At 35.5% G+C, this 72089-nt stretch overlaps 2 protein-coding genes and 1 pseudogene across 7 annotated transcripts; 1 reads left to right on the top strand and 2 right to left on the bottom strand.

Annotated features, from left to right (window-relative positions):
* The window catches only part of LOC101259648 (uncharacterized), a 24099-nt pseudogene extending 12128 nt beyond the window's left edge, over nucleotides 1-11971 (bottom strand).
* A 5318-nt stretch (nucleotides 11972-17289) lies between these two features.
* LOC104648279 (uncharacterized) lies at nucleotides 17290-18461 on the bottom strand. Its single transcript, XM_010325211.1, has 2 exons — nucleotides 18210-18461; nucleotides 17290-18012 (listed from the first exon to the last, which is right to left on the bottom strand). Exons 1-2 carry the CDS (start codon nucleotides 18459-18461, stop codon nucleotides 17290-17292), a joined length of 975 nt encoding a protein of 324 aa, XP_010323513.1.
* Nucleotides 18462-22469: 4008 nt separating this feature from the next.
* Nucleotides 22470-54020, top strand: LOC101267620 (protein TRANSPARENT TESTA 9). Of its 6 annotated transcripts, none has more exons than XM_004242872.5 (21): nucleotides 22470-23060; nucleotides 26391-26442; nucleotides 26565-26641; nucleotides 26760-26893; nucleotides 26983-27079; nucleotides 27191-27248; nucleotides 27977-28085; nucleotides 28184-28304; nucleotides 28390-28582; nucleotides 30027-30355; nucleotides 31222-31310; nucleotides 31385-31455; nucleotides 32993-33100; nucleotides 36300-36365; nucleotides 50368-50502; nucleotides 51129-51234; nucleotides 51322-51393; nucleotides 52199-52257; nucleotides 52419-52578; nucleotides 52766-52932; nucleotides 53287-54020. In XM_004242872.5, the coding sequence occupies exons 1-21, from the start codon at nucleotides 23008-23010 to the stop codon at nucleotides 53560-53562; spliced, it is 2532 nt and encodes an 843-aa protein (XP_004242920.1). In that variant the 5' UTR covers nucleotides 22470-23007; the 3' UTR covers nucleotides 53563-54020. The 6 variants fall into 6 exon arrangements, with proteins under 6 accessions (XP_004242920.1, XP_010323402.1, XP_069142843.1 ...); XM_010325100.4 differs by having other exon boundaries at nucleotides 31385-31473; XM_069286742.1 differs by lacking the exon at nucleotides 36300-36365.
* The last annotated feature ends 18069 nt before the right edge of the window (nucleotides 54021-72089 follow it).

Genomic DNA, 72089 nt, shown 5'->3' with positions numbered 1-72089 from the left:
CAAAAGAATTACGGCTTGTGGTTGGGTTCATGAAACTTATGTTGATTTTTCCAATTTTCATCTACAGTTTGTGGTTCATTCCACGAGCCGTAAACACCATCCACAGAAATCATAAGAATTTTCATTTTTATAAACTTAGCCTATGAGCCTCATATACAATCATGTTAGCATGATTGCACAAATTATATATATATATATATATATATATATATATATATATATATATATATATATATATATATATACATATATATATATGTTATAATTCTAAATATTCGACACGTGAGACTGCTCCACAACCAAAATCTGAGATTTCTTAATGGTGTGATCCTCTTGAGCCTCCTCGGTGATCTACTAGAGTGTCTCAAACTCCTAAACGGTATGATTTTTCTTCTACTTTATCCATCTCAATTCCAACAGGTGACTAACAAGCCTCCAAGCTTGAATGTTGGCAAAAAGCAATGTAGGATGAACTTTTGACTCTTAAAGAAAATGACACATGGGACATTGTTGCTTGTCCACCAAATGTCCGTCTAATTGGATGTAAATGGATTTATTCAATTAAACTTCCTTCTGATGGAACTCTTGATCGGTACAAAGCTCGATTGGTGGTCCTTGGCAACAAACAAGAGTATGGTTTAAACTATGAGGATACTTTTACACCTCTAGCAAAAATGACTACGATGAAAATTAATGTTGCCATTGTTGCATCACAAAATTGACATCTTCAACAAATGGATGTCAAAAATATTTTTCTTCATGGTGATCTCAAAAAAGATATTTATATGAAACCTCCACCTGGTTTTTTCTCATTACCTCTATCAAATGTATGAAGTTGAAATGGTCTTTATATGGATTAAAATAAGTCCCAAGAGCTTGGTTTGACAAGTTTCAGTTTACTTTGCTTCAATTCTTTTTCGAGCAGAGCAAATATGATTCGTTTTTGTTTCTTTGAAAAACATCTACAAGTTGTGCTCTTCTTTTGGTGTATGTAGATGACATTATTATCACAGGAATTGAATCTTCACTTATCACTAGCCTCCATCAGCAACTTAAGGATTGTTTCCGTATGAAAGATCATGGTAATGTTACATACTTTTTGGGGTTAGAATTTCATTATAATTCTTTAGGTGTGTTCTTGAACCAACATAAATATACTCAAGACTTGATTACTTTGGCTGGTCTTCAAGAATCTTCCTCTATAAATACTCCATTTAAATTGAATGTAAAGTGTTGTCATGGGGAAGGAGATATTCTTCCTGACACAACAATGTATCGGCAATTAGTTGAGAGCTTAAATTATCTTACTATTACTTGGCTTGATATATCTTTTGCAGTGCAACAAGTGAGCCAATTTATGCAGGCTCCACGCAATCTATATTTTGTGGTTGTCCATCACATCATTCGATGTCTCTTGTAAACATCTACTGGTGGATTATTCTTTCCTAGTGGTTATGAGATTTAGCTTAATACATTTAGTGATTTTGATTGGGATGGATGCCCTGATACTCGTCGCTCCATCACGGGTTGGTGCATGTTTCTTGGAGTTCCTTAAACTCATAGAAGAGCAAGAGGCAAGACAGTGCATCCAAATATTCCACTTAATCTGAATATCGAGAAATGTCTACTACTTTTTTTTATTTTCCACTAATCCCGATTAATGCATTGATTCAACATTTCTACTCATGAAGCAGAACTATTTTCACTTGGATGCTATTGTAAATTTGTTTTAACGGGACTTGTACCACCTAGATCACTTTGATAACCATTTTTGAGACTTATGAGGCATTGCGGATGTTTGCCTTTTCTACTTTAATTATTAAAGATATCTAGATGCCACAAATAATGCAAAACTAAGAAAATGACCTAGAAGGACTTATGTCCGTGAAAGTAAAGATTCAATGAGTACTTGAAGGCTCAAACAAGTAAAGAAATTGCTCTCGCATCTCATGCTCTGTATGCAGTAGCCTCCTCGACTAAAAGATGCCTTCACTAGACCTTAATAACACAGATGTCTCTCGAAAGCAATTGTTTGACATATCAAGTCAAATTACGTATTGGCTCTTCCATGAAGGTTAATCGGTTATCCAACTGAACTGAGTCATAACAGGGCACATGTCACTCATCAGGGTTATACCAACAAAGAATAGAAATATGAAAAACCAGATACATAGTTGTAAATATAAGAGGTAGGGCCAACTCATAAGAGAAATCACCAACAATCTTAAGAATCTCAACTAGCCCTATATACTTGGGCTAAGCTTTCCCCTCCTGCTCAATCGCACCACTCCTTCACGGGTGACACTCATAGAAGCACCTAATCACCAACTCTAAATATCAAAAGCCAGCACCTGCGGTCAACATAACTCTTATGCTTGGCCTGTGCTAACCTAAGCATATTCTGCATCACTTGAGTTATGTCTAGAACCTCTTGAAGAAAATAATTACCACAAGGAGTAGGTTGTGAAGACTGAAACCAACCTACCAGAAAGTGAAAACGTCTACTATATAAGGACTTGAAGGAGAACATTTGAATATTAGAGTGGTAACTATTGTTCTACACAAACTCCACCAAGGTTAATAACTAGTCCCCCTGACTTCTAAAGTCAAATACATAATATCATAATATATCCTCCAAAGCCTAAATAGTACATTCTGAGTGACCATCGGTCAATGGATAAAAAGTTGTGCTAAGATCAACACAAATACCTATCTCCTATTAAAAGGTCCTTAAGAAGCTAAAAGTAAACTGAAAATCCTTATCTCAAATAATAGACTCTAGCAGCCCGTGAAGATGAACTACCTCCCGAATATAGAAACGAGCTAATCTCTCAACACTAAAAGAAGAATGAACAGAAAGGAAGTGGTTGACTTGGTCAATAGATCAATGATAACTCAAATATTGTCAAAACCTCTAGAAGTATAAGGAATTATCATAAAAATTCTATGGTGATGTGCTCCCACTTTAGCTTCGAACTGGTAACCTTTGAAAATCACAACCATCCCTCAAATGTTCGGTCTTCATTTACTGGAAACATAAACAAAGGGACACATAGTCCACAATATCTCTTCTAATGGAACTACACCAGTAATATTACGTCAAATCATAACGATATATCTTTGCGACGCCCGGATGAATAGAGTATCTGATATCATAGGCCTCAAGAAGAATCAACTAAAATCAAGTATTCAACTCTGAGAACATAGATATGATCATCAGACCTTAAAAAACCATCAGAATCCAAGGCATCTTTCCCAACCTAACCTTGCAAAAATCACTCTTAAATAGTTGCTAAGGCATCATCCTCAAATTGAGGACCATGAATCTGCTTCAAACGTACCATCAAAATATTTATTTCAATTTTCTTATTGGCTAAACATTGATGATACGCTCAACTTTACTTCTCGAAATGAAGTAAAAGTGGTCGGATCAAGTAAATAACCCAACTAGTGAGGTTGGGATCGTTCCCACGAGGAAAATGGTTCAGACTTAACTTTATTCTATTATTACTTCTATTTAGTCAATTATTTCCTGAAAACAAATAATTAAAGGGGGATTTTGATTAGTGAAAGCAATTAGCTAAATTAAAGTAAACAAGTGACAGGTTCAAGTATTGGAGTTTAATCAATTAATGGGAGTAACTAGGGCGTAAGTGTTACCCACAGGCTCCTAACTCGGTAATTTTAGCTATAACAATCCTTTCCTAGTATCTTGCATGCAAAGTGATAAGTTAGGTATCTCTAAATAATTGGTCGTGCATCTCGAGAATTTCACTCCGTACGTTGGTCCGGCTACATGTGTTGCTTTACTAAACCTTATCTTTACCTCATATTAAGCATCATATTCGATATTTGACCAAGTTGTTACTTCGTACCAACTGACACTAGCCTATTAGATAGTATACACTAAATCTATGTTGATAATTGTTTTCCTATAATTAACCTCCATGATCCGGAAAGTAGCAATAAGGTGAGTTCTAACTTTGGCCATCCATTAAAAAGACTTCTAAGCGAAAGAATTATCAATACATGCAAGACACTATTCTAGAATCGTTATTTTAGGTAGGTTTTACCTTGTTATTTACCCATATTTCCCACAACCCTAGTTATAAAGTTTAGTTAACCATGATAATAATCATACAATTCATAATAATAATGTAAGAATTCATGCACTTACTTTGATGAGAATGAACAAAATCTAGAAATTTACTTGAATAAGTCACAAAACACCAATAATCGATTCCAAAAAAGTAATACCAAATCCCAAAATAGAAAGTTCAATACTAAGACAATAAAACAACTATTTATAAGAAATAAAACCTAATAAAATAGGGAAATATATTTAAGGAAAAATTTGCCCAAAATACGTTTGAGTTGACGACCCTAGTGACAGACCGTCGTGGACACGACGGACCATTGTGGTCATTCGTCGCTCCATACTTAGCTCTTTTTCTGTTGCTTTTCTTCATCAACTCTCTATTACCCTCGACGGACAGGTGTGACGGACCGTTGAAGGCACGACGGTCCGTCGAGGGGCTTTGTTCCACGACACTTAGAATCTTCTAAAGTTGGGTACTGGATTATTCTCTGTTAGCATTGACAAATGTGCAAGACGGACCGTTGTGGCTATGACAGTCCGTCGTGAGCTTCCGTAGTCCCACACTTTGTCAGAATTCCCCAACTTCCTTCAACAACCATTATCTCTTCCTACGACGGTTGACCCCTACGGACCGTCACAGTCATGACGGACCGTCGTATGGTTCGTAAGTGGTCACTTCTGCAATTTCAGCTCAAAATCTTCCTGTTCTCCTTTGGATAGATTTCATGTAAATCAATAAAAACTACATCAAAAATCAATACAAAAAGGCTTTAGACGCACTAAACTTAAGGAGAAGGCATTGAAAGTACCGTGAAACCACGGTACATCAATTGGATGTCTGAAACCAAAGGTCACTACAACACATAAAAAAGGCTAGAATACCCATACTCATGTCCTTCTGGCTAAAGATTTCTACTACCACATTCGTCTTACCCTGATGATATATAAAATAGATAGGTCCTAGTCCTTCAAGAGTTGGATCCACCAACGATACGTCGAATTAAGGTCCTTATATCTTGAAATTTATTGTAGAATTCTATTATTAGTGTAGATATAACATCAGATCTATGTAGGTTGTTAAAATACACAAAATTGTATATGAAGAAGTTGTACCTTTTTCAGTTTATTAATCTTATATAGGGACATAACAATACTAGTTCTATGAGGATAATTCACTTATAATAAGTATCATATAGAGTTGTATCTAACCAGCTTCCTTAGGTAATTATGTCTCAATACTCTCCTTGTGAATGGGAGGTGGGTAACCAACTCTAAGTTTGTCCCATATTACTAGAAATGAGCTAATGAGAAGGTCTTGGTGATTACATCAACTAGTTGATCCTCCGAAGAGTTGAACTGGACAAATAGGTCATTTCTCGCAAACTTAGCCTTAACAAAATGGAAGTTGATTTCCACATGCTTGATAATTATGCATCGCCAATGATATCACACCATAAGATAGGAGCTTTGGGTAGAGAGACACTAAGTTCAAATAAGAGCAATTGAATTCAAGTTAGTTGTGCGGCACCATCAACTAAAACTTTAAATTTAAATCCAGTTGAAGACCTAACAATTGTACATTGCTTCTTTAATGACCAAGACACTAAAGTGGGTCCATAAAAATAGCATAACCACCTGTCAATTTTTTATCATTCAAACAGTCAGCCCCAACAAAGTCTATGAAGGCTTGAAAAAACTAAGTATCACACTTAGGAATAAAAAAACACATATCATTAATTCCTGCAAGTTTCGCTATATCCTTTTGACATTAGCCCATTAATTTTTGGAAGTACTATGCATAAATTGACACACTTTGTTCACCACAAAAGAGAGATCTGGATGGATGAGAGTGGGGTATTGAAGAGATTCCACATTTGTCATTATAGAGACGGATCATGACAAGAGGGCTGTCATTTTTGTGAAGAACTTATAGAAGTAGACATGGGTGTTACTAGTGTATTACATAACTGCATTTTGGCAACTACCGATAAGGTTGAAATATAGTGACACTGGCACAAAAAGAGGTCAGACTTTGTATGTACAACTTTGACGCCACGTAAAATATTCAATGGTCCAAGATCTCTGATGGTGAAGGCAAAACTCAATTAAAGAATAATATTCTCCCAAATGCATAATCACTCCCATTAAATATTATATCATCTACATTAACAAGCATGTAGGCCTTGATTCCATATGAAGATATCCAACAGAAGGTTGTGAAACTTTAAATCCATGCATGAGGGAATTGTGTTAAGTCCAAATAAACGCTTGTGTAATCGACAAACATGACTGGGGAGATGAGGGTGAATAAAACCAGGAGGGTTGAGCCATATATACCTCTTCACAAAGTTCACTGTAAACGAAATCATTTTAGACGTCAATTTTCCACAAAGGCTAGTCATAAGAACAAGCAATGGTTAGAATAATGTGAATTGTAGTGGGTTTGACGATCGGACTAAATGTCTCAAAGAAGTCTTGCCTATCTTGTTAATGAAATCCTTTGACTAATAACTTAGCCTTATAGCGTTTAATAGTGTTAGTGGAATTTTTCTTGATTTTAAAAACCCACTTTCACCCCAAAATATACATCGAGGGATAGCGAGTAAAAAGAGACCATATTTTGTTACACAAAAGAGCAGTCATTTCACAAGCCATAACATCACATCACTTCGTTGATTTATTAGCAATAGCGAAGTACGCAGGTTTACTAGTTGGAGAAACTATTTAGAAAGATGGAACAGCAAGGTTGGAGGATGGTGGCATATGGTGTAGCCACATGGTATGAGTATAATAGTTGAATTAGGGACACAAAGAAGGTTGGTGATATGGGATGCAGTGATCTTAGTGTGAGATGGGTAACTATGGGGAGGAGGAAAGATCCAACAACTAGTGGAATGAAACTAAAATCAGTAGCTATTTCGGAATCAGTGGATACAGAGGATGACATAACCGACTAGACTCAAATGATGTACTGATTGTGACAAAGATTTTGGATACACTAAAGTTAAGATTGATTTAGAAACAACAAATATATGGACATGGGATGTGGGACAAGATATAGACAATTGAATGGGCGATGAGAGCGAAGGAAATTTCGACTGGACAATGTCCGCTGGAGGTGAGCCTAATAGAAAATTTGAGAAGAAATAAAATTGGTCCTCATCAAAGGTACATGTCCGAACAACCTAACATTGGATAAAGACACTTATAACCCAAGTATATTGTTCTATAGTACATAAAAACACAAGGCCTTGTAATAAAACCAAACTTATATTGATTAGGGAAAAGGAAAGACACCTAAATACTTTAAGAAAGTGATAGTCAGACAGATTGTTGTGAACCAATTCGAATGGAGAAGAATTATTATTATATGGAGAGGAAGACGATTGATTAGATAAACAACTATATCAAAATCAAATAGCACTATTTTGATGGAGTGGAGTTATGTTCCATTAGACTGAGACCGATTTCAACTCTGTGAGGATGTTTTCGTTCTACATTTGCCTATTGTTCATAAGTATGGGGGCATGAGGGACAATAAAGAATACCTTTCTTGATTAAAACAAGAGCGAGCACGTGAAGTTCGCTGCCACTATCTATTTGCAAAGACTTTATGGTGGTATTGCATTGCTTTTCAACAAGTCCCTTAAATTGAAGAAAAATATGTGAAACATCTAATTTCTTAATCATTAGAAATCTCCAAACAAAATTGTTATCCACAAAACAAGAAAGTAATGATGACCTTATGAAGAAAGAAAGAGTTAATTTATTTGACTTTATACACACGATCTTCAATAAAGTGGTGAGATAGACGTTCAAAGACTCGTTCAAGTGATAATCTTGTAAACTTATTCACTAAGGATTGCAACATCAACATTTGAGAAGTTGTGATATAAGATTGAAATGCATCATCTCCCTCAAGTAAAGTTTTAATCAGGAGGAGAAAAATATGTGTGGTACTCATTTCCTTAACCATGGTATTATCCCAATTGGGTTCTCTGGTAAGATTTTTAACGAGACAACATTCAAAGCATATTAAAAGATATGTGTACTCTTTTCCTTCACTGGAATTTTTTCCTAGTAAAGTTTTAAAAGCCACATTATCTATGGACATGGATGTCAACTACATTAACTGTGACTAATTATCTCAATTACTTTCTTTCATTATGAAGATAACCTCAACCTTTGTGACTATTATTTTGTAACATTTCACCTTCATAACCTCCTCCATTATATTCATGTAATGTCATGTTTATGACTAACCTTTTGTATGTATCTATGTTACACTATAAATAGAGGCATAAGTGTTCATATTGTAGGGACTCGAAGATTCGGTGAATATTTGAAAAAAAGAAAGTTATCTTATATTGTTTCTCTTGTATTATATTCATCTTGACTTTATCTTTATATTCTTCTTTTATTCTTAAGTTTTACAATAGTGAGAAAATTTTTGGGTCTTGTTTTGAGGTTAGTTATAATGGAGGAAAATTTAAATAGGAAGAGGAAGAGTATTGTAGCCGCTAAAAGCTAAAAATTGAAAAAGAAAATTAAAAAAAGAAGAAAGTTTGATGTGACATTTTCCCAACCTTTCACACACTAAAACAAAGTGCAATCACTCGCGATGCCATGTGTCACGTGAGAGGTCTATTTAAGCTTAGTTTGTCAAGTATAAGAGTGTTTTAAATTTGTCAATGATTCGAAGACAAAACGAAAAATCCATCAAGTTTGGGATATTTTTCATGCGAAACTCTCTCTCTATATATATACAAAAAAAGAACCTTAGGCCCGTCTACGTGGGCCCAGCACAAACAATAATTTCTTTTAATTTATTCATTTCCAAAACTAGCCTTCCACTTTTATGAAAAATTATTATTTTTATGAAAATTTGCAACTTTAATGAAGAGTTGCGACTTCATAAAAAACTGTGGCTTTTATGAAAAGTTGCTACTTTAATGAAGAGTTGCAACTTTTATCAAAAGTTGTGACTTTTTATGAAAGGTTGTGACCTTTCCGAATGGTTGCAAAATTTCCAAATAGTTGTAACCTTTACGATAAGACAAAATAAACATTTGTTCATACTACCCGTTGTTGTCTATAAATATACAGATTTCTCTCATTTTAAAACCATGAATATCTGAACTACCACTTCTTCTTCTTTGTTTTCTTTTTCACAACTATTTAGGATTTAGGGTTTAGTGTCACGACTGGGGAGTACCCCCTAGACGTAACATGACATACTTGACCTCTCGAAGGTCTTGTACAGGCCTCTTAGCATACATTTATCACATAACTATAAAAAGTAGTGCGGAATTAAAACTTTCCACAATAAATTCCATAAGGAAACACTTTATAAAACGTAAGAAAGAAACTTAGTCTCATCATAAGCCATCTTAGACACAAGTCAATATCATAGGGTCACGACCCTTTCATCAATTTGAAAAGAAACTTATAGTCTAATACAAAGTATTTAATAAAGGAAAAGTAGAATTAAAACCCATGTCCTCTATCATATGAGGACATACCAATCTTGAGAGAAATCTACTTCCCAAGCTTCAACTTATAGAAATCCTCACTTGCCACCACTTACATTGTAGATATAGCGAAACATATGAAATTAACACAATCAATGCACTAAGAATGGTGAACATGCAAGAAAACCATGAAAAAGGGATATTTACTTAAATATATGCTTTTCATGCTATTTTGATAAGAACCTTTATCATAAGAGTTTAAGAGACATAGTACAAGTCAATAATCACATATAAGACATATTCAACTAGCATCACCATATATGACTTAAGTCCATATTCAACAAGTAAGCCTTTTCATCACTTTAGACTCTCTTAAGTAAGACATGAAGTGACCGATCATACACCCTCTTCAAGCACACCTAAATAATCTTCAAAGCTTCCATAAATAAGAACCTTTCTATTCAAAATACTTTGACTAAGTGAATATTATTCATTAAATCCATTTAGAGACAACTAAACAATTAGGAGACTTTACATAATGATCTTTGAATACCTAGGGAACTCTCTCTAGCATCTTCAAATCCTACTCGTGTCATGTGTAGATAGCGTCCCATTCCACTACCTACACGTTGTAGAACCTACCCAATACTAGCATCCACATACCACATGATGAGAATAGACATTAACCGACATAGACCACACTAGCTAGGTATGGAATCCGATGTCATCAAAACCCCACACCATGGAAGGTTTTCTACTTGCTAAAGATTGTTTTAGGGCACATCCCATGTTGGCACGTGGTTTAGGGGATGTCAAAAGGTTTCTTTGTACTTTACCCTCACACTGAACTAGAGCTACTCCCTTAAGCATATCCACTCGATGCTTTTCCTTAGTTCTCATATAGTGAGTTCATTCACATAATGTATTAGAGAAGGTACCATCACTAAGCCTACCAACTCATAATACCATTTCCAAGGATGGGTACACTAGGGCTGCCAACCAAGGTTTATTTGGATAGCTCTTATGACTTCCTCAAGGATGATTTCATGTCGTTTCAGCCAACCTACCTCTAAGTCCATCATTCCACTCAAGAAGGAGGCACCATTTAGGTCTACCCCTTCCAGTCTTCTTTATTAACCTTCTTTCCATGTTCAAGGTTTCACATTATTCTTTCATGGAAGGGTACCTACTTTAGATCTACCGATCCTAGACTTTCATTCATACACTCATTCAATACAATTCATGTACCAAGTAAGGACAACTAAGTCTACCAACACAAGATACAACATCATTCTATAAAGACTCTCCTTAGTCCTTCATCATCATATATCAACAACTAGGGAGGAATTACTTTCAATCATAACATTATAGCACCCATACAAGATCATAGAGACATCATATGAGCACCTTCACCTTAAACATCCATTCATACCATATCATGATAATACCACAATTCATATAATAATGTCGACAAAGCCATGTTCATAACATTTATAACAATTAAACATTGTCACCCTATGTGGACCATACCAATAAATAGCAATTTGATATGAATTCTACATTAAATAAGGGAATTATGTCAACTCACCACCTTCCAATAGCCACAATCACCATTCCTTAGCCTTACAAACAATTTCACACGACAAGAGATCATACCAATGAGAATGTCTATAAGACTAAACACACAATTAATCCATATCAATGATTCGACAAAACCCAAAATAGATATCAATAGTATAAGGCAAACTATGAGCAATTCCAACAATGATCAACATGTAATTCAATACCCACAACAATCTAAACATGAATTCAACCTAATTATATCATAAGAAATACCCTAACTTTAGAGCCAAAATTAGGAATTCAAGGAATACATGGCTTATGGAATTTTAATCCATTAATTAACATTTAATACTTCATAAATCGTCAATTTAAACCTTTTTATGCAATGACCCATCCTTATAATTCAAAATAGGGTTTTAAGATTTTTTAGATCTTTTGAAAATCCTTTGGAATTAGCTCCTTGAATGAGAGAAGAGTCAAGCATGATATCACCATACCTTATTAGAAATCCCACGAAATTGATGAAGAATTCAATATAAATTTTCAATCCTAACTTCAACTTGGCTTCAAGCTCCCATGGAGTCTTGAGAGAACTTTATTTGGAAGAGGGGTTTTGATTTTGAAAAGTGAAGTCCAAATTCTAGGTCTAGGTGTTTAAACTAACAAAAAATACATTATAACACCTGAAATAACCGTCTATCATTTAATTAGAACGTGTGGTGAATTTACCAATTCACCCATAGGTTGGCCGAGACCCTGCAGAAAATTGCAGGTGCCATTTGACAGCCACCATTGACGGAGCGTCAACTGAATAAGGCTCATCCTGTTGGTCCTTCATTTCGGTCATAGGCTACCAATAGTGGGGGATAAGATCCCACAACTAAGTGTGGAGCCACGCCCTCTTTTGACAGGGCGCTAATTGGTCTAAGGGGCATCAATTGGGTCGTCAATATGGTTGTCTTTGGCAGCTTCTTGTCAAATGTTTGGGTCCTCCTCAAGGACCCTTGGCGTGGTCCTTAGGGAGTCGTACTCGGAAGTTTTGACTCTAAACATGACCATCAAGATACTAGGGTCCCCTCCTATCATTTTAGATTCCAAACAACAATTCAAAACAAGCAAACATACAAAGGCACACTAGCACACAAAAGACTAGTTTACGGACGTCTTGGTCGTAATTTGGCGTTTGACCTCTAACCTCTTCAAGACAACTCTTACAAGCTCTGTCACACCTTATAAACAAGTTATTAACTCTTAATACACATATGAGACTCTAGTTTATCCTAGTTCATTTTGAGGGGTGCAACATTTAGGGTTTAGGTTTTTTTTTAATTACCCTTGGAGGGGTAGGGGCTGAGCAACACCCCAGGCCTTATCATTAATAACAAAAATGAAAATACAAGGAGGGGGGATTATACCTTACCTCCAACCTAAGATGGTTAGTAGTCAACTTCCCAACGGAAGTCAACTTTTCCCCTTACACAAAAGATGAAATCAAAATACTAAGCACCTAAGGAGGGAACTCCTCTCAGTACAAAGTATCTAGAAAACATAAACTAGGGGGACTCTCTCTTTACAAGAAAGCCTATAAACTAATCTAACCTATTCAAAGCAGCTATAATTTTAATTATAGCTAAGTTGAGAAGATAAAAGGATGATCAAGAAGGTTCCTTAATCCTTTTGGTCTTCTTCCTTCTAAAGCTAGGCATCTGCAACAAGTCAAGGTGATAGTATGATTTTGCTTCCTTAGGCATTTGCTGGCTGTTGAAGTACACATGTGGAGTAGTTGTCTTGTGGTTGTGTTTTGATAATGCATCAGCCACCCAATTAGCTTCCCTGAATACATGTAAGCACTTGAAGTTCTAGGTTTGAGAGATGAGGTTTCATAGCCTTCCCAACTGTGTGATAATGCTCCATTGAGGGGCAGCCTTCTTTAGGATCCAATGCACAACCAACTGGGAATCAAGTTCCAATATTATGTTTCTATATCCAAGTTCTAATGCCCAAGTTAGTCCAAAGATGGTTGCCTCTATTTCAGCCTTGTTGTTTGTTTCCTCTCCAAGTGGTGTTGTAAATGCCATCACCAACCTGCCATTTTTATCTCTTAAGATACCACCTTCCCCCAGCCTGCCTGGACTAGTGATGGCACTGCCATTAGTGTTCACTTTGAGCCACTGATCCGTAGGTCTAATCCATGTCACCATATTCACCTTGGTGTCATGCACACACCTCTCACTCATTTGGATTAAATCTGTCCATTTTGATGGCCATTTAACATGAGGAAAGGCAGTGTTAAGCATCTTGCAGTTGTCCTTGTATATGGCATGTTTGACCCTGCTTATGCTGGTTGTTTTGCCTCCATACTTGGCTGCACACCTATTCTTCCATAGGTTCCAACATATGAATATTAAAGTGGCTTCCATGAGCAATTTGTGGGCTGCATTTTTTGGCCTAGCAGTCCACCATTGATGGAGCAGCACCTACAGAGAAAAGTGGTCTGGCAGCATGCCTGCAGTGGCTGCAAAACTGCTCCAGACTTTGGCTGCAAGGTTTCCTGAGTTGAAGATGTGCTCAATGCAATCCATACCTGATCTGTTTAAACAACAAACACAATTTGATGGCTCAATGCCAAAGTTAGTTAGTTTGTCATTAGTAGGGAGTTTACCCCTAAGGGTTCTCCATAATAAGAAAGAAGGTTTAAATGGAATGTTCTTATGCCATAAAAAGGAATTGAAGTGATTCTTAGCCCTTTTTTCCCTGATTTCTTCCCAAGTTGATGAGCAAGTGAAGCCTTCATGAGTGTTCAGTTTCCACACTACTTGGTCTGGTAGCTGCTGTTGGGGGAAAATTTCTGTAGCTAGGATGTTAGAGAGCTGACTGGCTGGTGCCTGCTCCAAAAGTCTGCTCCAGCTCCACTTCCCTTCCTCCAAAAAATCTGCAGCTTTGGAGTTATTTAATCTGTTGTTGTTGGTGGTGAATTTGTGCTAATGGTCCATTGCCTAACCAATTATTCCACCAAAAGGAACAGTTTCCAGCTTGAATATTCCATTGGATGTGTTGCTCAACTTGTTGCTTATTCATCAATATGTATTTCCAAGTTAAAGACTCTCCAGTGTCCCATTTTTTGCTGACTGGATTGGACCTTTGGCAGTACTTTGTCTTCAAGAATTCATCCCACAATGTTTGCTTGGTTCTAAAAATCCACCATTGCTTGAATTGGAATGCCTTGCAATATCTTTTAAGTTCCTCATGGCCACTCCCTCCTCATCATAAGGGAAGCTTAGGTTCTTCCACGAAGCCCAATGGTATTTCTTCTTATCACTCCACCCCCAGAAAAAATCAGCCATAAGCATTTGAATTTGCTTAAGAATAGTAGTTGGAGGAGTTACTGTAGAAAGTAGATGAATAGGAATAGCTTGTAACACATGTTTTGTAAGTATTGCCTTGCCCCGTAGATAAGTTGTTTGGTTTGCCACCCTGTAATCCTGCCCACAACTTTATTAACAAGGCCAGAAAAATAAATATTCCTAAGCCTACCAACAAATAAAGGGCAACCTAGGTAAGTAATAGGACCTTGCTTTTGATTAAAACCTGTAAGTCTCTTTATTCTATCTCTAATACTATTGAAAGCATTAGAGTGTAGCATAAAGTGACTTTTATCTACATTGATGAGTTGTCCAGAAGTATTTTCATACTCCTTTAAGGTAGTCATTAGGAGCTTCAAAGTTTTGCATCTACCAGAGGTGAACAAAATTATATCATTTGCAAAGCTCAAATGGTTCACATATGGCCCCCTCATTTCCATGGTAAAACCATGGTACTCTGGATGATTATGAAGTCTATTAAAAGATCTTGATAATACCTCCGCACCTAAAATAAATAGGGCCGGAGAAAGGGGATCACCTTGCTTGAGACCTCTAGTGGAATGAAAGAAACCATATCTCTTACCATTTACTATGATTGAGTACCAATTATTAGCCATGATTCTCCACACCATATCAATAAACACCTCAGCAAATCACATTTTCCTTAAAACCAGACAGATATAAGACCATGACACCCTGTCATAAGCTTTACCCATGTCTAGTTTAATGATGACATTGCTACCAATATTAGGTTTTTTAATATGATGAATGATTTACTGAGCAAGCATAATATTCTCTGAAATACTGCCTTTAACAAATCCGTATTGGTTAGGAGAGATTAAGGCATGGAGGATAGGACTAAGTCTGTTACTCACTAGCTTAGATATGATCTTGCTAGTAAAGTTACTCAGACTTATAGGCCTAAACTCAGTCATCTTGTTTGGATTATTAACTTTAGGGAGCAACACAATACAAGAATGGGAGAAGTATTTAGGAATCATCTGGCCACTGAAAAAAGCTTGTACAACCCCATTAGATCATTCTTGATAATATGCCAACACTTTTGAAAGAAATACCCATTCATACCATCTGGACCAGCTGCAGAATTAGAATTCATAAGACTACCTCTTTAAGTTCATCCATACTAGGCATATTGGTAAGCTGAGTATTTTGGTCTTGACTAATCATCCTTGGAATACATTCCAAAGTATGCTCATTGATACACTTTTCTTCACCACTAAATATTTCCTTGAAGTGTTCACAAGCTTTGAGCAATGTTGTCATCACATTGTATCCAGTATCCTTTTTCATTGACAATTTTATGAATAAATAACTTCCTTCTTCTTCCCCTTATCACATAATGAAAGCACTTAGAGTTAGTATCACCCTCCTTAAACCATTGAAGCTCTGTTTTTTGTTTCAAAGTAGTGTCTTCCAACTTGTGGAACTTGATGTACTTAGCATTAATTTCATGGAGGATACTTCTATTAGAGTCACTTTGGTTAGTGATGTAGTTTTCTTCAACATTGTGCACTTGTTCTTCATACATCCTAACATTTTGGAAAATATCACCAAATTCCTTCTTAGACCAACTATTAAGAGTGTTTTATAGTCTTTTCATTTTTTGGTGAAATCTCCACATTTACCTTCAACTTCCTTCTCCCAACAAATTTTGACAGTTTCCATGAATTGAGGATTATCTACCCAACAGTTGAGAAATCTGAAGTACTTGATGTGATCAGTAGTTGTGGAAATCATTTCCATAAGAAGGGGACAGTGATCAGATCCAGTAGATAACAAGTGAGTTATAGTGGTTTGAGGCATCTTTTCCAACCAAGAATCATTTACCATCACCCTGTCAAGTCTCTTCCAGATTCTGTGATTAATACCCCTCTTGTTGGACCAAGTAAATTTTTGACCACTAAAACCTATGTCCAAGAGGCCACAAGCTTCAATGACAGCAATAAACTCTATACTTTTCCTCATGTTATAAGGCAACCCTCCAAGTTTTTCCTCGACAGAAGTTATAACGTTGAATCACCAACAGCACACCAAGGATTATCATTCAAGGTATATAAGCTGAATCATTTTTTCTCAAAGAGGTCTTCTGAGTTGATCTTTGCATTTAGCATAGACAAATGTACTAGTAAATTGATATTGTAATTCATTGTGATTCATATTGCAAGTGATTTGTTTTTCATCTTCATCAAGAATATTACAGTCAATATCACTGCTCCAGAAAACCCAAATCTTACCATTACAATTACTAGTAGCATTTTCCATGTTTAACTGCACTTTGAATCTTTGAACATGAACACTATCTGAGAAAGGTTCCAAAATGGCAATAACAAATAAATTTGGAGCTTCCTAAGCATCTTGAGTCTCTCCAATACCCCTTTAGTGTTGATCCCTCTCACATTCCATATGATTGTACTAATCATTGGGAAGATCTAGAGGAAAAGAGCCTAGTGTTGGGTCTGCCAGCAGTGACAATATTTGCATCTTGCTTCTTGAAGTGAAATTTTTCATGATGGGAACCCCTTGGAGATAAACATTGGCTTTGTGCTACCTGTTGGATCTCTTCCTATAAAGTCGGATCATTATGAGGACTAAGGGCCTTAATAAGAGCTTCACTAGTCTCATCATCCTCATCAACCTCTTCTAAGGTGTGATTATCCCTATCTATTTCATCCTCTGAATTATCCACAACATATTTATCTAAAATAGGCACTGTATTAAGTTTACACTTTTGTTGTCTCTTATCAGGAGGATCTGTTGTAGGAGGAGTCATGTACTAAGCTTGTAAGGGAAGAATATCCAATCCATGGTTATCATCAACCATGATAAATTTGTTACAAGATTCTTCCCTTCCATCCTGTTCCTGTTCACTGTCCCTGTCTTGGTGCCTGTTCTGCCTCCTTTTTGCAGCATCTCTTTTTTGTTTTCTAGGCTTATTCTTACTCTTAGGTGTGCTGTCAGTAGCAAGTGTATCACTTTGTTTCCCTTGATCTTTTTCATTCATTTTTTTAGCTTGTTGTTTCTCTTTATTTTCCTTGGCAGTCTGTTTGCTGGTGTCTCTATTTTGCACCTGTTGTTGAAGTTGTTGTTGTTCCCCTTGTTGCTGTCTATTTTTAGCACTATTAGAGGATCTATGGTGTGTACTAGGGTCAAATTCCAACCACTCATGCATAACATGAGGCAAATTCCCCCCTTTGGTAGCCCCATCCTGCAAGTTAGTGGCTATCTCCTGACACCCCCCGTCCATACCTCCAGAAACTTCTTCCGTATAACCAGCATTAACATTAATAATATTGGGGGTTCTGGGTTTTGGGAACATTGAGTCAATACCTGAGGTCTTGTGTTTGTGATCTGCAGCAGCCTGCTGTTTTTGTTCATTGTTAATGTTGTTTCTTTTTGTTGCATGTGAGCTGTTATTGGCCTCTTGTTTTTGTTGGTTTTGTTGTGTTGTTAATCCACTGTTGTGTTCTTTCTCTCTATTTTCTGTCTCCTGCTGTTCCTGCACTCCAAGGTTAAAAAAATATTTTGAGTTGGGATATTAGTAATACCTGTTGTTTCTTGTTCCTACTATTGGTTGCTCCTGCTTCTTTGTGTTTGTGGTGAAAATGGTCTCCACACTGACTTGGAGTTATTAGTTTCCTGGTTTTTGTGCTGTTTTTTCTTTTGAGTCTACCACTGCTCTTCCTGTAACTCTACCTGCTGGTCTGGTTCATTCTGGCTGTAGATGTCTTTCTCTTGTTGATGGCTTGTAAGTTGTTTCTTTGGCAGAGTTTGGTTTACTACCCTGCTTAGCTGATTTTGTGTCCTTCCTGCAGTCTCATTTGTCATTTTTTTCTGTTCTTGAGAATTTTTATTTCCAGCCTGCTCCTTACTCTTTTCTCCAGCCTCCATTTCCTTTCTTTTCTTGAACTCATCATCCCTTCTTTTGATTGTATATTCTTCATCCATGTGGCCTTGATGTTTTCAGTACAAACAGTAGTTTGGAATCCCTTCATATTCCACCTTTAACCATCTTCCTTTGTTGGGGTCAGAGTTCTTGAATCCCAGCCAAACATAGTTGGGCCTAGTTTTAGTAAGATCCACTTGAACTTTTACCCTCAAGGTGCTACTTCTAGTTCTTTGGGAAGATGGTGAGTCTAGAAATAACACCTTCCCAATAGACTCCAAAATAGTCGTTAAGAGAGATTTATTATAACAATGCCATGGTAGGCCAGGGATAGCCACCCAAATAGGAACAATGGGGGTTTCCTCTTGCAGCGTAAAATCAAGAGTCCATGCTTGTGTTCTCATCACTTGCCCTTCAATAGTCATTCTAAGTTTTGTCGAAACTGTTTGGTAGTCAAACTCATTATCAAGGTCGATATAAACATGTTAGCATTGAAGTGAGTTATCTTTACACTTCATGTTAGTTGAGTTTGTAAAATAAAGCTTTTTTCTCACCAATTCCATTTTTGGTATCGTATTGGTAAACTTCCCCATAAGAGTGTATTTGCAAACCGCAACCAATTTCACATAATAGTCATCCTCTTCAAGAAGAATAGTTGGAAATCCTTGTCTAGTCGTATGTATAGGATCATTTAAAATAATAGGAATTTCATTCTTAGACTGATTGTATCTCAACCTTGCAGCAAAGGATTGCACCACAGTATATGTTGTTAGCATTCTGAACTTGTTGTTGAGAGTTAGGATTTCTAGCGGTTGTCTGAATCACATTAATACCCTGCTTATTAACACTATCAGGTTGAGAGTTAGGCTCATACCTAGAGTAGTTGTTTGATATTTTGGGGAAGTTGTTGTGGTACCCCACAATTACCTGATTTGATGAGTTGACTGCTCTTTGGTTGTTAGTGTTTTTTGATTGTTCATTCTGCTTCCCAATATTACCTTGCACCTGTTCTGAGCCCTACTTACTACTTCCAGGATTCCTTTGATCTTTTACTCCATGCTGCAATTCTTTGGATGGTTGATCATGTTTTTGGCTTGTGTATGCTTGCCCGTGCAGCTGTCCATTCCCATTCTCCTCGCCTTGATCATCTTGGTGAACTGTGCTTTGCACAATACCTGCATTAAACGAAGGAGTTATAGAGGATGAATTACCAACTATACCAAAGGAAAATTTCGATGAGTTTGTATTATTTGATGAGGTTTCTGTTTGCATTTGCATCCTCATATTGCTTCTGTTATTGCCCTGCTGCACCATCAAGTTCTCCTCTAGTTGTGTTTTGTTTTCATTTCCCGTTGTTGTTGCTTCGATTGACTTGGAAGACTCAACAATGGTGTTTTGCTTGTCCTTTTGAACAGACACAGAGGTCTCCCCTTCGCTTTCATGTTTTTCCTGTTGTAATCTGGAATTTGGATCAATGAAAGTTGTTGAATTGTTGTTATTGTTGTTTGTCCCTTTGATTTGGTTGGAGATAGTTGTTATATGGATGTTCTTAGCCTGAGAATCAGACTCGTTCGACAAGGTTCCATGAATTTCGATGATTCGAGCTCTTCCGCCACTGGAGTTTTCCCCGCAGTCGATTCCAACGTTCATTTCAACAGAAATTTGGGTGAGATGGACCTCATCACTGGGGGAAAAAAACCCTAGCGGTCAAATCTTTTCGAATTTAACTGGAAGTCGATCGAATTTGAGATTTTGACTCTGGCGACGCAGTCGCTATTCCTTCAACCTCCGCCTCTCGATTCTGGTCGATTAGAAGGTGGAATTAGCTGATTTTTGGATATGTAGTAGATCGTGATGCGACGATTTCATTGCTATCATTTTTTCTTCTTGATTCCACCCAAAAATTCCTTGCGAAATATTTTCAAGTTCTCTGTCGAACTCTTCTTCCTGCACAGTGTTAATCGCATTTTTGAACTGCGATTTCGAAGAGTTCTGAGGTTGATCGAGGAGCGTGCTACTATGGGATTTGTTGCCCTTGTCCAGGCGCTCAAGTTGGCTTTAGTTTGGCGGTGTTTGACTTACCACCGGCAGCGCACGTGCCTGCACAGCGGCGCGCGTAGGCGACTGTACAATATCCGTTAGAGAGAGTTTCTGCAAAGAGAGAAAAAATCGGGGAAATGAGGCACGATGGGTTTTAGGGTTTAGGGATTAGGGTTAGGGTTTAGGGTTTAGGATTTAGGGTTTAATGTTCTGAGTTTAGGGTTTAGGGTTTTGAGTTTAAGGTTATGGTTTAGGGTTTAGGAATTATGGTTTAGGGTTTAGGTTTAACATTTAGTGTTTAGGATCTTAGTTTTAGAATTTGTAAGTGGTTCACTGACACCATTGCTTATGTTACAAATCCTGGTATGCATTTTTACGATCATTAATTTATGTTTATATTATTATGGATATATGATAAGATGTAATAATTTTCATTTTCCTTTAAATTATTAATGTTTGTTACTATGTAATTTTGTATGTAAGATATATAATGTTTTAGTGACTAGTAGATTTTAAGTATTATTTTTATAAATTTTGTAATATTAAATGTTCGTCCGAAGCGAGGGTAATTTTACTACTATATATTTAAAAGAGAACCTTAGGCCCGCCTATATGTGGCGCCACCACAAATCAGGATTCACTTTTAATTTATTTATTTTCAATACTAGCCTTCTCTTTCGTGAAAAGTTTTGACTTTTAATGAAAAATTGTGATTTTTATGAAAAGTTGCGACTTCAATGAAGAGTTAAGACTTTTGTGAAAGGTTGTGACCTTTCCAAAGGGATGCAACTTTTCCAAATAATTGTGACCTTTCTGATAAGGCACAACAAATATTTGTTCACACTATCCTTTATTGACTGTAAATAGAGAGCCTCTCATTTTAAAACAACGAAAATTCTAAACTTCTTATTCTTCTTCTGCATAATTAAATATTCGTGGACTTTGCTCTTGGTGAGTTGCTTACCGATACCATTGCTTATGTTACATATCCTGACAGTTTTTTTTACCGTCATAAATTTATTCTCATGTTATTAAGGATAAATGATAAGATGTAATAATTTTCTTTTTCCTTTACATTGTTAATGTTTGTTACTATTAGTCTTGTATGTAAACTAATATAGTGTTAATTTATAGGCAACTTTCACATATAATAATTTATGGGCAACTTTCACCTATAGCAAATATAAAATTCATATTTGTATGCTAATAACAAAGTTTGCATAATTGCACTCAATAGCAAACATAAATGTATAATTCGTTACACATATACAATTGAAACGAATTGTATAAAACGAGAAAGAGAAAGAGACTTGGGCAGAGAATTGTATAAACAAAGTGTATAAAAGGAAATGTATAATTATAAGTGTATAGAACAATTATATACAATTTGAATTTGCATAAAATGAGAAAGAGAGAAAAACAAAAAGAGAATTGGGCAGGGAATATACAATTGAATCGAATTGAATAAAATGAGAAAGAGAGAAATTATATACAATTTGAATTTGTATAAAATGAACAAAAGAGAAAGGCAAAAGCAACTGGGCAGAAGAGTATTTTTATTGTTATAAGTGTATATGACGAAAATATATGTATCTGTATGTGTATATACAATTTTCTTTCGCTTTATACAAACAGAAACACAATTTATATATTTTGCTTCTGTTTGTCTAAGCGAGAGGCGAGGATGGCGAGCGAGATTTGGGAAAAGGGAATAAAAATATATGTGTTTATACAATTTCCTCTACTTTATACAAATAGAAACAAATATTATACACTTGTGTTTGTATAAAAGTTAGAGGAAACGAGCGAGAGATAGAACGAGATAGGAGGGTGACGAGCGAGAGTTTGAGGGAGAGAGATGATTGACAAACAGTTTGCTACGGGATACAATTAAATGAAAGGGTGGTTATAGCAATTAATTTGATTTATTAGTTTGCCATTATATAGATTTTTTCTAATTTTACTGACCGATAGATCTTAAATATTATTTTATAAATTTCCTGATATTAAATTTCCACATAAAGCGCGAATAATTGTACTAGTATACATATATATATATATATATAAAATAAAGCTTAGAAACATTTTTATAAATTTCACGTGACAAGATGGAAGCTCCTTTGAAACTCACGTAAACCCCAGTCCCACACAGTTGTCATTACCCGAAACTTGTACAAGCTCCAAATACGAATCCGAGATACTATTTTTTACCAAATAGTACCCAAAGAATAAAAGGGAAAAAATAATAATAAAAAAAAAATCAGCATCGGGATTCAGGCGAGAAGGAGAAAGCTCCATTTTGAGAATTTCCTCTTCACCGGAGGGCAATCTTCTTCGATCTCGCACGCACTTTTGGGTGTCTAAATTTCCTCTATTTCAAACCCTAATCCTCAATTGCGATCTCCCTCTCTGTATCTCTGTGTTACAGTGAAGAAGAATTTGAATTGTAGGGGTTAATCGATGATCAAAGGCACTGTGACTTCTTATTGAAGTCACGGTTTTGGAAGAGAATGAGCTGTGTGATGAAAGCCTGAGAACAATTTTGTTGCTATTATTGCTAAAAACGTCATGTGGTTCTCCTTTTGGAGATCCAGAGAGCGATTCTCCTTGGATGAATTCAGGTAACTTGCTTTACTTTTGAATAAAATGTACAAAACTGAAAATAGTTGATTTAGGTTGGAATACTAGTGGATATAGATCCTGTGGAAGGTTCTAGAATCATTATACTTGGATCAAATATAGACAATTAAAAAGCATTGATTTTATTGGTGTATAGTTGTTTAGTATAGAAGAAGGTAATAATAATGGGTAATGTTTATGAACAAAAGTCAAAGTGGTTTTAGGCTGTGGAGCTAAAGTCAATTTACCTTATTTTCTTCAAGTCATAAGACTATTTATTTAAACTATTTATACAGTGAGAAATACTTGAAAGCTGGCCGAACACCTCATTATCCAACTGCTCTTTATATGCCCGTATTATGAAGAGGCGCTGGACACAAATACTTACTTGTAGATCTTTTGGTCGTACAACCTTCACTTTGACTTGATACTACTAGGTGAAGGCTTTATTAGGAGTTCATATTTTAATATAGATGAGAAAAATAATCGAGGTTCTTTGCTTTTGATGTTTACAATTTCCCCCGTTTTTGATCAAAAACTTGAATTATATATAGATACATTTCTTTAATTCGGAAGAGGATGATGAATTGCCGATAATCCAACCGACTATCTTGTAATAAAGCTTATATTCCCACTGCCTTTCGAAATCCTACTGTCTTGGCTTAGTTTCTTTGGCCTTGCCCGTTTCCTATTTTGCGCCACATCCGGGCGTTGAAGTGGTGAGACTAACTTCTTTTCTTTTGATAAAGTTAGCGTGTCTAGCTTCTCTACTCACATTCGTCCATGACAAGGGGACCTGTTCCCATTTTGCACCACATCCAGACACCGATATGGCGGTGACTAGCTTCTTTACCTATACACATCCATTATATGAGAACCTTATCTTATACTCCACATCCAGGCTGTGATGTGATGGAATCCCTGACCTATTATTCATTAAATCCAGGTGCCAGTGTAATGTTTGATTAGAGCAGTCCTGACGCTATCTTTATTGTGAGAGTTCATTATGAATTGTCTTATATCAGTCTACCGCAATGGCGCAACCCTTCTCGATTCTGGTTTGGGACTGCCAATGTGAGCTTGCTCTAATATAGTGAATTTCAGGCAATAAAACATGATAATTCATATGGAAAATGATGCTGCTTAAGCTGCAGCGGAGAAGTAGTCCATTTGCAGGCTACTCTTGCACCCCCTAATTCCAAGCTGTATACAGAGCTATACCAACAATCACCATGTGGGAACTATGGAAAAGAAGGAACTCAAGGAGAGAGGGGGGAACATCAAATCGCAAAAATGGTCTTTCGAGTGCTAACAACTGTCAAGCAGTTGGTTGGGATGATGTATCCATGGATAAAAAGCTTCCTTGTTATTATTGCTATGGTGAAAGACTATAAGCCTAAATTATACTCCCTCAGTTTCAAAAAGAATTAACCTATTTCCTTTTCAATCTATTTCAAAAAGAATGACCCCTTTCCTTTTTTGGCAACACTTTAACTTTCCACGTGGCATGTTTAAGACTACAAGATTAAAGGGCATTTTGGTGCATTTGACATAACTTTAATTTAGAACCACAAGATTAAAAAGTCTTCTTTCTTTCTTAAACTCAGTTCCAAGTCAAACTAGGCCATTCTTTTTGAAACGGAGGGGGTACTATTGTAGCGTAAAATTGAGATTTCCAGAAGGTGGCAGAGTCAAGTGCAATACTGATGGGGCAAGTTATGGAAATCCTGGGTCCAAGCTCATATGGGTTCTGTCTGAAGAACAAGAATGGTGATCTGTTATATGCTCAAGTAAAAGGAACTGGGATCACTACAAACATTGAAGTAGAGACTGTGGCAATCCTGGAGGCCCTAAGGTACTGCTGGAGACATAGAATGATGATTGTTCTGTTAGAAACAGACTCGCTAAGGTTAGTGAACATAATATAGGAGGTTCGGAAGGTATCCTGGGAAGTTGCTGCCAAAGTGCAGGAGATAAAGGAGACAATGCAGAATCTAGACACTCAGGTTATTCACATATTCAGAGGAGGGAATCATCTTGCAAACTCACTTGCTAATACAACTATTGGAGAACAAGAATTACATGAATATCATTCATTTCGGGATCTTCCACCCATTGGAAAGAATATCTTGAACATAGACAAAGCTTAGATACCAGCATTAAGGGTGAAAACACGCAAAATCAACCAACAGTGACTAGGCAACCAGAGATTGTAACAGGCACGAGCATCACAGACTTCACTAACAGTCATATTTACAGTTCGTCGAACAATGGAGAGCAAAAAGTACACAACAAACATATTAACAAGAGAGTATGTCTGGAAGGAGACATTACAACTGTGTATAAACTATTTAGGCTACTCTGCTCTACAACAACAACATACCTAGTGAAATCCCACAAATGGGGTTTGGGAGGGTAGAGTGTATGCATACCTTACCATTACCTCGTGGAGGTAGAGAGGCTGTTTAGGCTACTCTACTCTAGCTATTAGGAATACACTTCACCAATAAAGTGAAGGCTTGTTGGCTCACATCAGATCTGGAAGATTGGAGTTCAACCGTAAACCCTACAAAAGCAGATGAGAGCATGCACCGACACTCTTGGACCTGGCCAATACTAATGTATCAGTCGACCAACTCGAAAATCCACAAAATATAGAAAGGGAGGGAGGATTACCAAGGATAAACCAGCTGAACCCAAACAACAATCTCCTTCTTCTTCTTTGATCCCTTAGGGAAGAGATACCCTGACCACCTGAATTAGGAGAAAAGAGGAACAAAATAACTTCAGAAACAGGAGGAATAAATAGATATAGTAAAGAGAAGGGAAGTACAAACTCTGAACCTTGGAAATGTGAAGCAGAGTGACGGTCTAATGGAGTTCACTATCGACTAGGGGACTAGTGGAGGCACAAACATAAAGAACAACCAAAGGAGAAGGAGCTTAAGTGGTGGTTCCAGCGACATGCCTCAGGCAACATTCTGAGGTACCAGCAGAAGCTAAGGAGAAGACTGTCGGATAATCTTCTCAGATCTACCTACAGTCCTTCCGATGATACCTTTTTGTTTTTTTGGGCTGGGTTTGTTCTTTTGGACGTGGACATTTTATTTCATTGTTGCTATTATGTTTTGGGCGGCCGTTGGTCCATTTTTGATTTTTTCTGACCTTGTGTCATTAATAAAATCGGTCTACAGACCAACAATTTAATTATAAAAAAAGAAAGAATAGTAGTCCGTAAAATTTAAGTACATGATGTTCAGATGATTGTCCAGCTTACTATAATAGTTCTTGATCATTGTGAAGTTTCAACTGCATTCCTGCCTATTGTGCAGATTTTTGACTGATCAGCTGATGAAAGTTCAAGTTGTTAATGAGGTCAACAAGGTATTCCATTACCTTTATGATCTTCTCCTTTTCTTTGCTTTCTGTAGCTATTTATTTAATGCTGTCCTGCCATCAGGTATGATTATTCTTCATAAATTTAAATTTTTTCTTGTGACATGAAGGATTTTGTAATTGAGGCATTAAGATCAATTGCGGAGTTGATAACATATGGTGATCAACATGATGTGGCCTATTTTGAGTATGTCTCTGCTAAGGGCTTCCTCTTTTAGTGTATACTGTTATTTTAGCCCGAGGCAGACCACACAAGCTTTCTTCTTGTAATGTATTTCCTTACAAGTGTGTCGGCATTTCTGCAGGTTTTTCATGGAGAAGCAGGTGATGGGGGAATTTGTACGTATATTAAGAATTAGTAGAACTGTTATTGTGTCGCTTCAGTTGCTGCAGACAATGAGTATTGTGATCCAAAACTTAAAAAATGAGCATTCTATTTGTAAGTGAACTGTGGAATTTGTTTTATTGAATCAATATTCCTGCCTTTAGGCATCTTTTTAGTCTGACACTTTTCCCCAAATTTTGCAGATTACATGTTTAGTAATGAGCACATTAATCACCTTATAACATATTCTTTTGACTTTCGTAATGAAGAGCTTTTGTCTTATTACATATCCTTTCTTAGGTGTGTTTCCTAAAACTCAGCCGCTTTAGAGGCATTTCCTTACTTTGAAATACATTTTTAGTCAAATGCTTCTTGCTGATACTGGTTTTCTGGATGCATGCATATACAAAGAGCAATAAGTGGAAAGTTGAACAAAAACACCATTTCCCTTCTTGTGAAGACTCATAATGTAAGTTCAATTTGTAAAGTTATTAACAACTTCCTAATAAGTTTTAAGGTTACTATTCTGTTTGTTTGAATTCTAGGCGTGCCAATGTAACTTCCATTGACTTAGCTCAGCTAGTTCATAGCTTTTTTTGTTGACCCAAGAGAATTCTGTGCTGCTGTTTGTTTAAATTCTGGAATTCCAATATAATATTCGTCGACTTAGCTCAGCTCGTTCACAGCCCTACTTGTTGATCCAAGAGAGTTCTGTGCTGCAATTTGCTGGTTTGCTTTCTTATAACGGACCTTAGAAAAACTAAGTTAATAAATGACCTAACTACAGGTCCTTAGTTAAACATTGAGAGCTTTAGGAGTGGAGAAACTCAAATATGATAGATGGGGAGAGCTAAGATGAGGGAAGTGGTAGAGAGGTCTCTATTGCATCTTTATTTTCCTCTGCTTTCAAGCTGGATTTTGAACCATAGAAAAGGTGCACTGTCCACTTTTTCAAGGGAAAAGATTACGACTTGCATTGTTTTTGTTGATTGTTAACTTGGTTCAATAGACAAAGTTCAAAAAACAAAAAAAAAATTGGTTCGATTGTTTGAATTTTGATATATTCTACCAATCTGTTTTGAACTTTGAATTAAATCATTTTCACGTATCTTCTTTTTTCAAAACATCCATCCCATTGTCCTTATCTTCTGCAGTTTCTCATCCTTTGCATTTCATTTGATCTACATCTTTGAATAGGAAGAAGTAGTATCATTTCCACTCTATGTTGAGGCAATACGCTTTGCATTTCATGAAGAAAGCATGATTCGAACTGCAGTACGTGCATTAACCTTGAATGTTTATCATGGTGAGCTTTCTTTTTATACTTCTTCTAAATTTCTCTATATTCTCCCTCATTCGAAGTGTTTTTGGTTGTATATTAAATGACCTTCACCGTGTTCACAGTTGGCGATGAGGCTGTTAACAAATTTGTTGCCAGTGATCCTCATACCGGTTATTTCTCAAATTTGGTCAAGTTTTTCCGGGAGCAATGCATCAACTTGGACAAGTTGGTTAATGCTTCAAAGTAAGTAGTTTCTTATTTTTATGTTGTCCTTGAAACTGGTTATGCATCCACCTATTTGCTGTGTGACAAGTGATTTGTGATGCAGGTGTATTGGTTCAGATACCAGTGGTTCTATCCTTTCATCTGTTGATGAGATTGAGGATAACCTCTATTACTTTAGTGATGTTATATCAGCAGGGATTCCAGACATTGGGAGGCTAATAACAGACCTCATATTGAAGGTGCTGATATTTCCATCAATACTTCCTTCTTTACGGATGGAAGTTGTTAAAGACAGTGTAATGACCTAAACCCCGCTCTCTCATTCTTTACATGTGTAGTGAAAAATATAGAAGCAAGAATATTTGGAAAGGTTACTTAAGGTCCTTGCCTTTACTAGATCAGACCTCTAAATTAACTTTTTTGCGTAGTGACACACTTCGCCTCCAATTGTAAGATAGGGATCAAGTCATCAATGAGCAACGTGGTAAAGGGCCCCTAGGTAAAGGTCCACTGTTGAGCTCCTAGGCACTGTAGGCAGGCAATATGGATGGGTGCGGTTTACCATATTAAAAAGGAAGAGTTTTTATATGAGATAGTCACACATTTCAATGGTATCAATATAAGCAGAGTTCTTGGCTTCAAGTCTTGCCGTCACCCACTATCAAAAGAATTTCTATGTGCTTGACCCTTTAGAGAACCATGTTGAAGTGTGACAATCTCATCTAACTATGTCTTCAATATGCCCCCTCACATGAAGCCTGATTCTCTTCATGGGCTAAGCACGTTGAACTTTTTGATAATGGGCGACAATGAGACTCAAACCTAGGTTCTCCACATCCCCTAAACATGTTAAGGTGTTTGAGCTTTTAGATAGGTGGTCACACACTTCAGCATTGACAGTTCCGCTCTGGTCCTTTGTTTATTGGCTTCAATTAGAAAAATGTCAAAAGTTTCTATTTTCTCACAGTTATATATTTCCTAAGAGTGAGCATGTCCCAACATTTGGAGCAAATCAATTAGGTTTTTTCATTTATCATTTTTTGGCAAACAAGTACCTTTTGCATGTGCTGGTGGGAGGTAGCAAGTACCCGGTGGAATAGTTGAGGTGCACACAAGCTAGTGTGGATACCATTATTATCTAAAACACAAAGCAGTATCTTAAGGGTCAGAAGCGAGTCTTATTTCTGTTTATTATTACAGTTCAGGTAAATATAAAAAAAGAAATGAGGGGAAATTGCAATAAAGCAATTTATATAATTTTTCTGTGGTTAACTCCATTTTATCCTTTTATCTTATCCCTCCTTTGAATTGCTAAAGTTGAAACTGATGACCGTATTTAAGTTTTTCACTTTGTAATCTAAGTTGTTAATTATCAAAGAAATAATAAAAAAGATAGATTTTTGCTCCGACCATTAAAAATGACTTTATGATGTAATACAAGTTTGGGATTGGGGTTAAAATGTAAAGCTTCCGTAGTTCTTTAAAAGGAAGTAAGTAGAAGTGGCTGTAGCAAGCTTAGGGTCTTGTAGTGACACATGATAATGGGATAACCGATAAGGAACTAGTATGCTGAGTGAACTTGGTAACATACATGGGTTTTCAATGAGTTTCCCTTGGGATCTGGTTTTCTCCCTTGGCATTTGTTGTTTTCACTGTATGCTGGTTGCTGGAATTTATCTCCCGATAGTCTTTTGTGGCTCATGTACGTCTAATTTTTACTTTCATGTTTCTTTAATGTAGGATACAGGAATTGGAACCGCAACTTCCTTGTATTTACTTTGTTGCATCTTGCGCATTGTTAAGATAAAAGATTTGGCGAATATTGTTGCTGCTGTCCTTCTTTGTGATATAGAAACATTTGTCCCAAGGTCTGAAGCTAAACTGAATGGTTTCATGGTTAACCATGATATGTCACATGAAAATCAAGATTCAGAAAATAGTGGCCTCAGATCAGATTCTGATAGTCAAAGTTTACGGGTTTTTATTCCAATCATATCCAACTCTTTAAATAATCACCCAGAGGACGATAGTTCTCAATCAGATCATAGGAGCACATATCCTGCGTTAAGGTAATTCACATTCCATCTAATTCTTAATTATTTGCTGTTTTGTAAAGGAGGTGGGCTACTAATTTGTTAGATGCATACTGCAAATCAAAGTTTGCTAACACTGCACTAGGTGAATTATCATTAGAACATATCACAATCAAATATTGTTGTCTTGGATGAACAGTATCTGATGACTACAGGGATGTAATGTTTACTGAATAATACACTTACGCACTCTGCTTTAAGAAGAATCTCTATCAACTTCCCTAGAGAACACTTAAATTTTTAAGTCATGACTTTTGGCAAGATTTTGGAACCTCCTATCATGGTTAAAACATAACTTCTTTAAGTTTTGCTTATTAAATAGTTGAAACCTGTCTGATTATCAAATTCTATGAACATCTGAGACTGTTAACTTACTCAGTCATCTAATCTTAGTTTTCCACTTCACTTTTTCTATAGGTTAATCTTTCAGCTTTTTCTAGATAAGTAATCACCATCATATGTCATATCTTCTTATTATCATGTTTGACTGTAGGATTCTGATCATTTTGTTCTGTATACTTCTCTGTTTTTCTCTCTACTCTACACAACACTTATGGAGTTGTTGTTGTTTTGAATGATTTTCACCAGCACCAGCTCAGCATGAGTTGAATGAAAACTAGTTGTTTTTCTTTTCTCAGTCTTTTACTTTCCCGTTTCTCCTTACTTCTACTCTTATTTAGATGGTCTAGCATTAAATAGTATTTAGAACTTCTTGAACACTTTGGTTACTTCGTTGTGTCTGACACTTATAAGTAGTATGTACTGTAAATCAGTACATTTGGAGGGAGCAGCCAAATCACTTAAACTCATTGCTTTTTTTCCTGCAATTTTCTGTTCTGTAGGGAGGCCTTACTTTCTTATATTACTACTGGTGACGACTTTCAAGTTTCGGGTTCTTTAAGCATGCTGGCTACACTATTGCAGACTAAAGGTTATTTAAGTGGTTTGTGGTTTTTTTCGTTCAGATGCTTTGCCCCACTCTTATAAGTACCTTTATGCCTGCAGAGCTGGAAGAATCAATGCTTGACGCTCTTGGAATTCTTCCACAAAGAAAACAACAGAAGAAACTCTTATTAGTATGTTGCAGCCGTAAAGTAATCATTATACGAAAGTGTTCTGAAATTAAGTTGGGGATTTGTTTCACTAGTTTCTATTAAAGTAGGTCAGATGCTTTAACTTTGAAATGTGAAAGGTGCGAAATATGAAAAGCCTATCCAACAATAGCATATCTTAAGATCTATGACCTTATGAATTCTTATGTTTAGATAATGATTATTGCCTGTATATGAATGTAATATCACTCGACTAACAAAATCATCCATAAAACTGATTTACCTTTTTGTAAATTGAATATTATAGCGTAGCTACAAGTGATACTACTACAACATCTATGCCTCATCCCCAAGCAAGTAGGGGGAGGCCATATGGATTCCCCCCAACCATGTGACTTCAATTGAACTCTTCTCAGATCAATATTCTAATAAAATAACAAAATATTATGGGTAAAACAATTCTCAACAAATAGGTATCTCCTATATAGTTTGTTTTGGCATTGTTCCCTATCTTTCACAAGCCTGCATAAATCCTAATAATGTAGGTCCTTCTATATAACTTCCTTCCAAGTGATTTAGGTCTACCTTGTCCCCTTTTAATACCTTCACTACCATGATTTCACATTACAAATCGACTCATCCAAGGGGTCGGCGCAGGACATGAACATATCATCTCAAGCGATCTTTTACATTTTATCCACTATGTGCTACTTGAGCCTTCTCGTGTATGATTGCACACTTGTCTTAACATCTACATTTCTGCGACACTTTTTTCAATAAGAGATTGCTCTCCTCCGAGGCTTGAGAGCACCGTGTGGATGTGTTGGATTTTAGAGGTCCACCATTCTTTCCTATATAACATTGTTGGTCTTATTGTTGTTTTGTAAAACTTGTCTTTCACTTTGGTAGGCACTCATCATTGGTTTATGCATAAATGATATCATCAACTGGCAAATAGGGTCTGTACAATGTTCTGACTGAGATTATTGAGCATTTTGGTCGAATGAAAATACTTTTACAGTTTTACTTATAAAAAAAGGAATTATTGAGCATTTGTGTTGTAAAGAAGCTTCCACTGGCAATTATTTCTCTTGATGGAAGTGAGAAGATGAGATATCCTAATTTACCATTCCCGAAATCTCTTCCTCATATCTATCTAAAATCCAGTTTAAGGAGATAGAACCAACAAGCTCCCAGGGCTTTGCTCTAGTGGTAAGAGCGCAATGTGTGATGTGTAGATTAGGCGTATGACATGGGTTTGAACCCTGCCGCAGGGATGGTATTTAAGTGAAGAAGGTTAGAGGAGTGAATCCATTATCTAAAGTTCTGAACCGCACACCGCTGGCGCTCAGAGATATGTCGGTTCAAAAATCAAAAAGCTGACCTAACTTACTGCTTAGCAGTTCGTCCAGTGGCTACATTTTGTATGTGCCTTTTAGCAAGTTCATCCTTATTTGTTTCCGTTCAATATGACATGTACTTCTTGTGGTAAAGAATGTATTGCTTGGTGACTTGATTGATTATTTGTAAGTATGTTCTTGCCATGTTTGTGACTATACAGGCAGCTTTGGTTGGTGAAGGATCTGCGGAAGAGCAACTGTTTTCCTCAGAAAATATGGTGAAGGATGGAATAGGTAGTGAAATTGATTGCTACTTCCAAAAGTTGAAGGTACTATTGTAGTATTGGTTCTCTTTCCCATCTCTTCTCATTTTCAATTTCTTGTATGTGTTGCTTTCCTTTAAATATGGAGAGTAACTATGAGTTAGCAACCCATTGAGAATTCCAATTCATCTTGCCCTTCTGGATATGGCAGATTAGACATTCTGTTTAGTAGCAAATCTAATCTTTAAATCTTGACTTGGTAGTTTTACTATTGAAGCTCTTGAAATCCTCCTAACTTATGAAACTGTTATTATTTTTTGAAAGTTCCTTTAGGATAGTGATGTATGATACTTGTTAGAGTTCCACATCGGTGTGGAATGTGGTAACTTTTTTCTCTTATATGGTCTTGGGCAATTTTAACCACTTGAACTAGCGTTCGTGGTTGAGTTAGGCCAAGGTCCATTTTCTCATCAATACTTATGAAAGAAAAGGAGTAAAGTGATATGTGATCTAAAGAAGCCGACACTTGTTAGTTGTATTATAGGCTAGATAGCATTCACAAACTCATTTTTATTTCAAGAGCTGAAGTGATCTATTCATTGGGTGTGAGGGACTGTTATTATTTCTTCCTTTAGCATCCAGTGTATCAGGGAAATACAGAAGCTTCCATAACAAAATTATGAATTTTCCACATGAAATAAATAAGTTCAAACCAAATAATGAGGATGAGATGTTGGTCCTTTTTTCCTATATAGGTATTTAGAAGGAAAGATATAGGAGAGCCTATGAGGGGTAGTAAATGATTTTTTACGGGTTAGAGTCTTTTTTTTCTTTCTAGTCCAGTTTGATGTACTAATGAGGTTCATGTAGTAAAGATGTCCCAGGTGTTATTTGTAAAGAACATAGTTGTAAGGAATAAGAGTGCCTTTCAGGGGTAGAGCTGATTTTGCACAGATACAGTGGTTTTTGTTTCCAGACAAGTTTTAAAGCGCTCATGAGTTTCCTGTAGTTTCCTCAGGGATTAAACCAGTATTAATAACATTAAAAGAACACTTTCTTGATGACTCCTTTGGCAGGCCAGTCTTACATATGTTTTCTCAGGGATTAAACCATTATCAATAAAATGAATTATCACAATCTATGGAAGGCATGGAATATGTGGGAAATGATGTAGACTGAAAAGATACGGTGAGTTTTTGCACTTTTGATGCTTTCATTGCTGTGTGACTGAAGTATACTCGTGACCAAATGAAAAGATTACCTAAAGGGAATTTGTCGAGGAAGACAAATTATCCGATTGTAAATCAATGGGCTTTAATCTGAGTGCCTAATCCTTCTCATTAGGGAATGTGAAATCTTATTATTTCCCTACTTCTCCTTTAGATGTTCATACAGATGGGGCATCCATATAATATGTCAGGACATCTCATCCAGAATCCAGTCTGTACTTTGGAGTAGAAGATTGATTTAGTTACAGAAGCTCATTTTTCTCCGAGAGCTAGTTGACTGGCTAGTCTAGACAATATCAAAAGATACCTGCGTATTTGGTTGGATTGTTTACTGTTGTTTTGAATGTTCCTCGCATATGTTTTACTGTACAATAAATTGGAACTCTTACAGCTTTGTAGTAAGATGCAACTATTCTAAGTAGAAGACGTATAATAATCCCCATTCAATATTAAGAAGTGAAGAACAAGAGGAACCTTAGTAGTTTAGTTGGGTGGCTACTTGAATTTTCACTTTGTTGGTGAGGGTTCGATTCCCCACCTTGTAGTCCCCAACCCCATTTCCCCTTCTACCCCCAAATTTGTTATTTTTTTTTCAAAAAAAGAGGTGAAGAATAACGGAAGTGACATAGGTTCTTTGGATTTTAATACCATGGATTTCTGTCTTCTATAAACAAAATCTTATATTATTGTAGGGAATAAAATTTCAGGAGTAAGTTGTGAACTTTCAAGACCCAAATAGCCATGTATTCTATGTTGGAACTCTGTTGTTTCATCTGTAAGCTATGCTTTGATATCTAGAAGTGTATTCACTCATGATATATTAACGATTGAAATTTCTGGCCATATTATTTCATAGTATCAATGTGTAAAATGAGCAATAGAACTATTGAGTCAAGAAACGGGTACAACAGAAAATATGTTCCATCTTCCATGTGTGATATAGTTTTTTTTCGTTTAAAATTTTTTAAACTATCCATGTTTGAGTTGGAATTAATGACATTAACTCTCGATGTAAAACTAAAACTTGAACATATAGAAATTCCTATAAGAAGTCTATTACGATTGAGATTAGGTTTTCAAACGTTTTATTACAACTGAAGAATTTTGATCGAAGTTATGACGAATAACCTCAAATAGGAGTTCATCACAATTGGGACAAAGTATCTTATACTCGTTAATTAAGTATATATCATAATACCTAAGCTATTTTAGTCGATGTTTGTTGGATTCTCCAAAAGTGCTGCTGCACCTGTGTCGTTTGCTCTGAAAATGCACTTGGAAGACATTATTACGATTGAGAAACTAAAACTTTTTATTACAACTGAAGAATTTTGATCGAAGTTATGATGATTAACCTCAAACAGGAGTTCGTCACATATATTGGGACAAAGTATCTTATACTCGTTATTAAATATATATCATAATACCTAAGCTATTTTAGTCGATGTTTGTTGGACTCTCCAAAAGTGCTGCCGCACCCGTGTCGGTTGTTCCATCTTCCCTGTTTGATATAGTTTTTTTTTGTTGAAAAACTTTAAGCTATCCATGTTTGAGTTGGAGTTAATGACATTAACTCTCAGTTTATAACTAAAACTTGAACATATAGAAATTCCTATAAGAATTCTATTACAATTGAGATTAGGTTTTCAAACGTTTTATTACAACTGAAGAGTTTTGATCGAAGTTATGACGATTAACCTCAAATAGAAGTTCATCACATAAATTGGGACAAAGTATCTTATACTCGTTAATTAAGTATATATCATAATACCTAAGCTGTTTAAGTTGATATTTGTTGGACTCCCCAAAAGTGTTGCCGCACCTGTGTCGGTTGCTCTGAAAATGCACTAGGAAGACATTATTAGTTGCTTCTGAAAATGCTCTGAAAATCTCCAAACAGAGATTGCAGTCGCTTCTTGCTTGTGTTGTCTGAGTAGGAAGACGTTAAAAAAGAAATAAGCTCTAATGTTTGTCTGGCTCGGTGATTTCATAAAAGCTACCATGTTTAATTGTATTTAACTTGATTTTTATGACAGGAGAAATATGGATTGTTATGCGTGTGCAAGGAAGTTACAGTGACTCCTCGTAGACAGAGATTTGAAGTATGTATTTTGTGCATGGACTATCATGTGTTATCTTTTATGGTCACTCGTCTTTCTTTTGTTTCTTTTCTTGTACTTAGTTCGTAACATACTTAAGCAACATTTTACATATGTTGGCTTCCATGACTCGTTAAAACATAAAACATGGAAATTTACTTGGTAACTATATTTGAAGCATGCGGAGAAGTGGTTGTATTTAACATTTGCTAGTTCAAGGGGATTGCACGAAATCCGCCCTTGAGGTTGCGTTTCAGATATTTTTGCATTTGCATTGTCTTCCTGTTTCATTTGCATGTTCATCAAGTTCAACTGCAACAGAAGCTGGAGAACTACATCTTATATAAATGGATCGTCCTATTTATTATGGCCAAGAACGTGCTAAGATGAAAAGGACCAAGACTGCTTCAACAACATTGGAGTCAATGAAGTGCATCAATGTATCAACATTATTTACATTGTTCATCTTATACCAAAACGTGCTTCGTACAGCCTCCGACTTTTCTAAGAATCTTCTGCAGTTATGTTTCTTCCATACATTCAGTAGAATGCATGCCGCGATAGTGTTCTAAATGACCTTCAATGGCTTGCTTACTTATGCCATTTACATTGTACTCCCACAGTGATTTATGAATGAACCTATATCTGTCACCTGAAGTTACTGTGCAGCGACAAATTCGCTGGAGTTTCATATGAGTGAGAACATACAAAGCGTCTAGTGCTGTATCATCCTTCACCTTTTTAAGATGTCTTGATTAGGCATGTCTCATATGCAATTATCCAGGCAAAACAAGCAACTTATGGAGGAGCTTTGTTTTCCCATTAATTTTCCATGTCTATCGTTTTGTCCTGGTAAATGTTACTCAAAACTTCAGATCAAGACTCTATGAATTTTCCTTTTTTCCCTCCTTTCGATAGAATAGACTATAGATCAGGTTCATTTTTTTAAAAAAAGACTATAGATCAGGTTCTCTCCTTAGGTTGTCCCCCATTTCTCACAGGACTGTCTGACCTTGTCCACTTTCTAATCTTGCATTCTCCTTCGACTTTAATGAGGCTCACTGTATGCTGCAGCATATTTGTGTTTTCCTGGTTGTTTAAGTCAGGGAATGTGCTTTTACTAGTTCCTGTTCCAGCCACACTTCTTGCCAAATTTTATTTTATTTTCCATCTCCAGTTTTCAACTTTACTAGTTTGCATTGTTGCCTAGATTCTGATATTTTCCGTACTGCTACCCATGTGATATGGTTGCTGGTTTAGTACCAAATTTCCAGCATGCCGTAATTTCCTTTATCAGTAAAAGTTTCCTGCTGGTCATCATTGGATCTCCATAGCCATTTAATAAAATTTTCTGCTATCAGATTTTCAGTTCCTAGTCCACATTTCTTCTTTGCAACTTTGTCAACCACTGCATACCTATAACATGTGCCTTCGTATTTAGCTTAAAGGTCTCAAGTATGTAGGTAATTCTTCAGTTTTGCTATCCTAGTATATTGATGGTGGATTGTGTACTTCCATAATTCCACCTTTATTCTTAACATTATGTGCAAACTATAAATATAGCTTTAACATCAACGACGCCAGTTTCAGCATAAGTTGCTCAGAATTGGTTGTGGGTGTCTGATACGGGTGCAGACCTAGAAGTTAGATCCTTCATCATTTAAATTTCTACCAACCAGACAAAAGGAACAACTTTGTATGGGATCTTGATATTCCATATATGCAATGCTCAACTTGGGTGTCAGTATTTTAATTTCAGCAGATACAATTATAAGATGATTTGACAGTAAAATTCCTGAGTTATGCTCCTAGCCACCATAATCTGTCTTTACCCTGATCCACCCGGAATTGGTTAAGTGTGATGTAGAGTTCTGCAAATCTATCAATTTCCAAGTCATTCAAGTCTTATCTTGAGACTGATATTCAATCTCTGTGTGGTGGTCCATACTTCATCGGTGGTGGTGGCCTTTTATTGCTGGTTTAACGTGTATACATCAAGAAGAGTGTCATGTCCCTTCCAGTTCTTCCAGAAAGATGTTTTTGTCCATTCCCAATTTTCTAGTTTGTTCTGTTACTGAAACTTTACATAGAGTTCTGATCCGAACACTTGCACCATATACAATGATCACCTCCTTTGTTTTCCAGAAGCTCTCTTCACATTTATTCGTGATTACTTTCTTCCATAACGAATGATCTTCCAGAACCTCCTTTGGGTTTGTTATCTCAGATTTTTTAAGCCTAAGCCTCCCTGCTTTTTGCTCAAAGTAACTATTTTCCCTTTGACTAGATGGGAACCTCTCCTTTCGTTTCTCTCCTGCCATAAATTTTTTTCCTCAAAGCATCTTTTCTCTCACTTTTTGGGATGAGGAATAGAGATGTCATATAAGTGGGAAGGGAATCTAGAACACTATACATTAAAACCACTTTTGCCCCCTCAATCCCATGGAGCGGTATTGACTCTTTCATCTTGATAATGTTTCTTCACACTTCTTCAATACTCCATTCCATACGCCTATTTATCTGCGCTTTTTTCCCCAAGAGGCATTCCAAGATACACTGCAGATAAGAGTCTCATTTCCCCTCCAAGGATCTCATCAGAGTGTTGAAATTGTTGTGCATCATCTACTGAATTTAGTAAGCTCTTTCTCCAATTGATATGTAGTCCTAATACCCCTTCAAAGATTGTTCTCAGCATCATCATTTGGTCCTTATATGCATCACAAAATACTATGGCATCATCTGCATAGACTAGGTGTGTAATTGTCATGCTTTCCCCTTGTATATTGTGAACTTTAAAGCCAAAGATCCAGCTGTCGGCAACATATTAGTCCGTCCTTCAATTGCTAAAATGAAGAGGAAATGTGATTTGGGATCTTCCTTGTCTCAAACCTTTGTAGGATGGAAAAAAAACCTCTGGTCATCCATTGATCAGAATGAGAATCTTACTGTGAATATGCAAAACTTGATCCAGTGGATCCACTGTGTGCCAAAACTTTAGTCTTTTTTTTTTAACTTGTGGTGCTGGGGCCAGTTTACGCGCACCTCAACTAATTTCATCGGGTACCTTGCTACCTCCCACCAATATAGGTTCCGAGTAACTCTATCCACCAAGGCTTGGATTGATGGGAAGAAATCACTTAGTGTTTTTGGCTGAATTGAACTTGAGACATTAATGGTTCTCAGCACACTTCATTGGCCTACAGCTTTTGGTGCAAAAATTAATTATATGTACCCTGATCATATATATATTTTCTTGATTTCTCACCTGGTGTCGCAGAGCCCATTCCCTCCGTATATTTAGCAAAAACTCTAGTCTCAGTTGATTAAATACTTTTTCTATGTCCAATTTGCATAAAATTCCTGACTTCTTTTTCAATTTGGAAACTACATTCATTTGCAACAAGTGTTACATCCATTATATGTCTTTCCTCTGATGAAGGCCATTCAATGTGTGTCAACCAGCTTATGCATCACTGTTTTAAGCCTTCCAACCAGTTGTTTGGAGATAATTTGTACACACTGCTTATCCCTGAAACCTCAGTCCTTTGCTCCATTTTTCTTTGGTACCAAGGTTATATAGGTTGCATTTAGACCTTTCTAAAAAAACTTCCTGGTTGTGAAAATTTTGAACAAACAGCATGATATTTTGATAGTATCCCAGCATTTGACATAGAGTTCCATGCTAAACCTATCTGACCTAGGAGCTTTATCAATAGTACAAAGTTTAAATCTATCGAGAACCTCCTGTTCTCCAAAGGGTCTTTGGAACCATTCCTTTTCATGTTGAGTGATTTGGGTGCTCCCCCAATTAAATTGAAATCTGGCCTCGATGCCTCTGATTCTGTGTACAGTTATTGATAGAACCTTATTATCTCTCCCTTAATAACTCTCTGCCCTCCAAAGTTGCTCCATCATTACAAGTTGGTCAATGTTGTCCTTTTGGTGTGCATCTGTTGTGCTTTAGCCATAAGCTCTGGACCTCTTTGTCAAGAAAAAAAAAAAGCTCTGGACCTTTATCTCTGGTGAATTTTTGCACATTTACTACTTCAGATTTTGTAGATTTTTTTTTTTTTGAAACAGGTAACTTTGTATATTACTACAACCAGTACATAGGCGGTACTGAGCCATATTTACAATAAGATCATCAAATCCAGCTATCTGAACCTAAATTGAGTCTAGTATATCAATTAGGGGTATAGTGTGATTTGAGTATAATTGATTACACCAAAACAGTAGTAACAAGCAATTAAGCTTGACTTTTTGCATGCTATTTTCTATACTATCAAAACATCTGGAATTCCTCTCCTTCCATATTGCCCACCAAATGCTAGCAGGGGCAATTCTCCATCTCTTTCTGCTCTTAGACTGCATTCCTGCGTCTTCCCAACTCTGAATGGCTTCAGTGATCTTGCTTGGCATTACCCATGACATGCCCTTGAGATTTTGGGAATAGTCTCCACAGCTGGCTAGTTACTCTATAGTGTAGAAAAAGATCGTTAACTGTCTCAACAGTTTCCCCACAAAATAGGCATATTAAGCACAATGGAATCCCTCTCTTCATTAGGTTGTGGTCAGAACTGCTTCCTTAGCCAATAACCACACAAAACATGATACTTAGAGGGGTATTTTGGATTTCCAGATTCCTTTCCAAGGACAGTTACTTGTCAACGGGAAGGAGTTGTTCAACCAGTTATAAGCACTACCTTGAAAATACCTTTTTTGTTGCCCTTCCACCATAACGTATCCTGACTACCCTTCAATCTGTTGAGTGGACCCATGGTGTTGTAAAGTCACTTGCATACTGTTACCTCCAAATCTGCCAACCTCAGAACCACTCAACCAGCCCCTCAACTTTGCAGTTTTGATCATGCTATTCACACCCTCCATAACAAATAAAAAATAGAAAAGGAGATAGGGGTCTCCTTGCCTAAGCCCCTTTGTGCACCGAAAATTCCAATAGGGGATCCATTAATGAGGACTGAAAACCTCACTGTGGGGATGCATTGTTTGATCCACTGGATCCACTTCCTTCCAAAACCCATCCTCTCCAGAGTACTGAACAAGTTTTCCCTATTTGCATGATCATATGCCTTCTCCATGTCAAGCTTACACATGATTCTTGGCTTCTTTTGTTTCTGTCTAGAACTGCATCCATGATTTGTCTACCTTTGATGAAAGCCATTTGCTGAGAATCCACTAGTTTGGCCATGACCCCTATCATTCTCTCTATGAGAACTTTGCCGAACAGTTCGTAGATACTTCCAATCAAGCTAATAGGCCTGAAGCCTTTCAATTCTTTGGCACCTTTCTTCTTGGGAATCAAGGTTATGAAGGTGGCATTCAAACTCTTTTCAAAAACTTCCTGATCATAGAAGTTTTGAAAAGCTTTCACCACCTCCCAGCATTTAAGGAAGAATCCCATAGTGAAACAATCAGGGCCAGGGGCTTTATCGATTGCACGCATCTTCAAACAGTTTAAACCTTCACTTTCCTCAAAATTTCTTTGTTAATGCATTTTTTCCTCACCATTAACACTATGTTTGGATCATTGTTATTCATTGTATTGTATTGTATCGTTACTATAGCTACAATGTTTGTTTTGATTGTTACTTAAAATGTATTGTATTGTATTGTTAAATTTCGTTGTTACGTAACAATGAAAACCCCTATTTTTATGGAACAACCAATTTGGTGTGTTCCCATTGTTACTTAATTTCTTTTTCTAATAATATATTTGCATAATATTTCAAAATACTATTTTACCCTTTATCTTAATTATTTTAATCTAGTCATACCTCTTACCCTAGAATAATTAAGAATATTTTAGTAAATTTATAAATTACAGGACAATACGATATGATCAAACCAAACAGTTAAAATGTTATTAAACAACAACAAACAATACAGTCTAACCAAACATTATATCTACCATATAATACAATACAATACATTATGAAATAATGAGTAACAATGATCCAAACAAAGTGTAAGTGTGGGGCAATTGTTGTTCCAGGTCTCCAACTGTTTGTTTGTGTTCAACTTCTTGTAAAACTTTACAATTTCCCCTTCTATTCTTGAAGGATCCTGAGACAGTTCCCCTTCTATTACCAGTTGATCGATGTTATCGTATCTTTTGTGAGCATTGGCCATTTTGTGGAAGAACTTGGTGTTCCTATCCCCTTCTTTGAGCCATAGTGACCTGGATTTTTGCCTCTTTCATATTTCCTCATTTTTTAGTAACTCCTCATATTCTAGTAAGGTTGAGTTCTTGCTTGAAATCTCCCATTTCCTCTGTCCTTTGATTATTTCATCGAACTCAAATAGTTTTTTAAGAACATCTCTCCTTTTTGCTCCTAGATTCCCTTGTTTACTCATGCTCCAATACTTAAGTTTGTTTTTAGAGCCTTAAGTTTTGAAGCAAGAACAAAGTCAGGTCTACCGGCGAAGTTGAAAGAATGCCACTAGCTACTAATTCTATTAGTGAAACCTTCTGTGCCAAGCCACCAATTTTCAAACTTAAAGTGCTTCTTTTTGTTCTATACATAATGCTACAGGACCGTCTATGTAGAACATTGTGCCTTATGTTATTGAAGTTGTCATCCCACTCTTTTGATATCAAAATTATATCGATTCTAGAGGTTGTCTCGAGATTTTCCCCTTTGAACCACATGTTGTTGTCTTCTTGTTGTAGGTCTACAATAACATCACATACATCCCAGGTCTTCAATAACATCTAAAATTTCCTTCATGCCTTTGGTTCTTCTCTCACAATTTCTTTTCTCTGAGATGAACCTTACTACATTAAAATCACCATATATAGCCCAAGGTCCTTCTATTATTCCCCTTGTTGAGAGATTTGCTCTCAATGCTACCTCCTGTCCATTTAAGTTCCTCTCTTGTTGGGATATGTCTATTTAGGGGTGGAATTGGGGTAGGGTGGAGCAGGGCACCTTGGACAAGCCTAGAATCTCAACTATGAGGAAGACAAATTGATATGGAAGCTGGAGAAAGATAGTTTAAGGTGAAATCAACCTACAAATTACTAGATATTTCAACTTAAAACCAAGGAGTTGTGGCATTGGAAGATGATCTGGAAAGGGAAGATACCACATAAGGTGGCTTACTTCACATGGCTTGTTGCGAGGCAATCTGTTCTGCTCAGGATAACTTAATGAAAAGGGGAAAGGACTTATGCTCCAGATGTTTATTTTTGTGAATTTGATACGGACAATAAACCATCTTTTTTTGCATTGTAAAGTGATCGAGAAACTATGGAAGTATTTCATTAACTTGAGAGGTATCACATGGACCATGCCTATAAATACTGCAGAAGTCCTAGCATGTTGGTATAGAGATGGAAATAAGTCAGGACACAAGGAGAGAAAGAAGATTGTTCCTGCCTGCATTTGGTGGACAATATGGAGTGAGAAATTAGAGATGTTTTGAGAACAAGAGCATCCCTTTCCAAAGCATTAAAATGAATTGTTTAGTGACCTTTTACTTTTGGTGTATCCATACTATTCCCAAGGCCTTTAGGAGATCTCCAAACAACTGGTGTTTTCTACTACAAGTTAAGACCACTACTTTTTTGAGAAAGGCCTTATTCCCACCACTTTTTTGAGAAAGTGGGAATAAAACATGACAAATATAGTAGTACTAAAGTTGTGTTTTCTATTAGAGAACCGAACGTGTTTCTCTGGTATATTCTGGAAAAATGCTTGAAGAATTTTGTCCTTTTATCAGTTTCTCAAACTCTGTTTTTTTTAGCAAACCAAAATTTGAAATTATTTAAAGCTTTTTTGGAAATTTAGAAGAACTTCTTCAATTCTTGGAAAACATATTTACCTCTTCAATTTCAAAGGTAGTTGAAAGTTTTTCTCCAAAGTTCGTAGAGAGTTATTGTTTTGTTCCAAGTATTTGCAAACAAAATAAGCTTTAAAGCTTTTTCCCCCCAACAGTGTTGTGAAAAGCGCGCTTCAAGCGAGGCGATCCTTGTGCGCTTTTTTATCTTGAGGCGAGGCGATCTGAAAAAAGCTCTCGCTTCAGATGAAGAAGCGAGAAGCGACCCTAAGGCAAAAGGGCAATAAAGCGCGCTTTTTATAAAAAAGCGACAATTAGGGTTTTTTTTTTAAAATTAGGTTTTAAAAAAAAAATCTGAAATATAACCTTCTCTCTCCTTACGACTCTTCTTTCACGACTCTTTCCCTTCTTTCTCTCCTCGCGACTCTTCTTTCATAATACTTCTTTCACAATACTTCTTTCCCTTCTTTCTCTCTTGACGATCTCGACTGAGGCTGCCTCTCTCTTCAACCTCGACCGCGACTGCAACTAACTTTTTGTTCATCTATTTTTTAGCTAATGTTTATTAGTTCATCTCTATGAGTTTCTTTTCTCCTGAAATATACAATCTTCGCCTGTGCTTCATCTCTTCATCTCTCTGAGTTTCGATTACTCTAGTTTTTTCTTCTTCTTCTCTTCTTTTCTTCATCTCTGCTGCCTGCTCTGTTTCTAATTACTGACTGCTGCCTCCTTTTTTTTTTCAATTCTTTTTCTTTTTTTAAAAAATTATTTTGTGATCAGTCTAGCAGCCTTGTTGAAGAATAGGAGTTTGAATCTATGTGATTTAATTATGTTTTTTATTTTTTGCTTTATATGTTATGACTTATGAGTATTTTTGCCTATGTAATTTCTTTCAATCTAAGACTATATTACCTCCATTTAGTTATTTAATATTTTTTTTATTTTTATTCTAAATGTCACTTTTTTTTAAAAAAGCGTGCGCTTCGCTTCACGCTTCTTGCTTCTGTGAAGCAAGCCCTCGTCGCTTTTTTCTGCTTCTCGCTTCCCAAAACACTGCCCCCCCAAAAAGGCTATACTTTGATAGTATGAAAAATTGAGGGATCGTCTCCAAGAAAATTAACTATTTAATACGTGAAGTCCACATAAAACTCCACACATAATCTAAGTGTTAGAAATATGCATAAGAACTGCATCAGTCCAAATTGTCTATATTGTAGGGTAGTTATTTACTAGGGTAGTTATTTACTGGTTAGTAGTTAAATTCTATCTAATCCTTATCTTTATTCTTAGTTTTTTAATCTTATCCGTAGGAGTTGGTTTACTTGTAAACTTCTATATATATCTATGTTATAATGAAGTAAGTAGTTTTGTTTTTCATAAATTTTTCTTTGTTTGTTTATCAAACTAATGTTCCTACTTGTTCAAAAACAAAAGAACATAAGATTATTATGTTTTTCCTTCTCTCAAAACCAACGATTGGTATCAGAACATTTATTTCTTGAGGGATCCGTGGGTGTTTTTATTGAACAAGACAAGTTTATCAATTATGGAAGCAGAATCAAGTTTTTCTTTAATGGCACCACCTGTTTTTAATGGTGATAACTATCAGATTTGGGCGGTAAGGATGGAAACATATCTAGATGTCATGGATATGTGGGAGGCAGTCGAAGAGGATTATGAAGTTCCTCTGTTGCCTAACAATCCTACTATGGCCCAGATCAAAAAACATAAAGACAGGAAAATCAAAAAATCAAAGGCAAAGGCCTGTTTATTTTCAGCAGTATCTTCTTCAATCTTCACTCGAATTATGTCTCTAAAGTCAGCAAAATCCACCTGGGATTATCTCAACACAGATGAAAGGATTAGAGGTATGCAAGTGCTAAATCTTATAAGAGATTTTGAGATGCAGAAGATGAAAGCAACTGAAACCATCAAAGATTACTCTGAAAGGCTCTTGAACATAACAAACAGGGTAAGATTGCTTGGTTCCGTGTTTAATGATTCACGTATTGTTGAAAAGATTTTGGTAACTGTGCCAGAAAGATTTAAAGCAACCATAACTACTTTGAAAAACACGAAGGATCTGTCCAAGATCACCTTCGCAGAGTTATTGAATGCTTTGTAGGCACAATAACAACGAAGAGTCATGAGAGAAAAAGGAAATACAGAGGGAGCATTATTTGCTTAGCCTCAAGATGGAGGCAAAAACAAAAAGAAGAAGAACAAGAAGAATGGTGAAAGCATTTCAACAAGTACTACCAAAGGAAAAACTAGACACTTAAAGAAAAGTTATCCTCCTTGTAAGCGTTGTAACAAGAAAGGTAATCCACCATATAAATGTTAGAGAAGGCCCGATGCTAAATGTAGTAAATGCAATCAACTTGGACATGAAGCAGTAATTTGCAAGAACAATAGTCAGCAACAAGAAGCAGAGGCTAAAATTGTTGAGGGTGAGGAGGAAGATCAACTCTTTGTTACTACATGTTTTTCAAGTAGATCATCAGTGAGTGTTGGCTGATTGATAATGGATGCACTAATCATATGACAAATGACATGTCTCTCTTCAAGGAATTGAAGCCCACGACCATTACTAAAGTCAATAGGTAATGGCGACCATCTTCCAGTAAGAGGGAAAGGAACCATTGCTATTCCAAGTAATTCAGATACTAAAACAATTTCTGATGTGCTTTATGTACCTAACATAGATCAAAACTTGTTTATTGTTGGTCAATTGATGGAAAAAGGCGACAAGTTTAATTTTGAAAAGCATTGCTTGATCAAGGATGAGAGGCAAAATTTTCTTATTAGATCCATTTGTGGAGGACCATGTTGTTTTTTTAGCAAAAGAAAGTGTTGCAGAAGTATGCACAAGAGACTTGGACACTATCACTATAAAGGGTTGGTTAAAATGCAAAAAATGAAAATAGTTAAGGACTTGCCTATTTTAGAAGTACATTCTTCAAATTGTCTTGCGTGTCAATATGATAAACAAAATAGACTTCCATTTTCAAAGACAACTTGGAGAGCCTCGAACAAATTGCAACTAATTCATACTGATATAGCCGGACCACAAAGGACTCCTTCACTAAAAGGTAGTCTTTACTATATCATTTTTGTAGATGAACTAACCCGCATGTGCTGGATTTATTTTCTCAAGCATAAGTCAGAGGCTTCTAATGTTTTTCAGAAGTTCAAAGCAAAAGTAGAAAATGAAGCCAACTGTAAAATTCAGTTCGTAAGAACAAATAATGGAAATGAATACACTTCTTATCAGTTCGAACTTCGACATGTTATGTGAGGAAGCAGGGATTCATCATCAGCTTACTACTCCCTATACTCCACAACAAAATGGAGTAAGCGAGAGAAGAAACAGATACATTATGGAGATGACCAGATGCATGTTGCACGAGAAGAACTTGCCAAAGAAATTTTGGGCAGAGGCAGCAAGTACATTAGTTTTTCTTCAAAATAGGCTTTCCACAAAGGCAGTGAAAGACCGAACTCCATTTGAAGCTTGGTATGGATTTAAATCATCGTTAAATTTTCTTTAAGTGTTTGGTTGACTCTGTTTTTCCTACATTCCTCGGGTTAAACGAGATAAACTAGATAAAAAATCTGTCCCAGACATTTTTATTGGATATAGTTCAGTTTCAAAGGCATATAAAGTCTTCCAACCACAAACTGAAAATATAATCTTTAGTCGAGATGTGAATTTTATAGAAAATGAAGAGTGGTGTTGGGAAGACTCGAAGAAATTTGTCGTTAACACTTGTGACAAAGCAAAAAAGTCTCCTACCTAGTTTCTTGAGAAGAAAATATCACTCTCATGACAAGATTAAATGGTGGATCATTTACCAGTCAAAGGTACTCGACAACTCAGTGATATATATAAGAGATGCAATGTAGCCAAAAATGATAAAAATGGGTTGGGGCAATGAAAGAAGAGTTGTTTATGATTGAGAAAAACATGACTTGGGAGCTTGTTGATCACAACCTGAAGACAGAAAGATAATTGGGTTGAAATGGGTCTTTAGAACCAAGCTAAATGTCGATGGTCCGGTGAATAAGCATAAAGCAAGACTTGTAGTTAAGGGGTACACTCAAATTTTTGGTGTGAATTATTTTGATACATTTGCACCACTAGTTAGGCTTGACACGATCAGGTTACTTCTTGCTCTTGCTGCACAGTTGGGTTGGAAAGTGTATCAGATGGATGTCAAATCAGCATTCCTTAATGGCTTTCTACAGGAAGAAATTTATGTTGAGCAACCTGAAGGATTTGTGAAGAAAGGAAATGAGGACAAAGTTTATGGGTTAAGAAAGACACTTTATGGACTTAAACAGGCACCAAGGGCCTAGTATGGTCGAATAGATGGCCATTTACTTGGCTTAGGCTTTGAAAAGAGTCTATCAAAATCTACTCTTTATGTTAAGCATCATGGGATTAATATTCTTGTTGTGTCTATATATGTGGATGATGTACAATTTATAGGAAACAACACAAAGCATATCGAGGATTTCAAGCAAGAAATGATGCAAGCCTTTGAGATGACTGATCTTGGTCTAATGTCTTATTTTCTTGGTATGGAAATCAAGCAGGGACAAGATGAAGTTTTCATTTACCAGAAGAAATATGCTAAGGAAATTCTCAAGAAATTCAACATGGAAGATTGCAAGGAGATGAATACTCCTATACACCAAAAAGAGAAACTAAGCAAGAATGATGGAGCAGAGAAAGTGGAGGAAACGTACTTCAGAGGCTTAGTCGGTTGTTTGATGTATCTCACAGCTACAAGACCTGATATTTTGTATGTTGTAAGCACTCTATCGAGGTTCATACATTGTGCTTGTGAGGTGCATCTAAAAGCAGCAAAACGAGTTGTTAGATACATCAAAGGAACCATCAATTATGGTGTCAAGTTTTAGAAAAAAATAGATCTGAAACTACTTGGGTATTCTGATAGTGATTGTGCTTGATCCGCAGATGACATGAAGAGCACATCTGGATATTGTTTCAGTCTTGGCTCAGGAATGTTTTCGTGGTGCTCAAAGAAGCAGGACATTGTGGCTCAATCCACTGCAGAGGCGGAATTTGTGGCTGCAACAGCAGAAGTAAATCAAGCATTGTGGTTGAGGAAATCTTTTGGTGATCTGCACATGAATCAGACAAAGGGAACTGAAGTATTTGTGGACAATCAATCTGCAATAGCAATTTCTCATAATCTTGAAGAAAACAAAACACTTTAACATCAAGCTTTTCTTCTTGAGGGAAGTGCAAAATAATGGTGACGTGATTCTCCTCTATTGCAAAACTGAAGAGCAGCTGGCTAATATCTTCTCCAAACCATTATTAGGCAATAAATTTCAACTTCTCAGGCAAAAACTTGGAGTTTGTTGCTCTTAAAGCAAGGACGAGTGTTAGAAATATGCATTAGAACTGCATCAGTCCAAATTGTCTGTATTGTAGGGTAGTTATTTACTGTTTAGTAGTTAAATTCTATCTTATCCTTATCCGTAGTTTTTTAATCTTATCCTTAGGAGTTGGTTTACTTGTAAACTCCTATAAATATCTGTGTTATAATGAAGTAAGTAGTTTTGCTTTTCATACGTTTTTCTTTGTTAGTTTATCAAACTAATGTTCCTACTTGTTCAATAACAAAAGAAGATAAGATTGTTATGTAATTCCTTCTCTAAAAACTAACACTAAGCATCTTGGATTATCCTCGGAACTTATTATCAGTCCTCAGGTATGAAACACATTTCTTAAAAATGATGGACCCATGTGAAAACAACTGTGTTATCTTATATAATGATTTTGCTTGTTGCATCATTTTTCCTTTATGTTGATGAACATTTAACTTGTCACCAAAATAGAAGGCTGTACAGTTTTTTTTAATTAACGAATTTGGTAAGAAACCTGTACAGTTGATTTAGGCTGTATAATATTTAAGAAAATCCTAGGTTCCAGTTTAGGCTTGTCATCATAGAAAAAGAGAGTTAATTTTTCATGTGGTGAAATTCAAGGTGCTACTTAATTATTTCTAGTGCTTAAAATTCTTTAAGCTAGAGCTGTACAGGGACACAAATTTCAGTCTTTAGTATTGATGATTTGGTTACAGTTTTATTAGTAGCTACTTGTTATTGGTCTTGTATTAATTTAGTTTAAGATTGAAAATATCATCAAATAAGTGAACTTCTTTTATAGGTACTCGATGCATTGGTCAGTCTATTCTGCAGGTCAAATATTTCTGCAGAAACATTGTGGGATGGTGGTTGGCTTTTGCGCCAGTTGCTTCCATACAGTAAGGCGGATTTTAGAAGTCATCTTGAATTATTGAAAGTAAGTTGTTTTGCAAACAACTAGAAACTTACCTCTTGTACTTCTTCATTTGCTTTATCTATGTTGGTTGAATTTTTTATCTAATTGTGTCAGCAGTAGGTGGTGCGATAAAGGCTTGTAGCATTAAAGATTGCATTAAGCAAGTTTTTCGAAAAACGATGAGGATTATGCCTCTTTCACCCTACTCCCTTGGTCCCATTTTATGTGACACTTTCCCATTTACTCTTGCAAAAGAACACTTTTATCTTTGAGACTGCTTAATTTTTTATTCCTATTTACGCTGACGGACATGACTTGTTGGGACCCTCACCATCACTTATTTACAATCAAATGACTTGTGGAACTCTCTTCACCACTTATTTAAAAGAATACTTTTGGTGCTTTGCATATATTTGGTTAAATTCTCTTTCATCTCTTAAACTACATGCAAGTCAACACCGTATAAGTTGGACGGAGAAAGTAAGAATTATATCTTGTTAAAATCAAAATTTCCGAAGAGTCTTCATAGGAGGGTTGCTTCTTTCGTTCTCTTTACTAGATGATAAAAATAAATTTTAACTTTGATTGTAATAGTCATTTCTTGGTTAACCTGTTGTTAATGAGGTGGGTGTTTGTAATGTGTGAAGGATACATTCCACAATTGTACTAGTTGTATTCTTGATGAAACAAAAGGAACTTGGCCTGATCTGCTAATTATGGTACTATGTGATGAGTGGAGGAAGTGCAAAAGAAGTATGTTATGCCCATTCTTCCCCTTGTTAAATGTTTCTGCTATTCCCTTTAGATGATAAATTAATGTGAAGATCATGTCTCTTGCAGCTATTGAAGCTTCTTCTCCAAGGAAAGATCCTAAATTAATGCTTTTGCCCGCACACAAGTCCCTTTCTGAAGGTATGGTTGTTCCTCTCTTCCCTTATTGATCTTTTGGCTTTAATTATCTTAAGGTTATGAGAAGGAGAGAAAGCCCAAGATAGTCCCTTATCTTTGGGTTAAGACTCAGTCATCCTTGAATTTTTACCTGGAATACTAATAATCCCTTGTATTTGCAATTTTGGTGCACTTTTGTCTTTTGATCCTTACCTCAAACTTTTGCCTATTTCTTGACATTGATTTTCTCCAAAATTTATTTATGGAATGTTTAATTGTGTTTTTATATATTTAGTGGAAATAATAACCCCATGTGAGAGAAGGTGAAAAGAAAACTTGTTTTATTTAGTAGAGATATAACTTAAATTGACAGGTTTATCACGTCGATTTCACGTGCAATAATACAAAATTCTCTTCTTGCAACGTCATATGTCAAGGTGTTCTTTGTTAGTTGCAATTATATTTCTTCTGAACAGAACAAGGTGTTTTTCATCTCACCTTCGCTCACATGGAGTTATTATTTCTACTAAATGTGTAAAAAGATGATTGAACATTCCATATATAAAGTCATGGACAAAATCAGCATTAAAAAATAAGCAAAAATTTGGGGAAGACCAAAAGTACACCAATATTGCAAATGTGAGGGACTATTAGTGCCCCACATGATAACTCAAGGGTGACTTTGAGTCTTAACCCATAGATAAGGGACTATTTTTGTCAATTTCTCTATGAAAAGTAACTTCTAATTATTTAGAGTCTACTGAATGTTTGATTGGCATATCCTGACTCTTCTGCTTTTCATTTTGTTGTATTGTTTTTTCCATGACAGAAGTTGCTTCTGGGGAATCATCTTTTGCTGCTGGTGAAAGATTGTTCGAGATTGTCAAGGTTGTCCTGCATCTTATCTGACATGAATGCTGATGTTTAATGAATATTTGGGGCCTCCTCATGTTTGAGATGGAAAACTAGTGTCCACCGGGAATCTCCAATAATTAATAAACTTGGCTTTAAATTGATATCCTGCTAATCTTTGTTTTGATAATCTGCAGGTGTTTGTACTACTTCATCAGCTTCATATTTTTTCAGAAGGAAAATTGTTGCCCGATCAACCTCCTATACATCCTACAGTTGATGTCATGGAAACATCTCGAGCAAAAAGGGCTGGCATTGACAGTTTGGGTCCAAAACAAAGCGCTGAATTAAGTCTTGGTCAGTTTCTGTTTTTTGTTTATCCTGTATTCTTCCTAACAGCATTTCTAAACCTCAAAACAGAAGAAAAGAATTCATAACCTCCCAATGCCACATCAAATACTAGACCAAATGGTATTAACATATCTAGTCTATGAAGGGACCTATTGTCAACGTTCTAAACCTGCTTTGCTCTGTGGTTCTGTAGTTGGTGCGGTGCCTTGTAGAATTGCATTTGAGAGGGGCAAAGAACGTCATTTCCACTTTCTAGCCATCACTATAGGAACCTCTGGATGGCTTATCCTTGCTGATGAATTACCTGTGAGGCCAAGCTTTGGTGTGGTTCGTGTAGTTGCACCTCTGGGTGGTTGCAATGTAAGTATACCTTTTTTGGGGGCTAATACTGCTATCCATTTTTTAAATAAGCTATGCGCTGTTTTATTAGGTAGATTTTTTTATAAAAATGACTAGGCTGCTTTAGATAAAACTCAGACCTTGCATTGAGTAGCTTTAGAAGAACTAACAAAAAGAAAGCAAACAACCTTCTCGAAATGAACCTGAAAATTCGACCTTGCAATGATATCCCTAATCCCAGTGGTCTTTTAAAATGGAAACCTCACTAATTACTACTTCCCAATCTGTGGTAGACTGGAATTTTCTTTGAAGAAAAAATCAGTAGTTATAATCTATCTAGTCTATGGTTGTCATTTTCTTGCTTTCCCACTTCAGCCCAGAATTGACGAGAAGCACATGAGATGGTTACACCTTCGAATACGTCCATCCTCTTTCCCTTGCACAGATGGTGCAAAGCATACGGCCCATCCTAAAGTCAAGTCAAAAGCTTTGGTCGATGGGCGGTGGACTCTGGCTTTTCGAGATGAAGATTCTTGCAAAGCTGCTTTTTCTATGATTGTTGAAGAGCTCAAGTTACTGAGCAGTGAGGTTGAGAGAAGAATAAAACCTATGCTTGTCATTGAAAGAACTATTGATACTTCAACAAAATAGATTCAGGTCTCATGAGTCATGAGAGTACGTCTACAAGAATATGACCATATAGGGATTTTCACCAGTTTGATATTTCATTCTCTCTCTACCGCAATATCATTTTATAGCAGGTGGTGGAGATAATATTAAAGCTTTACCACCATTTTGTACATGTTTAAAGGAAGCCCTAGGTGTCTGTAAATTAGAGTATGTGATAGTGCCGCCCATTCTTGTATATTAGGTTACCTTTATCATTTCTGATGTATTAACTTTACTATTATGTATGGTCAATTTTTTAGTTCTTTGAATCCTCCTCCTTCCTCACATATGTAAAGATGTTGTAGCAACTCCGCAAAATGTAAAAGTTGTGACTTGTGAGCGAACTTCTGTTTTCACTAAGTTTGCTCAGTTTTCAGATACTCTGTGTTAAAAATTGGAGTTGCGTGCATTTATAAAGTATCTGTCAGTGTTTCATTCCATTTCAGTAAGTGTTTCATTTGTATATTTTAATGTGATCAAATTATTTCTGTAGTTTTTTTAATTATAAATTTTAATTTTTTGCTGTTGAAAAATCGATATAAACATTTACGTGCATCAAACTACATGAAGAGTAATTGCATGTATTAGTAAAATTCATCATTCGAAAAAATGGTATGATGTTAAGAAGGAACTTTCACATAATCAAATTACTCTGCATAGCTATAACTTGATAATTATAATTTGTAGCTACATGTTATATGGAGGAGAGAGGCGAGCGAGATTGGGAGAAAGAGGAGAGGCGAGAGAGGGGAAAAGAGTGGGAGAAAGGTGAATTGTATATGTATATTGGTTAGATAGTTGGATATTGTACATATGTATTTGTATATATGGCAAGAGAGATTGGGAGAGGGAGGAGAGAGGCGAACGAGAGTGGGAGAGGGAGGAGAGAGGCCAGCGAGATTGAGAGAGGGAGGTGAGAGGCAAGCAAGAGAGGGCAAAGAGCGGGATAGATGTGAATTGTATATGTATATAGGTTAAATAATTGTATAGTATATATATGTATTTGCATATTCTAGCGAATTATACATACACACACGTGACTAATTATAAAAACTCGAAGTCAGCCCACGTAATTAATGTATAATATTAGTAATGTATAATATTAGTCGCGAGTGATAATTATAGTAAATTATAACTATGATGAGTAATTAAATATTATAAGTTTATTTTGTTGCGTAATTTTCCCTTTGAAGAATCCACTGTATGTATTCATAACATAACATATATGGAAATTTTACACAGAATGAAAAACCTTCGGAACTTTGATATCAACGTGTTACCCCTTAATGGGTATGGCTAGGCTAGGGGTGGAAGTGGGGTTGAGTGGGTTTTGTCAAACACACAATTTTCAATTCGCTCCACCTCGTACAGTTTGACATAACATTTTTTTAGGTGAAATGGTCTGGTAGACTTTTATACTTGTATGTGTTTGTGTTTTAAACCCTTTTACTTAATCATTTATCAACTAGATTCATAAACTCAATATAAAAAAAGAAAACATATCAAACCCCTCTAACCATGACCAGACTTATGTGGTATTTAAAGGGTTGAGTTGGCAAGAGTGTAGTCACACACATGTGGAGGAGAGTGAACTTCATATTTAAATTTAAAAATATTTAAAAATAAAATATTAAATTTAAACAACTAAAAACTAAAATATTAAATTCAAATAAAAACTAAAATATTGAATTAAAACAACTTAAAACCAAAATAATAAAGAAATACTAAATTTTAAAAAGTCATCATCTTCTTCCTCAATTCCCCCTACTTTTCGTTCATCCCCATTCTTGCCCCTAACCCTTTAACCTTTATTCTCAAGACTTAGTATCACATTTAGCAGGGCATTGACACTTTCTAATCGTCAATCTCAAGTTGTTATCACTGGAGGGAGAAAGCAACGTTGATTTTATGGTGATGCTCGTCGGAGTCTACTGTTTCAAAGTGGAGTAATAGAGAGGTGGCATTGATCTTTTTCACCAGAACGGGAGGCGATAAGGGGGTTTAGTGGTACAACGGAGAGGATAGAGAAGAGAGGCGGTCCATGGTGGCTCGTAAGGGTCGTCGATGGTGTATCGACTTGCCATTACTGATTTTGTGGAGGTTAGAGAAAGAGGAAAGGAAAATAGTGAGGTTTGCAATGGAGATGGAGACGAGTACAAGTCTCGCCGGCAAGAAGAAGTGGTGGCGGCGACAACTTTTGCCGGTGGATTTTAATGTTACACTGTGCAGTCCCAAACTTTTTTTAATAAATTTATAATTTATTGTTTATTGTAATAAAGAGAAGTAGATAGAAGAAGAGGAATTTTCTTCTTATTCAAGTGTATATTCCAAATGGTGAGTGATATAGTGTTGAGATATCACTCCCAAAGGTCACAAATTAGTAGGCATAGTTATCCAAATGGTTCTTATCACCTTGGAAGCATATATACATGAATACAATTAAGTCTTGGTTATATCTAAAGGACAATCCACACACTTCAATGGATTTATAACACTCCTCCTTGGATGTCCGTAGATAATGTGCCTTGTTAAAACCTTACTAGAAAAAATCCAGTGGGAAAAAATTCTAGTGAAGGAAAAAAAGTACACATATGTTTTGGTACGCATTAGTTGTTGCCTCATTAAAAACCTTGCCACGAAAACTCAGAGGGACAAAACCCCCTATCAAGGGAAAAAGAATACAACACGTATTATACTCCCCCTCATCAAAACATCACTTATTTTCTTATGATGATGTCATCCAGTCTTATATACCAACTTCTTAGATATTAAAAGCCTCTTTGTGATCAACTCACAATCATGAATATTTTGCATGATTGAACTTATTTATGATACCATTTTCTGATTTCATGAATTTGATGAGGCTTTGAGTTTAGCCGAATACATTCTTGACAATCACTCTATTCGTGATCTCATTACTGCAAGTAAATTTCTCATTCAAACTGTTCATAGCAACAATCATCTTATGGACACTTTCATTTGCAGTTGATTATTTTCGTACATTGTGATTGGTATATTCTTTTTAAAGAAAAATCACACATTTCTTGAATATGGTGTGTCATTGATCTTAACCAAATGCACTCTCAACTTGCTTCATAGAGGACTATTATTTTTGCATGTAGGCTACAAATGATTGTTCAATTGATCGCCAAGATATTCTTGTGCCTCCACATGTAAACAAATAGCGTGTTTGAGATCCAGCTTCATGCGAATCAGATAATTATTCTGCATCTGCTTAACTAATCAATTCTGCCTTGGATTTCTCGGAATAGAATAAATCCATAACCATGGTCCTTTAAGGATATTTGAGCATGTGGTTAACACCATTTCAATGTCCTTTTGTTGGGGAAGAACTGAATCTTGCCAATAAATTAACTGCAAAATAAATATCTGGTCAAGTATTGTTAGCAAGATGGACTAATGCTCTGATTGCACTAAGATATGGAGTTTCATCACCAAGAAGCTCTTCATCCTTCTTTTGAGATCAAACTGAATCAACATTTATGTCAAACAATCTCATAATCATTGGGGTGCTCAATGAACGAATTTGATTTATCTATATCAAAATCGCATCAAAACTTTTTTGTGTATGTTGATTGACGGACAAATATTTCATTCGTCAAATTTTTAATCTTAGGCAAGACAAAATTTTATCTTTTCAATATCTTTTCATTTTAGATCCCCTTCTCAAATACTCAATAGCTTTTAAAGCTCATTTTTCATAAAAATTTAACGACAGTTAGGTCATTCTTTTTGTACCCTTTTCTTCCTTGATTATTTCAATCCATATAAGAATTCTTGAAGCCATCATCGCCTTTGGGCAGTACAAACGGTCGGACGGCATCGGGTGTGGCATGCCATCATAGCCCTTGGACTTTATTGAGAAAGTTCCATCCAAACTTTTATGCTTCAGACACCTCGATTACCTCAAGGATTTCTATATAACCTTCATTATTGTCTAGCTAGACATGATAATTATTCATTATATGCATTTAAGTTTTTTATATGTTGTCATATCAAAACAAACCTCATTGCATCCACCATAAGAGAAAACATCTCCAATAATGTCGGAAATTTTGCGACAAATCTTTATGCCCCAAGACACAAGTTGTACTTGATATATTACGATTATACTATCACATAATAATTTATTGTATCCCACTGACATTATACATTGATTTATGGACTATTAGTCCAAAACATCACTTTTCTAAGTGAAACAATATACTTGAATTATGTATTTTACTTGGCCAACCATTTATCTGTCCACACTATATGAAAAATTTGAATTCAAGATTCTTGTCACAATTTATATCATTAAGCGCTACCTCATATCAAAGATACCGTCGACAGTTATTTGATATCGATTTCAACATGACATAACTTATCGAACTTAATTTTTCATTATTTTCAGGTACTTGAACCTTTTCCAAGGTTTTATGAAGTTTTATATCGTGGTGCTATCTTATTGCCTCATTATCATGACCATATTGATGATTTGCTCCTCTCATTCCTCAAGGAATTTGATATTTGGAATCGATTGGTCTATACGCTTTCGACGTATCATAGACTCTGTCCATCAAGGACTTCACATTGGATCATTTGCAGTTGAATTATATCATAGGATCAATACATTCATCTGATAATTGAGTTGCAACATTATGCAAATGAATTATCTCTTGAACTTTAAGTTCACATATTTATTTAACACGAGGATCTAGATAATTCATCATTAAACCTCACACACAATTTTCAGCTGTCAATCATCTCTTCCCCTAATGTTAGAAAATATAACATTCATCCCAACCTTATTTGAGAATTCATCTTTGTGTGTGGTGGAACAATTAAAATCATAATCGCACATTCAATATTTTAGATGAAAAATTATTTGATTCCTGAACCTGAACAAATGTTAGTGGAGAAACCTTGTTGGCTTAATACATACATGTCTTGCTACATGTTAAATAAAATAATCTCATATTTGGGAGTTTTGTTCTCATAGTCATGATTAGCTATAATTGGAGGCATACAATTTGTGCTAAATCAACCAGCATTGTCAATATAATTTCATAATTTGGAACTGTGCTCTTAATTCAACAATTCGAGCAAACAATGTTACAAACCCCAATTTCTAAGTTGACACCAAAGCACATATGATCATCGCATAGATGCATCCAACATATAGTTGCAAATGATCCACATGACAGGTGAATGGACCCATATTCACTTTTTTATATGTTTCAAAAATTTCACCGAATTATAATCCCAACCTTAGCTGGTACAATAAAAACAAGCAACACAAGAGAATTCTTAAAGAATCTTTTATTTCTTATCATATAAGCTACATAAATTCTCAATTATATTTTCATCACATTTAAACCATGATGGTCAACTGATTATGCCAACTGATATTTATTTTAGTACACGTATAATTTATTTTTGCATGGGATTTCATCAACATGTTCATGTTTGTCTGCAACAAACAAGAGGAAAAGTGGGGTAATCTTTTACATAAATATTAATAACCCTCTTCGATTGTAGTAATTATAACACTCTGTAGCCAATCAGACCAAAAATTATTTTTTCAGAAAAATCTGTAGGTGCTAACAATGGTGGCATCGACGGACCGTAGCCTGAACCACGGTCCGTCCCGCACAACCGTCGATGGGATCAAAAACTCCCAAAAATTTCAGCCTAGAAAAATTGGTTAAGTCTTGGACGACAGACGGACTTACGACCGTCCATCAAGACTCCCTTCAACCACTCTCTGACAAGAGCTATGGATGACCACATGGTTCGTAGGTGGAAAAAATTTACAGCCAGTTAAGGGAAAATGCAGTTGGGTCAACTTAAAATGATCATAACTCTTAGCACAAAATGAATTAGGTCTCCCATGACCTACCCACAGATAGATAATTGAATTATCTTTCCATAGACACCAATCTTGCTAAAATCAGATCTCCGAGTTAAACGTTATGCCCATTTTAGTAAAGACATGTCGAACAGGCCCTCACGACGGATCCACCGACGGGGCGTCGTGCGCACGACGGACCGTCAGTCCTGGCCGTCGTGAGGCTCGACAGCAACCTTCTCAGAGGTCTTTTTGAACTTTTCCATTCCGTTTAAACCCTAAGTTACGTCTTTTTGACCCTAAATCATTAGATTTTTAGTCACTTTAAGCCTAGAAACATAATTAAAACATATCCCAGTCAAATCATTAAATCAAAACTTAGAAAAATAAAAGCAAGAGAGGAGAAAAAAAAGTTCAAGAACCCTAGTTCAAGAACACCACAAGCTCTAACAGTTTCAGCCCCAAAACTTAAGTATTTTTTCGTGGATTTCATCACCAGGTATGTGGGATTTCACTAATGGGTTCCTTTTACCCATTGGGTCCTTAGTTTCAGTCAGTTCTTGATTCTCTTATCGTGATTAAACCTAGGGTTTTTAGAACTTTGATATAACTTCATGAATTTATTAAATATATGTTCCAAATCAGATTATCATGTTATTACTCAGATTATCGCATGAATTTAAGAACCCTAGCTTTGTATTTCTTTAGTTCTTGAATTACACATGCTTGGTCATATATTTCAAACACTTCAGATATGCATGCCTCAGTTATAAATGCATAATTACCAGATTAATTTTTGCATTCTCAGTTTGCTTGTTCAGTTTCGAGCTATCCAGTATTTATAGAAATTCATATATAATCAATTAATTTACAAAATTCATTGGGAGTAGCATAATACTGAGTTGGACTAGGGTTTAGCGTACCCAATAGTCCCAAAACTACTAGCCGAGTAGGTTGTAAGTCCCCTCTGTGGGCAATCAGCTTAGTGATCACGCCAACATGCCTTTATACCTTTGGTAGGGTATATTGGGTCCTCTCAATGGGGTGTATACATCAGACTCCATATTTAGATCTAGTGGTTTTATTATCGGTTATTAGTCGCTCCCGCACTTCATTCAGACTCTCTGCATTGACCAATTATCAATATATTCAGTATTCAGTTTCAGCATGTTATAAATTGGTCATTGCATCCAGTTAGCTCAGAAATCAGCACATCACGTTCAGATCATTATACTTGTTTTTGTGCTTGTTCAGTTATATTTTATTTCAGTTTTACTGTATCCTACATGATTAGTACTGACGCATACGTGCGCTGCATCTTCTCGTGATGTAGGTTCAGGTTCTCAGCATCCAGATCACGCATAGATCAATTTCTCAATCTCCAGTTCAGCAGATTCAGTGGTGGGTCCTCATTCTTCGAGGACAACAGTCATGAGTTTCATTTCAGTCTTTAGTCATTTAGTTTTAGTTTTTGCAAGATTTAGTTGGGGCTTTTCCCAGGCTATTTTCAGACACAGTTAGATTTATCTTAGTATTGAGTTAATATTTCTTATGTATTAAACTCATTTTTTCAAATATCTCAGTTATAGAATATGGGTATTCCCCATCTTTTCATTCTAAGTATGATTTAGCTTCCGCAACAGTATATTATCTTTAGTATGCCCATGATCATGCCAGCAGGGTTAGCTTGGGATCACTTGTGGTCCTAGGTTCCTTGTCTGCGTCTTGGGGGTAGCTCGGGGCGTGACAGTAATATGAGGATAACAAATATTTTCATAATTTATAGTCTCAATATTTCTTTTTAATTCATTCGAAACTTAAAAAGTTTCTTTTGAGACTTACTACAACCGTACCCCAATATGATTCCTCTGGAAATATCAAAACTCGTTAGAGCATGTAATTTATTTCTGTGTACTATCACATATTTCATGACACCATCCATATGATGAACATCTCCTTCAAGGAGAAAACTATATTGTTATTGTCATCGTCAAAATTATTACTAGCAAGACATGTTTCTTGCTTTACTTTTGTTGTACCATAGGTACACAATAAATGACGAATTTGTATTGTCATACAATATCTTTGATCATGACCACAACCTTTATAGGCAAAAGTTACTACTTTCTTTTTGCCCTTTCGTTAGTTCATAACAAATGTACCATAATATTCATGACGTATAAACGCACATGATCATTGACCGTTCATGGCAAATAAAATTTATTTATTTCTCTCAAACCTCTCGTAGAGGTGAATTGTGACATATATCTAACCTTTCATGAATATATTTTTATTCATATTTTTCCTTATATTTTTCCATATTCACTCATGCCTATTACAAGCCACAATCGTTTCATGAGTTGACGATAATCATTTATGCATGTCATACCTTTATATTTGCCATATTTACATGATTCACCTCAACATCACTTTGAAAAATAGAGTGCAGCACAACTTTATATTCTTTTATTTTGATGGAGGATCTATAAAACTTGTCAAATTATTGGGTTGACAACATTCACAAGTCCAATGACCTTTCATATCATTTTGATAATAAAAATTGCCTTCACATTTTGAAGGACTATTTGAAGAACCCATAATGTTCTTCCTTTTATAATTACCACAACGATGACTATTATAATTATGTCATTTCACGCCCTTCTTCATATCGTTAATCATTTGTCATATTTTAGACTAATTATTTACTATTATCGCATTCATACGATAGAATGAAGCAAGTTTACATTGAATTTCAAATTATCATATGTTGCTATCATATTTTTTTCAAGGAATATAGCAAATTCAATAGGACGAATTTCAAGGCTTTTCATCAAAACCTTGTTCATCATTATATCATCACTATGGTGCATTGCCTCAAACTTAATGTCTTATCCATATATGGCGTGTTACGCCAAATTTATGGGACTTGAACTCAATCCTTATCATCATGGTGCATCAAAACTCAAATTGATGTCTAACCCTCTTGGTGCGATAGAACTTGAATCTACCGTCTTACCCTAAAGTAATTTTTCTTATGGTGCATCCAAACTTTAACCTGATATCTTACTCTTTTAGTGCGATAAGACTTGAATCCATCATCTTACCCTCTAGTAATTATAAATATTAATAAGTTCCTCATAATTAACACTAAGAAAATCAACATGAAAATTTACTTTTTTTATCCTTCAATTTTTTTCTGAAACGAAGAATTGTTGGTATAACTATAAACCAATGTATAAAATTGTTAAAGCAAAACAAACGAATATCTTGTACCTTTTCATATGACACATATACTAAAATAAACTATTAGTATAAGAGGAACTTTTGAAAATATAAATGTGTAACAAGAAAATTAAATGGAACTTGTTCCTCCTCACAAGTGTTTCAACTACAACACTTTTGCGAAGAGCTACCACTTTTAGAGCATATTCGTGCTGATAACGTGTATAATAAAGAGAAGTAGATAGAAGAAGAGAAATTTTCTTCTTATTCAAGTGTATAACCCAAATGTGAGTGATATCTCTATTTATAGTGTTGAGATATTACTCCCAAATGTCACAAATTAGTAGAGATAGTTATCCAAATGGTTCTTATCACCTTGGAAGTATGTATACAATTAAGTCTTGAGTATATCTAGAGGACAATCCACACAATCCAATGGATTTATTATATTTTATTTGATGTAACTTTGTTTAATAATTTTAAAAAATAAATAATGAAGATAATTATGACATGAATTTAATTTATGTGACATGGATTTGATATGTCACCTATTAAATGCGAGTGAACTACACACATGATAAGAGGGGTTTAAAAGTATTCGTTTGAGTGAGTTTAAGGGTTTAGTTATGGTTAAGTAGACGTATTCACAATACAAACTCGTACAAGTACAAGGGTCCACCAGACCATTGCCTTTTTGTTATTCTCAACCTGCTTAGCCCCAGCCTAATAAATTCGTTCTGCTCCGTACTACTTGAGTTTTTTTCCTTACTTTTATCACCTATATATACAAGTATTTTAAAGTTTTATAAAGTACCATTGAATTTAACATTTAGCAGGTTTAATTGAAAATAAACCCAAACGAAAATCCAAATCTTTAAAAAGTAAAAAACAAATGTGGCAGACACCTAAAACTTTGTCGACAAATATTGTAGGAGATCCACCCCTGCCTGGCACCTGCATAATTTTTAAAAACCAAAGCTTTGACCCGCCTTGCCTCGCAGTCTCATTCGATTAGAGATTGACCTGCCCTGATAGCTTTAAACCCACATCACCCCCATTGGCTATCTTAGGTATGAAATAACTATTCTGTTGGATTGGCCATGTAATTCGTGACCAGTGGTGTTAAATGGGCTGGTTGGGTCAAATGTGGGCGGGTTGAAAATGGATAATCATTCAATCCGTCCATATTTGATATGGGTAAAAATTGATTTTGTAATAAATGGGTCGGATAAAATACTATTTTATCAATACTTTCATGAGTAAATAGTACTTTACTTAAGAATTCAATATGGAGAAGATATTTTAGTCCCTTTTTAGATGAAAATTTGAACATGCTTCATTTAGTTTTATTGCATTATAAAAGTAAATTAATAAATTAAATCCTGTAAGTTTTCAATATAAAATAAATTTATGTAATAACAAGATGAAAATATTTTTAATTTCAAAGTAAATGAATATTTGTAATTTTAGGACTAAAACATGTTTAATGCACTTTAAGTAATGTCAATACTAATACATGATTTGCTTATTTTACACTATTATTGATTATCCAATATTAATTAAAATAGATAAATAAAATGTATTATAATGAACAAAAGAAATGTACATCTAAATTATATATATTTGGAGGATCAAAGACTTCACATTTTCAATTAAAGAGATTAATAGTTAGTTCTATAGAATAACATTAAAAGCAAGAGAAATTACACTATTTTTAGTGATATTATTAATTTTGAGTCAATAAAACTTAGAAGCTTAACTCATTTGACTAATTCATATTTTACCTATATTTATATGGGTCAAATATGGGTATCAATCCATATTTTATTCATGTAAAAAATTACTCACCCAACCCATTAAAATATGGACGGTTTAGGCGGGTCACCTGAATATGAGCTCATTTTGCCGATATATGGATTAATTGTTTAGAGTCAAGATTGTAATTTTTATGTTGTTGGATACTCAATGTTTTTCTTTTCACTTCAATTTGATCGATATTATTATTTATAACGAATTGTAGGTAAAATTGGAAAACTGGGAGGACAAAAGAAAACCAGATGGGATGGGTTATTATTGACCCGCTTGTTAATATTTAATAGATGTTCGAAAAGAACAATAGCTAAGACGAAATAAAAATAATAATTTCAGTATAATGTCGAATATTTAAGACTTTTTCAAGTGAAGTTTTAGTAACTATAATGGTATTCAAAGTTTATAACAAAAAATAGATTAAGGAAAAGGTGCTTACTTTCATAATTTTAACGGTTAAATTAGCTTTAACTTAATGCTTGAGCAAAACAAAGAAAGGAAGGTTGTAATTAGATTTTTTAAAAATCCTATTGGTATTTTTTGTTGTGAGAAACACCTTGTACGTCACTAGTCATTCATTTAACCCCCCCCCCCCCCCCCCTCTATAATATGTTTTTCCTTCTTTTTTTTGTTGGCGTATTACAACCCTTTGTTTTTCAATAATTTGGACCTCTTATGTATAACTATTAGTCTTTCATTTTTTTGTGCTATTCTCTTTTTCTTGTTCAACAACAGAGAACCTGTTGTTAGTCTTCACCTTAGATTGACTGATGTGCTCTTTGTTAGTATTGATCTCTTTTGCTTTCTACCATTGGCAGTTATGTCTCTATTCTTTATTATATTTGGAGAATTAAAATAGAAGAGTGTAGGGTTCGAGATGACCTAATACTTGTATTAATTGACTTTTTGATTAATAGACTTTGGGTGAACTACCAAAATCTTCTTTTTCTGAGTGGTCTTGTAAACAATTATCTTTACGTTGTTTTAGCAAATAATCATACTTAATTAAACAATTATCTTTACGTTATTTTAGCAAATAATGATACTTAATGGCAATTCACTTTGATACTATTTTATCTATGTTGTATCCTCTTCACTTATTTATATTGTCATGACCCAAAGTATATACTAGGTGTAATATGACGTATAGAACCCCGAGAAGCGTTACACAATTTACTTACCATACATCATAAAATATAGTAGATACAAAGACTTTTAGATAAATTATTTCATACAAAAGAGTTTGACAAAAAAGGAAGTCTGAAAATAAGTTTCAAAGCCATCTAATACATCATAAGGAAAGTTATTAGAATGTAACTCGTATATACATCAGATACAAAGTTTGAAATGAAAAGATATAAAGCAATAAAGGAGTCTTAATCCTCGAAACACGAGGACTCACCAATTTTTAAAGTCTATGAAGGATCACTAGCCATGAGTTTGGAAGGGAGGAACGTCAGGAACGTCAGACCCTACATTAATGAAACAATGTATGTACAAGTAAGCATTAGAACATATAATGTTCTAAGTATGAGATAATATGCATAAACATAGGAATGATAATATAAGTTACTTAAAACGAGTAAACATGATAACATAAGTGACTTAAAATGAGTAGGCATGATCATAATGGTACATTAAAAAGCTAGGTGGAAAATGATGAGATATTGAGATTATGATAATGGTAAATGGATTGTGAGTCACCCATGAGTCTTTTTCTAGAAGCTAGTGCTCAGCAAGGTGTATACGACAATTTGTGTGACGACCTTGGTACCACCACCACATCATCTTATTATTTCATCTTCTCATTGCATCGCATTGGCCAATATTATTGTGTTGTACAATTTGTTTTTGTGCTGATTTAACTATTATATGCCCTTTTATGTGTTTACTTTATTTGTGCCTCTCCTTATAAATTGGAGGCACCAATCCCGAATTGGACTTTTCTACGTGAAGGTGAAAGCATTTCATAGTTTATTTCTTAAGTCTATTTAGTTACTTATACTCAATTCGATTAATCCACTAAGTACTTAAACATTGTACTTACCTCCTACTTTTTTTTATCCATTTCATGCATATCCTAGTTAGGGTGATTTTCGTATCAGTTGATTGGATCAATAGAGTTATCTCTTTTGGAGTTGTGGTGACTGCGTACTTTTCGGATCTCCATTAGCCTCCATATATCCTTTTAAAGTCTTTAACTTTTCTTTCAAAGACTTGAGATGTATTTCATAATTTAGAAATTAATTAAATGGTCTTTATTCTTATACTACCAAATTTCGGTATATTCATTATTTCTTTTACCATTTATGACTGGACTTTTCTTCGTAAGTCTCATATGTGTATTTCTTTTGGCTTACACACTTTTTTGGAGTTACAGGATGTGTGTCATCATGACCTCAATTTTTGGGTCGTGAAAAGTTATTTAAACTCTGTTGTAGCGATGTGATAGGGAGGGATAGAGATTGGATGAGTGCCTGACTCCGAATTCATGCAAAAATCAATATTCCACTCCGAATTTTATGGTTTTAATTAAATAAACCTATGAACCCATGTAATTGATGATCCCTAGTTTTTGACTACTTTATGGGTTAAGTGATATTGTCTTAATGCTTATGAATTCTAGTGTAGTTTTCTATGAGCTATTAAATGATTAAGAATTGTATGCAATTGATGTATAATTGGTATTAGATTGATAAATATATATTGAATTGGCTTAGTTTCATTGAGTATTGTGATTATTGTATTGAATTGATGTTCATGGTCATGGGTAAGGGTCTTATGGTATTGAATTGGATCATTTAGACATGGATTGAAGTGGTGAGAATGGATTAATGGTAAGCTGCCATAATTCTCTTTATTTTATGTTAATTAGACTTTAATTATGTTGAGATTGGTATGGTCCACTTATGGTGGCGGTGCTATGTGCTTTACTTGCAATTGATGTGGTGTTGTCGGCGTTACTTTATGTATTATGATGATCATGAACTTGTCGACACTACTTGAAGTATTAGGATGATTTGTGTATTTGATTATGTGAAGTATGATCATATATACCTACATGTTAGTAATGTGAAAGTATGTGTTCTTCTATTGATATTGTTAGGTGATCATGTTAGACTATGACTATGTCCTTATGTGTGTAGTCTTAGAGTTGATGCATGATTGATTATTTCTACTTGACTATATGAGTCTATGATGGTTATATTGATGATGTTATAGTAGTTTATAGGATGACCTAAATATGATGTTGGTTATGTCTATGTATTTCTAAAGTGATATGTTATATGTGAAGTATGTTGTGTCTTGATTTGGTAGACTTGTGTACCTTACTTGATACATGTATGAATGTCAATATGAGATGTCTTGACTTAAGATGCTAAATGACATGTGACCTTGAATGTATGAATGACATGTAACCTTTAATGATGTTAAGAAGGTTATTTATATGGAACCTTGAACCTAGTGGTAAGGTTGTTAACATGAAGTCGAAAGTCGTAATGGTATCCTTCATATAATGAATGATGGACTTAGGGTTGGTTGGATGGAACAACATCATATCATCCTTAGAAAATTCATGATGAGCTATCTTGTCGCCATTGTAAGGTAGCCCTAAAGGACCTCTTTGGTAAGGTGAATGTGATTGGGTTATGAACTTGATATGGAACCCCTTTAAGTTAAATGAACCTTTAATGTAAATTACTCGATGAGAACAAAGGCTAGCACCGAGTGATTATGGTAAGGAAAGTAGATCTAGTTAAAGGATGAGTCTAGAGTACAAAGTAAGCCCTTCATATTTCTTAACCATGTGCCTACATGGGATGTGTCCTAGTTCTACCCTTGACAAGTAGAACACCCTCATAGTAGTAGGTTACAACTCCAGATTCCATGTTTAGCTTTCATGGTCTATTTCGATTATTGGATATTCTCATCACATGGGATAACTATTAGCATTAGAGAAGTTTTATGAAGTTTAGATGGTGGTATGAGACGTTATCTAGACATTGCACAATAGGCTTTGAAGATGTTAGTGAGAGTCCCTAGGTCTTCTTCAATACCATTAATTGGATGTCCTTATGTGATGAATGTCTCTTAAATGTACTACTGAATGTAATGACTTAAGTTAAGAAAGTATGTTAAATGAATAAGTACTTATCTAGAGTAGTTAAGGGTTGTCTAGTTAAGGTGTGAAGAGGGCATAGAAATGGTGACTTCGTATCTTACCTAGATAAGTCTTAAGGATAACTCTAGCTAGAAAATATGATTGATTATGTAGACATGATCCAAACTTATGTAGTCTTAAGGTTTACTTAGGTAATCTTGAAAAGGTCAATGATGGACTTATCTTCTTGATTTACTTAAGTAAGTCTTTTAATAACCTTTGGAAGGGAGAATGTGATATTATATGTATGTTGTTGTATTAAATAAATAATCTTATCCTAGGCAATCTATAGGATCTCTTAAGTGTGTGTGTAAGGGATTTTATGGGCGGTCGCTTCACAACTCACTCAAGTGAACCTTACAATCACCTTTGGTAAAAGGATCTCATGTTGATGTGGTTGATGTATTGTAAGTGTGTGTATCTCATTATAGGTGGTCTTAAGGATTATTTAGGTGTGTCTAGAGAAGGTGTATGAGCGGTCTCTCTTTGTCTTACTTAAGTGAGTCTTAGGATAACTTTTAGTGAGATGATTGCATGCTAGAATGTATTCTTTGTGAAGTTGATATGCGTGAATTCATCCACTGTAACAGTGACATAGTTCACTGTAAGGTTTTATAAAAATGTACTAAATTGATTAAGTGAATTCTTATGTGTTTCTAAGGTGTTAAATGTTGTTCTTATGCTTATGATATGATATTTTAATCAAAAGATGCATATTCCAATAAATGTCCGTTTTCATGATTTTTATACATTATGTCATACTTAGAACATGTGTTTGTACTAATTTCATGCTTTTATCTATCTCTAAAGTGATTCATAGGTGAAGGTTATTTTTGGAGATAATCTTGGATTAGAAGATCTTTAAAGAAAGTTGAAGTATGTCCTCATTTGACTCGAGGGCATATATGTCTTTTACTTCTTTCATTGAAGTATTGTAATAGACTAAGTATTTCTATATTCGTATTGTATGAGACGTGTCCCAAAATTTATTGAGTTTGAGATTTGATGAAATGAGACTTAGTATTTCTTATGGATTTTATATGAAAAGATATTTTATGATATTCGTGTGAAAAGTTTTAATTCCTTATTACTTTTCATATGTTATATGCAATGAACGATACGAAAGGACTTGTACAAGACCTCCGAGAGGTCAAGTACGCCGGTCAATGATCTAAGGAATCCCTAACTTCTAAGGTATAGCTGCGGGCCGTGACACTCTCTAACCAGAGTACAAACATAGATATGAGAATCATGAATATCACATGTCAATTCAATGCTCAAAACAAACTCTGCTATACATTAGACTAGGCAGAATTTGGATGAAAAAAATGCAATAGTCATCCAGTCAGAGACAACAATAGTACATGTTATCATTGTGTCTAACACCTCATCCTATAGTCTTCTCAAGAAAGCATAAGAATAAGCTCTATCATCATTAGGGAAGACTCCACTGCCTTGTTGCGTCGCTCCTCAGTTTTTGGCTTTGCCATCTTTATGTATATATTTGTTTGTTAATGTGGCTTCTATGAAACTTGTGATATTAAGCGCCCTATTCGGTCAGCTCTGTTATATTTTTTGATTTTATATTATGACAACATAGTATTGTTTAGGCCTCATCAACCTCAATTTGTTGCAAGGATTGTTATTTAGTTAGTCTATGTTTATTGGCTCGACCTAAGTTATGTTATTAAGTTCCAGCTATACCCTTCGAATTTAAGGCGTGACACCACCCTATTTGAGCTTGATTCTTTTATTGACTCAAGTTCAATTAATGTTCTTCTTGTTGCAAGATTCATTTTGTGCCATTTTTTTACTAATTCTTTGTGGTTGAAGAATTTTTGTTTGGAACTTATTTTCTAAGTTAAATAAATGTTTTAGATGCTTTAAGGTAAGTTTCTACACCTACTTCGCTTAGAATCTCACGACTTACAGTTGAAAATTGATTCCTACAACGTAAACTTCTTTTTGGTGTGTTTCTTAGAATTATGACATCGAGATGATGTTGAACCTTTGAGGAAGTTTGTTTTGATTGATTAATAGAACCTTTTGTTGAATTTAAGTTTCCTCCAATAATCCATCCCCCTCATATGTTTACGTTTTTATGTTAGTTTTTTTACTTATGAGTGTCATAACTTGGGGAAACCTAGTCGTTATTTAGTTATGAGCTATTTTGATGTGTATATTAATGGTGTAAAAGAGATGGATGATAGTGAACCACTTTTAGGAGACACGTAAAGAGATTATTGATTGAAACAGTGTGAAGTATGCCTAGTTATACTATATTGGGGCTTGCCACTCTCATGAGATATCGATTGCTTTTTCATGTTGTTTTTAGCTACCGGTTTAGTAGATATTGTTATGTTATTCTATCAAAGTGGACTGGTCGTAATGATGACATTACTTTGTCATCAATAAAATATGAATCTTGTTTGTAGCCTTATTAACTTTTGGTGTTACGATTGTTTGGTCGAACTTTATAAAGACACCTTGAGGCTTATGTTTGAAAGGTATGTTAAGGCTTAAATTTTTCTTCTATGATAATTTTGATGACTTAAGTTTATTATGACATGTATATTGTCATTATTTTACTTGTAGTATTAGTCGATAAGTCGATCCAACTGGATCTAACTAATAGTAGCTTGTCAAGTTGTCAAAACTCAAATTTGTCCTTTTAACTTCAATATTTGTGAAATTAGGTCTTAGTCCTTACTCCACCCAGTGTTATGAATGGCGAGCGCCATTCACCAAAGGTGATATGGCGAGGCACGGCATTCTCGTCATTTTGCACAGAGGCGAGCTCATATAGGTGACCTGATGGCTACGTAAATGACGACGCCATTTTTATTTTATTTTTTTAAAAAGATTAATTTAATAATATGTCAAAATTACTTTTTTTTTCTATTTTCAAACTTTCATCAACAAAAGTCGCGTTTTCTCCTTACCATGACTTCACCTTCAGTTGCTACTCCTCTTAGTCTCTTCCTCTCGAGTGGTTGCTCCTCTTCGTCTCTTCCTCTCGGGTTTTTGTTTTTCTTCGTCTCTTCCTCTCGATTTTTTGCTCCTCTTCGTCTTTTCTTCTCGAGTTGCTGCCAGCCCTGAGGACCCAGGTTTACCTCTTTTTTTTCTTTTTCTTTTCAGTTTTTCTTCTTCTTTTTGAGTTCTCTACTTCTCTTCAACTTCAAGATTAATATGCATTTTGTGAAGATTGTTTGTTAGTTTGTAACTATGTATTGTTGATTGTTGAGAGGTTAAACTTGTTATACAATTCAATAATCTATTAATTGATATTTATATATGCAATATAATATTTTTAATTTTTGGTATTAATTAGCGGCTTAATTCAAAAAGGCAATAGCCTCACCGCGTGGAGAGGCAAACCCTTGTCGCCTCTTGCCGTTCAAAACACTGCTCACACCCCAAAAGTTAGCTCAATGAGAGAAACATTGTCCAAGCCTTATAAGGAGT

This window comes from Solanum lycopersicum, chromosome 7 (assembly GCF_036512215.1).
Source record: "Solanum lycopersicum chromosome 7, SLM_r2.1".
Taxonomy (NCBI): domain Eukaryota; kingdom Viridiplantae; phylum Streptophyta; class Magnoliopsida; order Solanales; family Solanaceae; genus Solanum; species Solanum lycopersicum.
Note: the sequence above shows the minus strand (reverse complement) of the source record. Positions and strands in the feature narration are given on the sequence as shown.

Excerpts from the sequence above, each read along its gene's own strand:
- LOC101267620 (XM_010325100.4), top strand. The coding sequence starts at position 23,008 with ATGTGGTTCTCCTTTTGGAGATCCAGAGAGCGATTCTCCTTGGATGAA. Across the intron at positions 26,642-26,759 it reads CATGATGTGGCCTATTTTGA|GTTTTTCATGGAGAAGCAGG; the intron begins GTATGTCTCTGC and ends GCATTTCTGCAG. Across the intron at positions 36,366-50,367 it reads CTCGTAGACAGAGATTTGAA|GTACTCGATGCATTGGTCAG; the intron begins GTATGTATTTTG and ends CTTCTTTTATAG.
- LOC104648279 (XM_010325211.1), bottom strand. The coding sequence starts at position 18,461 with ATGGATGAAGAATATACAATCAAAAGAAGGGATGATGAGTTCAAGAAA. Across the intron at positions 18,013-18,209 it reads AGAATGAACCAGACCAGCAG|GAACAGCAGGAGACAGAAAA; the intron begins GTAGAGTTACAG and ends CTTGGAGTGCAG.